Genomic DNA, 66,509 nt, shown 5'->3' with positions numbered 1-66,509 from the left:
CCACCGTCCTACAACAGCGCAAGGCGTACATCAACATTAAAAAGGCCCTCAAAGATAAAGGCATCCGCTTCCAGACGCCCTTTAATAAGATGCGTGTCCACTGGGACAGCGGTGTGCAGGTTTATGGCAGTGCGTGGGAAGCGGCGCAGGAGCTCCGACTGCGGGGGTTCAACGTGGACATGCCGGAAAAACCGCACAGCAGGAGACATCTACATCTCCAGCGAACCGGACCGCGGCAGCGAGCGAGGCCACACACAGGTTTGGATACGGCCAGACGCGCTAAAGAACGCCTGCGGGATAAACAAGACTGATTAAGAGCAAACGGTAAATATCCCGTCCTCTATATACTGTAAATTGTATTCATACGCTGACTGGTGGGGGTAATGGGAGTTCAGTGCTGCAAATTTGTACTCAAATAAGTGAAGATCAGCCTGTAGTGGACTGACTGGCAGGGGGCCCTATCCTTGCGAGAGGCATCTCCCCCTCACCTCATCTGAAGACTGTTCTTCAGACTTTGGAAGTTTTCTTTTTCTTTGGTTCAAATGCTTGTTCTAAGCAGTTCTAAGCTGTTCGTTGTGTTATATTTTCAGTTATTTCTTCTCAAGAGTTTTAACATTAGCTTGTGGGAACATAACAGTACAGGATGTTTTCAGTTTGATTATGATGCAACCTGAGCAGATAAAGCTAATGTCCTTAAATGTAAACGGGCTGGGAAATCCAATTAAAAGATCCAAAGTAATGGCCAAACTGAAACGTATCATTTAAGAAACTCATCTTGCTCAACAAGAGCATGAAAAATTAAAACGATTTGGTTTTAAAAATATTTACTACAATTCATATATACAAAGTCACAGAAGAGGGGTTGCAATTCTGATAGCAAATAATGTTATGTTTGAATCCTATAAAGGAATAAAAGATAAAGAGGGCAGATATCTTATTGTAAAGGGGAAGATTGGAAAAAATACTGTAACCTTAATAAATGTGTATGCACCCCCTGATAGCAGCAAACATTTCTTTAAATCACTGTTTGATACAATCGCATTGGAAACTGAGGGTGTTTGTATATGTGGTGGAGATTTCAATGTAGTATTAAATCAGCATCTGGATACAACTAATCCAAAGAGAATTAAAAACAAGTTAACAAAATTCATCAATATAGGACTTGAAGATATTGTTTTTTTGATGTTTGGAGATCTGCTCAGCCTCTTGACAGGAACTACACTCATTATTCGGCTCCTCACTTAACTTATTCCAGGTTAGATTATTTTTTTATGCCAAAAAGTGACTGTTATAGGGTGAAGGAATGTCGAATCGGGGTAACCGATGTCTCTGACCATAGTGCACTGCATTTGTCAGTTCAATTAGATGGAAGGAAGAGGAATACGGTGTGGAGGTTGAACGTGGGTATGTTAAATGACAAGGTAATTGTAGAACAGATTAAATTGGAAATTAAAGAATATTTGGAACTTAATAATAATGGAGAGGTAGACCCATCTATACTGTGGGACTCATTGAAAGCAGTGATACGTGCTAAATTAATTGCTTTATCATCAATGAAGAAAAAGAAGAGGACTGCAGAATATAATAAGCTTATATTGGCTCGATCAAATGCAGAGCAACAACATAAAAACAAAAGAGATTAGAGCATATACAGCAACTGAGGAAACAGACTAGTGATCAATTAGAACAAGAAGTGGAGAAAAAGACGCGATTTTGTAAACAGGCGCACTACGAATTAGGTCCAAAAGCAGCCAAACTACTTGCACGACGATTGAGGAAACAAGTTGACAGTACCATCTATAAAATACAGGACCCAAAAACAAATCAATTAAAACATCATCCTGAAGAAATAGAAGCCATTTTCTTAAATTACTATAAACAACTATACACAGAAACTTCTAATACTAAAGAGGAAGCAATGAAAGATTTTCTTAGTAAATTAGACTTACCTTCTATTGGCAAAAGACAGAATGATATCATTACAGCAGAAATTACATTAGAAGAAATTCATGATACAATCTCCAACTCCAAATCAAGTAAAACTCCAGGTAGTGACGGTTTCCCAGCGGAGTGGTACAGAACTTTTAAAGAAGAATTATCTCCACTCCTGCTGAAAACTTTTAATTGGATTAAAGAAGAAAATAAGCGTCCACCTTCATGGAAAGAAGCAATTATTACAGTTATACCTAAAGAGGGAAAAGATAGTGAATATAGTAGTAATTATAGGCCGATCTCCATTCTCAACGTAGATTACAAAATGTATACATCGATTATTGCCAAAAGAATTGAGAATCTACTCCCAGAGTTAATTGATGAAGACCAAACAGGATTTGTTAAAAATCGACAGACACGTGATAATATTAGAAGGACGCTCCATCTGATAGACAGAATACAAAAGGAGAATAAAGTTGCTGTATTACTAAGCCTTGACGCCGAAAAGGCTTTTCATATGGTCAACTGGAATTTTCTTTATCAAACTTTAAATAGATTTGGCTTTAATGAGCAATCGGTTAAGTACATTAGGACACTTTATCAACAACCAACAGCCAGAATAAAAATTAATGGGTCATTATCTTCATTCACGTTAGAAAGCGGAACTAGGCAAGGTTGCTGTCTTAGTCCCACATTATTTGCTTTTTATATTGAACCCCTGGCTCAAGCAACCCGCCAACATGAAAAAATACAAGGCATTAAAATTGGGCATAAAGATCATTTAATTCGTTTATTTGCGGATGATATCTTGGTCCATTTAGCAGACCCCGAGGCCTCGCTTCCCATACTGATGGGAATCCTAGAAGATTTTAATCATTTCGCTGGTTACAAACTTAACATTGTAAAGACACAACTTCTATCATTTAATTATATACCCACAGAGGAAATCAAAAGTAAATATGACTTAAAATGGGACATGGAATCAATAAGATATTTAGGGGTGATTGTTGTTAAAAATCTGAACAAACTGTATGAGGTGAATTACAACCCACTAATTCAAAATATTAAAAAAGATATTGAGAGTTGGTCTACCTACCCATTGGATTTTGGTAATAAGATTAATGCGATTAAGATGAATATTTTACCAAGAATGTTATATCTGTTCCAAGCTTTGCCAGTAGAGGTCCCTCAACAACAGTTTTCATCCTGGGACAAACTTATTTCTAGGTTTATCTGGGGTGGGAAAAAACCTAGAGTCAGATACACAACGCTTCAGTTAGCTAAGTATAAGGGAGGAATGGCACTCCCAAATTTTAAGGACTATTTTAATGCAGCTCAATTTCGACCCCTCTTTCTTTGGTGTAATGACAATTATTTTGCTAGATGGAAAGAAATTGAGACATATGTAGAAGGTTTTCAGATGCAATCTGTTTTGGGTGAAAAAGAAACTCCACTGGTTGTCAAAAATAAGATCCTCTGGTGTGTTAGAGTTTTGGTTTAACTTTGTTAAACAATTCAAATTAAGGAAAGAACAGAAAGTTCTTAGATGGATATCCTACGACACTGAGTTTAAACCAGGAGAAAATGATGTTTTATTCGAGCAGTGGTCAAAGAAGGGCATTAAGGCTGTATGTACAGTCATGGAGAACAAGGAATTGCTAAGTTTTCAGACATTAAAAGGAAGATTTTCTCTTCAAAATCGGGATTTATTTAGGTATATACAGTTTAGAGATTATTATAATAAGGAAATAAAGACAGAAAGATCACATAAAATAAATCCAGTTGTAAAAATTCTAATGGATGCATATGGACCAAATAATAATTGTATCAAAATAATTTCCAGATTTAAGGCAATTCAACATTGTACGTGAAATCAAAATGGGAAAGTGAATTAAATATGGAAATTTCTTCCGAAGAATGGTATGGCATGTGTGAGACCCAGCAAACCTCCACAAGCTCACATCAGTGGAGGGTGTTTAACTGGAAAAACTTGGTGCGTTTTTTTATAACACCTAAAATCCAGAGTAGAACATCCTCAGCACACCAGGCTTGTTGGAGACAACGTGGTTGCTTGGACTCACACCACACACACATTTTTAGGAGTTGTAAAAAACTGAAAAAGTTTTGGGAGTGTGTTCATTCAGTCCTGATTAATGTGCTTGGATATAAGATTCCGTTGTCATGCACTGTCTTGTACTTGGGCCACATTACACCTGTAATACTTAAGAGGGATCAATACTTAGCTAAGATACTTCTTACAGCAGCTAAGAAAGCCATAACGAGAAGCTGGTATAAATCTGAGCCACCTACACGAAGCCAGTGGTTTGATGTCATACAGGAATTATGGACAATGGAAAGACTGACTCATGTTTTACGTTTGAAGGAAGATCTGTTCACGAAGAGATGGCACAATTGGACACTTTACCTGGAGAAAATATAAGGACATTGGCTCACATTTTGTGTCGACGTTTTTAATGTAATTCATCTACTGGAAATGCACTCCCTTCTACAACCATCAGGACCTCCCACAAGTTTTTGCTGTATTGTCTCCTTTTCCTTTTTTTTTCTTTTCAATTTTGTTTTGTAGCATTTGTATTCTGATTTGTGACTGTACATTTGCTATTTTCTGAAAATCCAATAAATATTAAAGTTAAAAAAAAAAAAAAAAAGTCCTTTTCCGGCCTCTCGCCTTGTTTTTAGAAGGAGAAGAAGAAGAACGTACTTTTATTGACCACAGCATCACATGTACATGCACCACACATTACATGCACACGCCACGCTCTTTGTGAAATGACAGCGGCGCCCGGGGACCCAGTTCCCATTGGTCACCACTGGTCAGGTGGTGATCTTCCTGCTTGTTTTTAGTGGGGGGGGGTTATGGAGGATACCCCAGGTGAGCACAGGGAGAACATGCAAACTCCACACAGAAAGGCCTTTTTCCTCGAGCAGCAGGCACTGAAGACATGTGGAGGACACACCACCAGCGCCCACAGCGGGATTCGAACCGGGACCTTCTAGCTGTGAGGCGACAGTGTTACCACTTGTTCCATCGTGCCACCCAAGATTTTGGCTTGAATGGCCAAATTTTGGTTGATTTGCTGGTTTTGGAGCCGCAGTCACATGTTGGCGGTGTGTATGTTGTGATGCCTCTGCAGGACTCCATCACTCTGAAAGCCTGGTGTCCACACTAACAGCTCACACGGTGCAGAAACGAAGCCACATGTCGATCACCTGCTTCGCCTGCACAACAACAGACGAGTTGAGAACTCTGCATTCAGCTCTAAGAAGCGCTTCTTAAGTTTGCGCTTACAGAGCAGAAGAAGTGTGAAAAACAGGTTTGAAAGCTGATGAAGAACATCAAGTGCAAATGAAAGACGGTGCCGCGTTCAGACCACCGACGAAGCGGCCGGATGCCGCGTGAGACGAAGGACGCGGCGCCTCTTTGAGTCTGCGTCCAGACCTTCGCCCTGAAGGCAGACGTGCACGTTCAGCCCACGGAGGCTGCCGAGGATCAGCCGTGATCTTTGTGAGCTACGTTCAGGGTCTGTCACCGACGCCGCTCATTGGTTCTCCTGTTCTCTTGCCACCCAGGTCGGCAGCCCGACAGACAATGTTCCCCCTCAACTCTGAGTCCAAAGCGGAGTCAGGGTCTTGTAGAACAGGGTCCGTGTGTTTCCTGACGACGAGTGGAGCCTTTGTGAACTTGGTGTGGTCGTTCCGTATCGGTTTGCCATCAGTGCTTGTGCTCCAGCACACTTTCAATGGTTACTCTTTGTGCACAAAGTTAACATTTTGTCCTGGAGGTGGCGCTAAAGGACAGCTCACAAATGAAAAGGTTTCATCCTCTGGGGAGCGTGAACATGTGCTGCACACTGGTCGTTCAAGGTTGGACCTGATGGCTGAATCAGAGGAAAGGTCAAAGCGTAACTGCAGACGTCATTTAACGTCAGCGTGGACATCAGCTGTCGTCCTCTGCATGGACCCATGGACCAGCGTGTCTGCTGCGAGGACTCGGCCCAAACGAAGCAGACGCCGGTTCTTCCTCTTTACTTTTTTTTTAAAGAGCAGCTTCTTCTCCTCCACTGAACACAGCACATCATTCACACACCGCCTGTCTTCAAACTCATCCAGGTTTTGTGTCAGACTGTAGAAATTAAAATCCGTCCTCAGTCGGGTTTTCAACATCCGACAGAAGATCAGCCTGAGTCCACAGAACTCTCCGCTCTGCTCCTCCTGCTGATGTAAATGGCCATCTTGGCCTGACCTATCAGGAAGTTTAACAGCTGACCTTTGGGTTTGTTCTTCTTGTTGTACCTGTGACACAGAATGAATGTTTGGTGTGAGAAGACTTCATGAAACATGGTAAAACACACGCTCAGCAGGTGGAACAGAGCAGAGAGACGAACACACTCTAAAAAACAGTGAAAAACAGTCTCTCTCTGAGCACAGAAAGGACGGTCAGGCCCAACATCTGGATTGATGACTGACATGAAGGCGTTCACAGGAAGCACAGTGTGCAGAAGCCTCCACTGTCGATCTCCCACCTTCCCGGTTAAAGGAGCTTTATACAGTTCTCTCCACTCAGGCCTCTGAGCCTGCGTGAGGGCCAGCCAAGCTCTCCATGGAGTGTCCACTCGACCCGCCAGTTTACGCTGGTTCAGCGCTTTAACCAGTAAACAGTACATACTTTTACCTGCTGTGGTCCTCAGTGTGTACTCACTGTTTACCTTCAACATGAAATCATCATCAGATTAAAGCTCACGTCAGCCGTCCTTTACTTGGAGGCTTTGGCTCGTTACTTTCTCAGCATCAGTTCTTCGTGTCTGAGTGACGGCGTGTTCGTCTCCAACGGCCCTCCCTCGCTTTTTTCAGACAACTCAGGTCAAAGAGTCAGCACCACTTCACAGTAAGCAAATGATCTTCATCTGTCGTGGAATGTGAAGGCCAAATGCACAAACCACAGTCAGGCCCAAACCCTCAACGTCAGCTGTCCAGTTGTTTCAGAGAAATCTTCTTAGAAAGTTAAAAAGTAAAGACCTGCAGGAGTCAGAAGTACTTTACTGTGAGCAACAAAGGGGAAATGCACAGCAGGCAATCCTGGTGAACGCTGACTTACAGTGGTCAGTGCTGTCTTTTCCACACTTCAGCTTGGTGTTTACCACGCCCCGGGGCATCTTCTCTGGGCCATCTTTCCAGGTTTGTACTGTGACATCAAAGGTGCATTCTAAGGATGCTGTCAGGCTGCACTCGTTCCTTGTGTTTTCCCTGCGTTTCCTCGCCCTCTTGTGTCTTGTCTGTCTCCCTTTGTTTGTCCAGGTCCGCACTGTGGACTACACCTGCCACTCAGCTCCTCCAGCCCCGCCCCTCTCACACCTGCAAACCATCACCTCATTTACAGACAATCAGCAGTTGTATTTAAACCCGGCTCAGTCCGATCGTCTGCTTTCCATAGTGGTACTCCGTCCGCTCCTCTGCCAGAATCGGTCTTCTTGCCTCGCTTTACCTACCACTTACCTGAACGTTGTTTCCTTTTTTCCAGGAGTCTTACCTGCCTGTGAGCCCTCAGCCCAGCCCAGCCTGCCTTGAGAGGAGTTGGAGCTCATCCTGTTCAGAGTGTTTTCTACTCTCGCCTTTAGTTGATTCCCGTTTTGGAGGACACCTTTTGTTATTAAACCTTTTTGTGTTTTCACACCAGCCTGCTCTCCTGTTATCTGTCTGTCACTCTGAGTTCCTCCTTCTGGTCTAGTGTGCTCGTACACACAACAGATGCATCCTTTTATTTTCTCTCTCTTCTTTCCAAATGACACCATTATCTTTTAGGCTTTTTCATACTAAATTAAAAAAACAAACAAACAGATTCACAACTTTTATTACAGGCACAGAATGCATAACATGAAGCATGAAGGCATTTTGAACAATACTGTTGTCATGAAATGCACTTTTAGGATTATATAGAATCATAATGAGAGTGTGTATCAGATCGCAGTGTGATTGTAAGATCGTTCAGTCTATCAATAATGTTGAAACTACTGTTGAATCATGAAGTGATTATTAGAACTTTCAATCCATCAGTGATTATAGCAAACACACACTTCTAAGAGAACACACACTCTAAGGTTACTTTAGGACAGCGAGGTTATGTTAGGTCACACGGAGCAGCAGAGGTTATGTTAGGTCACACGGAGCAGCAGAGGTTATGTTAGGTCACACGAAGCCACAGAGGTTATGTTAGGTCACACGGAGCAGCAGAGGTTATGTTAGGTCACACGGAGCAGCAGAGGTTATGTTAGGTCACACGGAGCAGCAGAGGTTATGTTAGGTCACACGGAGCAGCAGAGGTTATGTTAGGTCACACGGAGCAGCAGAGGTTATGTTAGGTCACACAGAGCAGCAGAGGTTATGTTAGGTCACACAGAGCAGCAGCTGCCAAACCATGATCACTCCACCTCCGTCACAAATCCATGATCGCTCCACCTCCGTCACAGATTCACGATCACTCCACCTCCGTCACAGATTCACGACCGATCCACCTCCGTCACAGATCCATCATCGCTCCACCTCTGTCACAGATTCACGATCGCTCCACCTCCGTCACAGATCCATGATCGCTCCGTCACAGATCCATGGTCACTCTACCTCCGTCACAGATTCATGATCACTCCACCTCCGTCACAGATCCACAATTGCTCCACCTCCGTCACAGATCCATGGTCACCCCACCTCCGTCACAGATCCATGGTCGCTCCACCTCCGTCACAGATCCATGATCGCTCCGTCACAGATCCATGGTCACTCCACCTCCATCACAGATCCATGATCGCTCCACCTCCGTCACAGATCCATGGTCCCTCCACCTCCGTCACAGATTCACGGTCACTCCAGTTCTGTTACAGATTCATGGTCACTCCACCTCCGTCACAGATCCATGATCGCTCCGTCACAGATCCATGATCGCTCCACCTCCGTCACAGATTCACGATCACTCCACCTCCGTCACAGATCCACAATTGCTCCACCTCCGTCACAGATCCACGGTCGCTCCACCTCCGTCACAGATTCATGATTGCTCCACCTCCGTCACAGCATCAGCTGTTGGCAGGTGTCATTCTGAGCAGTGCAGTGTCATCACAGTATCACATCAGAGCTGCTATAGTATCAGCTTTTTGGAGAAAGCAAGAAGTTCATCAGCAGGCTGACAGTCAAGAGAGGCTGCAGAAGTCCTCTCCACCGTCAGTATCTTCACTTCTTCAGGGTCGAGTGGCCTCTCCGCTCTGGCCTGTGTTTCCCCCAACAGCAAACATGGACGACTGGTCGTTTACCACTTAGCGCTGATCTTTGCTCCTCTGTTGTGTAACCATGTGCACTGTTGGCTGTTTCTCGTGACAAAAAAGCACTTTTTCAAACACACTATCAAGAATTGTGTGTGAACAAAGCCTCATGGAGCTACACTTAAAATGAACTCTTCAGAGCCTGAGACCAAACTGAGGCTGACTGAGGACGCATCCTCCTGTCCAGTCCTGTCCAGGGAGACATCAGTGCAGCAGTTTCAGCGCTGCTTCAGTTTTCCTTTAACAACCGCCCGAGCTGCCGCACGCTTGGCCTGCCGGTACCCATCAGCTGCCTCAGGAGTCCTATGAGCCAACCAGGCCCGACAGGATTCCTTCTTCAGCTTGACGGCATCCCTTACTTCCGGTGTCCACCACCGGGTTCGGGGGTTGCCGCCACGACAGGCACCGCCGACTTTACGGCCACAGCTACGGACGGCTGCATCAACAATGGAAGTGGAGAACATGGTCCATTCAGACTCAATGTCTCCAACCTCCCTCAGGATCTGGTTGAAGCTCTCCCGGAGGTGGGAGTTGAAAACTTCCCTGACAGCGGGTTCCGCCAGACGTTCCCAACAGACCCTCACGGTACGTTTGGGTCTGCCAAGTCTGTCCCGCTTCTTCCCCTGCCTGCCTTGCCACCAGGTGGTGATCAGTTGACAGCTCAGCCCCTCTCTTACCCGAGTGTCCAAGACATACCGCCGAAGGTCGGTAGTCGATACGACTACAAAGTCGATCATTGACCTCCGGCCTAGGGTGTCCCGGTGCCACGTGCATTGATGGACACCCTTATGCTTGAACATGGTGTTCATTATGGACAAACTGTGACTAGCACAGAAATCCAATAACAGAACACCACTCGGGTTCAGATCGGGGAGGCCGTTCCTCCCAATCACACCCCTCCAGGTGTCACTGTCACTGCCCACGTGAGCATTGAAGTCCCCCAGCAGAACAATGGAGTCCCCGGTTGGAGCACTTTCCAGTACCCCTCCCAGGGACTCCAAGAAGGCCGGGTACTCTACGCTAATGTTCGGCCCGTAGGCTGAAACAAGAGTGAGAGACCTATCCCCAACCCGAAGGCGCAGGGAAGCGACCCTCTCGCTGTAATCGCTGTAAAATTATGGTTTCAAAGTCAATAGTCTTTTTTTTAATTTATTTTAGGAGAGTGAATCTGGGCCATGTCTTAATGAAGACTGTTCAGTCATTGAGCAGCCAGTCCCATGTACCACAGGCATAGACGAATCTTTGGAGGTAATAGATGTTATTTACTATTGCTGTTTCCTTTTATTTGCATTTCAGTGAGGAAGCCTTACCATTTATTCACCACGTACAGTAAGTTAGTTGATGTTTCAGAACATAATGATGTGAAGCTTGGAGGTATATAAATGGGCTTAATGCACAGCCCCACTGCCTCCTGAACTTAAACCAGCTCCTTTATTTCCTGTCTTTCATTATTGGACACACTGATTAATCCAGGTGTGTCTGCTACTTCTTGTTATGATTACTGTGGTCAGGCACACCTTGATTAATCGGTGTGTCCAGTAATGAAAGACAAGAAATAAAGGAGCTGGTTTAACCTCAGGAAGTAGTGGAGCTGTGCATAAACTGCATTGGTGGGGCCATAACATATAGAACATTTCCTGTAGCTAATGAATATCACAGCTCTGAAAGAGGTGTATGAAACATGACACTTTTCTTACAATAATTTGACCTGTTTGAAAAGAACTGATATTTTGTTTACAGGTTTGCCCAATCTGTCTTGCATCATACCCAGCTTATGTCCTCCCATCTCATGCGAGCACATGTTGTTTCAGATAAAAGATTGAAGGTAATAACATGTCCGGGTGAGATGAAGAACTTGTGTAAAGAGCATCATGTTTAATTTTAGTATCACCGTAAGCTTTTAATGTGCTTCTCTCTTTACTGTGTTTTTTGGGTTCAGAGTTTACATCAGGGCTTCTTGACCTTTTGTAACTTAATGCCCACCTCTTATTGCTAAGAAAAGTCAGAGGAACACTTCTCCTCATAAATAAGAAAAAAAACAACAAACAATATGACACGTGCTTAAGTTTATTTGAAATCTCTGGTTTTAGTGGCTCATTTCTAATTTCTTTGAGCTTAGCATCACCACCTGCTGTCTGTGTTTCCACATTTAATGTATTCAGGCCATATTTCCTCACAACATTCTTTGGAGCTTTCATTGGTGCAGAGTTGTCTCCCACACCACTTTTGCATTTCAAAACTGGATCCTTTTTGTGTCACTGTGTCTGAGGGAACATTAGCCAGCTGACAGAGACAAAACACGTCTCTTACCTGATGACGTGTGTTGATATGGAAATATAATTGGTCATTGAAATTATGCACTTAATCTGACATCCATATTATTTCTTAAGCACATTTAGATATAACAGTAACAAGGTATTTCTCTAATTTTAATCTAAATATTTGACACCATTGCCTCTAGCCCACAAGGCACACTGCAAAACAAAAAATCACCACTCATGATTTGAGTTTCCCATTCTTGCAAGTCACATGTTTTTGTTTTTTTGTGTATTTTTTTTGTGTGTTTTCTTTTGTTTTGTTTTTTTTGTTCCAAGAATGGACAGCGCTCAACCTAGCGTAGCAGCCAGTCTACCAAGGGGAGAGGAATTACCAGGACCCTCAGTTCCACACTTGGCTGCAGGTAATTGCCCCACAACAATTACAAATATGGTGTTTATATTGTTACAAAACGATGTTGTTAAAAGAACTTTGATCCAGCATATTCAAAAATGAATATTGATTTCAAACACCTACCCATTAATCTGCAGAGCAATTTGAAAGGCCCTTTGCATCAGTCACTTTTTTCTTTTTTCTTTTCATAAATTACAGTTTCAGCCTGGGAGAATGAAGCTGACCCCCAGAAGGCTTGCAAGAACTACTGGACCGTTGCTCTGAATGTCCACGCCTCTCTCTGTCACTTAACATGTTTGACACAGAAGAAGAACAGGACAGTGCATTCATTTCGTTTTACAAGCAGACTAATGTTAACTGGGCAGCTCCATTCAAGTGCAGGCTGAGAGGTATTACTGAACGGTGTATCTGTATATAAGCAGTTATCTGAATTGAATTTTGCCTGTAGTTGAGTGCATGTTCCGGTAGAGTCACCATTTTATTTGAAGTGTTGTTTTTTTTCTCTCTCTTTTTTTCTTTAAGGAGAAGCAGCAGTTGGTGAAGGTGTCACCTGCCATGTTTTGTCCATGGCCATGCAAAAATTGAAGACAGGCTTCAGACTAAATTTAGGTTTGTATATGCATGAGAGAGAGAGTGGACGGGTATCATCTATCATCTTTTCATGTTAAAACAATTAATTATAGCCTGTTCCTTGGACACTGAGGTGAAATGAGGGATTGGCATTGACATGTAAACACTGTTTTGAAATAAACCACATGTTCCAGCTTAAAGGGAAGGTTTGGGGGTTGTATGAGATATTTATCACTACTAGTCAGTGTGTTACCTGCCATAGTTCGTAATGAGCTCACCCTATGGGAAAGCAGCATGATGCACCCTTTTAAAGACCTGTTGCTTGTGGTCTTGTTTATAGCAGCACAATGCTCCCCTTTATTTCATCTAAAGAAGCCCCACCTGAAATATGTGTCCCTTCGCATGTTTGCCACGTTTTTAAAATAGCTGCCACAATATATTTCTGTCACACAGACATTTCCTTTTAAAACTAACTTCCCTCAGCCACAAAACGTTCATAGGAATAAAGACATTGTCCGGTCACAGAGGGGTAGCTTACTACTGTTTATGGTAAGTTACATAATGACTAGTGATAAGTAACTCGTACAACCCCACATCAAAAGACCCAAACTTTCACTTTAATCTGAATGAATTGAGATTGATTTAGGTTTAACTGTGATCATGCATGTTTTATAACTGATTGTTCAGTGTTTCTTGACCTACGTTTTTATTTATTTAGGCTCTGCTGCTCCCACAGTCCTTTTTGACGGGGAAAAAGAACATGACATTCCCTCTGCCGCTGCTGTGCTGAGGGAAAGCAACCTATTTGAGATGGCAGGCCGAATGATTGGTCATTCTTTTCTACATGGCGGTTTTGGCTTCTCGGGATTGAGTTTGCCTGTGGTGACTCTGTTGACTGGTGGGAGCACTGACACTGCAGCATCAGCTCTGACCCTGGAGGACTGTCCTGATATTGACTGTTGTGAAACTATTAGTTTGGTGAGTAACGTAGTTAAGTTTGCATATTGTATACCAGTGCACCATATGCTACATATTTGCTACACATTTGTTATATTGTTACTAGGGCTGTCAGTTTAACGCGTTAATCAGATTAATTAATTACGCTGCAAATTAACGCGCTATAAAAATTAACGCAGTTAATCATGAGTGGCAAGTCAATGCGCAAGCATTTTAAATTTGGCCCTTTGAGTGACCCGTAGGCTGCATCCTACCTGCACTACTAGTCAAAAGCAGGGTGACAACAGACGTGGATGCGACACTGGAGAGCGAGGCAAGTCTACTTGGACCTTTGAACGGCAAGTTTATTTATTAAAAGAACAAAGACGGGACTATTAACAAGGACGCAGTGATTTGTACCTTGTGTAAAAAAGAATTTTCCTATCACCGTAGCAGCTCCAGCCTGAATTATCATTTAAACGCTAAACATGTAGTTGCTGATAGTGCCGCTAGTGCTACCGTGAGCTCACTCCGCCAACCCACACTTGCTGAGTTAGGGGCCTTCACATGATAAGAAATTTCCTCTTCGCTCACCGCCAGGTGGGGCGCGGAGGCGGCGGAGCTCAGGTAAACGTCATCAACAAGTGCGAGCGATTCACCGTTGCTAGGCAACGCAAGTACTTCCTTTCACTCTGGAAAGCTAATCGTTGTTTGTAAATTATTACACACAATGTATCTGAGTTTGTCGCAAAATAAGGCCCTTGCAGTAGCGTAGTATTAGTAGTAGTAGTCGCTATTCGAATAGCGAACGTACACAAACAGCTAAGCTAACGTTAGCATTGTATTTAGCTTAACGGTAGTTCGTAAACGCTGCCTGGAGCTGTTATCTTATTGGTTGCACTTTGAAAGGTCATTTGAAGAGATTTGAACTCTGAGCGCAGCGGTAAGCGGCAGATCCGAGCGGTGCGCCACGCCGAGGGTAGCGGTGCCGCTTAGTCGGGCGCCAGCGCTCTCTCCATAGGAAAACAATGGGACAGCCGGCGCAAAGCGTTTTGATCATGTGTAGGGACCAAGGAAAACGAATGAGCAAAGCCACGACAGAAAAACTGACAAACTCAATGGCAAAGTGGGTTGCTGCTGATTGCTCCTCTGATTATGAAGCACACTTCACCAATAAAAATGTGGATATCAGATCTTCTCTTCTTGGCGTATTCAATTGATTAGTCATGCACTACAATTTTGTAATGTCCTAGAATTCAAATTCTTTATTTGGGGACCTTTAGCAGATATGAGATTAAAATGCGATTAATTAGATTAATTAATTACAAATCCTGTAATTAATTAGATTAATTTTTTTAATCGCCTGACAGCACTAATTGTTACGTGTCATCAAAATTCAATTCCTGTGTCTGTGAGACATCAGGTACATCATTTGCATGCATTTAATAACAGAACCTGTCTCAGCTAAAGAATGACGAACTTAATGCAGAGGAAACCACCAGAGTGACTGATCTTTGCCTGTCCTGGGATCTTCCATTTCCAACCTCCACCAATCGCATCTGGCTGTTCCAAGAACTACTTTCACATGCAGTAATCATTTTAGAAATTACCTTGTTGAAACATTATAATGATAACGTGGCAGTCTAAGCAATTAGCTAGCATGGAGATTGTCTGTGTAACTCATGTTACATCAGGACCTGTGGTTTCTTTGCTTCAGTGTAAATATTGCCCTTTGTTCTGTCAGTTGTGTTTGCAGGTACTTCACCTTGTTAAGCAGCCACTGAAACAGATCCGGAAAGGCCTTAAAGAAACAGGAATCTGGCCACTTCTTGCAGATAGACCAGATGTCCACCCCATAATTTTCCTGAGAGAGTCAAATGAGGAGCTGAACTCACAGGTAAGCTGTGTTGTCTTTGTATTTATGTTGTAGCTGGGAGCTTTTTTGCAAAGATTTTAAATTTTGCTCCTTTGGTCTGTCACAGGTGTGTATAGAGCTAAAATAAAAAGGTTTATTTTGATCATACACTTAAGTTCTATTCATTATTACATGTGACAGAAATAAACTTACTTTACACTGCTGACCCTGAACCATGTTTATTTGATCCACTGTAGACTGTGATCCAGAGCATTACCTGGCCGCACCCCAACTCTGACAGCGACGATGACGACACTGTTCCATTGGAGAAAGTCAGTCTCATCACTGGCTTTTTGAGGAAATTCACAGAGGAAGGTAATCCTCCTTTAATGCATTTACCATCTGAATTTGCACCTTATTGTTAGGGTGCTAGGACAGCTACAAGTTGAGACTGCATGAATGATTTACCAAAAAAGAATAAAAATTAATTAAAATAAAAATGGTTAATCATGATCTTAGTTCTTATAATGCATTTGTTTCATTTAATCTCAGTCTGAGCGGTGTTACTGTTTTCCTGTAATTCAATCACATTTCTCTTCCTCCTTTCTCTCCTGTGTGCTTCACTAATGCACACAGACACTGTGCAGTGTGGAGAAGAGAGAGAAGTGTTTTCAGTGATATATCTTATGTTTATGCCATCTGTTTGACAGTCTTGTCTGAGCAGCAAGTGTCTCATATGTGTTTTCTTTACCTGAGCGTCTAGAAATGCAAAAAATGTTTTTTGTTGCAAAAACAAGAATTGTATGAGAGAATTGTTTTAATTCTTGTGGAGAAAAAATGTTTAATTTTAGCATGAATCGGCAGCCCTACTAAGAATATGCAAAAGTTTTGATGGTAGACAAATCTGCACATTTTTTTGTAAAGACATAAATCTATGCATGCAGATTTACATCTGTACGTACGTATGTATGAGATATATTTGGAAGATATGCTCCGAAGTTTAGATGAAATGCATATGAGGACTCGTGTTCGATTTTCTCTTCCATAGCATCGCCAAAGGTGCTGCGTGACCTCATGAAGTTTTGGGTTGGGTGGGAACTGCCAACAGGAAACCTCAGTGTTGAGGTTGTAACCTCAACTCATCCAGTGGCTCTCACCTGCTTCCTCCAATTGAAGCTCCCCAGCCACTAGCACACCTACCAGATGTTCCACCAAGACTTGATGATGGCCCTTGGTTCCATCAATTCAGGGTTTGGGCTTGTGTAGATGCAAGTTTCAAGTTTTTGCAGTTTTGCTATTTTGGTCGTTCTAGTGGTCTGTTCTGAGTATATCAGCAATGGCAATCTGGTACACCTTATTCTTGTTTGATTTTAAAAAAGAAAAGTTTTTGGTAAAAGCCCATTTTGTCTCATCACTGTCACCCTTTTACAGGGATCTGCTCAAAATATGACAACTGTATAGCTAAATTTCTTGAATAAAGAAGTTTTGGAAAAAAAGTCTGCTTGTCTGACATTGTTAGAGCTTGTAGCACCCGATAATGTCATAATCTCCTGAAAGTGTAGTAAAATTTGAACTTAACTCGATTGGAAATGTAATAAAACCCAATAATGTAATAACTTCACCAGTGTAATAAAATAATCTGACATTGTTATAACACTTTTACTGATAATGTAATACCTTATTACATTATTGGGAATTTATTACATTTTCAGGTAATTTTTTTTTCCTCAAAACTGCTAATATTATACTTGACAGGTAATGTAATATATATGTCCATTTTCAGGCCAGAGTTCTACATTTTGTGTTTAAGAATCTAAGAATGTTATACACACTGTATTTGAAACAACAGAATGACTGCGGGGTTAAATTGCAGACCTTGAGCACCTCTTCACTTCAGATTTTGGTACGTTTAGGGAAGAGTTACCTGGGGTCTCCAGTGCTGCTCAGAAGCTTCTGAGCTGGAGTTCTGGTCTCCCAAGGAGGTAAGCCCATCACCCACTCAGTAAGACCAGGGTGTTCCGAGTATTTGCACATGTACACATGGCTGTATGGTACTCAAGGTCTGTAATTTAACCCCATAGTCATTCTGCTCTTTCAAATCTAGTGTATATAACATTCTTAGATTCTTGAAACACAAAATGTAGAACTCTGACCTGAAATGAACATATACATTATCCTGAAAATGTAATAAATTCCCTATAATGTAATAAGGTATAACTATCAGTAAAAATGTTATTACAATCAGTCAGATTATTTTAGATTATTCAGGAAATTATTACATTATAGGGTGCTACAGACCTTTACAATGATTGGTCCCCTAAACAGTAGTAAAGCAACATATGGTTATTTTGTAAAAGAGTTTTTATTTTACACAAATTTCATGCATGAGAAGCACAAACATTTTCTTGTTAAAAGACCCCCCCCCATACAAAAACACATTTGAAAAACACTTCATCAGTCTCCTTCCAGAATTCATGATCTGTTTACTAAATATAATCCACAGACATAGTTGTGAGCAGTTTTAACTGGGAACTATTTTCCATCAAACTACATGCTCTGAGTCTTCTCCTTCAAAATAAAAGCCCATCATCACTAACTGTATCTCAACATGGAACTCAGATTACTCTTCAAAAGTGAAATACCTTGACAAAGGTAGTATCAATCTCTTCACATTCAATGTGTTTTGTTGGGACAATGTTATAGGGATCCTGTGAGCCAAGCATTAGGCTCGCTTCAAGTGCTTTCCATTAACTTTTTAGTCAAAGACACAGGGAGCCACTAGACAGAGGCAAGAAAGCTGTATGATCTCTTATCCTGCCTCAAGTAAGTTCTCAATGTATTGGACGGTGCTGAGATATATGTCCAGTCCGAAACAGTCGGACTGCTGCAATGGATTGATGTTGTCTTTCAGGATCAGAGAGAGGACTGTCCAGTGCAGGGACACTGACACCCTGATGAGGCTCAGTTGCATATCCAATCTCCTCCCATTGAATCTCTGGGATGATGATACCCTGACAAAGAAATTTGTATGTATGAACATTACTCACATTAAATGCACTGTACCCACTGGCTTTTATATCGATTCAGGATCAGGAGAAGATTTTGACATGACACTTTAACAAATGCAAGACTTACCACAGGATCAGGATCTGCAACGGGGTTGAGGGCCTGGCCCACCTGCCACAACTGGATGTCAATGAAGACATCCAGGCTGGCCTGAATGCGTGGCAGGAAAACATAGTGGCAGCAGAATATGTGCTGATGTCGAGCAGGTGTTCGTCCTCAAGAGAGTGCAGGATGTTGTAGTATACACCAGTAACACTCATGAACAAATCACGCCACAGACGCTCGATTCTGTATTTGGAAAAAAATAAGGAAAGAAGACTTTTTCAATATGTGTGTATCTTAAAAACCTTAAAATAATTGTTCACTTTGCTGCAGTCATTAAATTAATAGCAATGTTTCTAACTGATTAGTGTATACATTTTTAAAAGAATCAACTGATTGACGGGAGTGAGTACGATATATTATAAATAGAATTTTAAGTTAATTTGTCTTTTAAAAACTTTGTGATCATGGCCAGTAGATTTTTTGGTGAAGAAATTCTCTAATCTTACAGTAGCTTATGGAGGGAATCTTAAGAATACATAATACCTTAAAACTTCCAAAATAAAGTTGAACTCACCGCTGATTGTGTACACTTTTCCCTGCAATGAAGCTGTTGATGTCAGTTCCACGAACTGTGAACATTAATTCTGCTATTCCCACATTTTCTCCTCCGTGATCTCCTCTCACTCTGAAAATAAAACATGAATCATATATCTCAAGGATATAATTATGCAGCATTAAAAAACTATCAAGTTCAAATGTCACAAACACATTTAAGGTTCCATTTAAAAAAAAAAAACACACATTATTAACGACTTAATCGTATTTTTCCAGCAGTGGAGAGAGAGAGAGAGCCTTTCTCTCAGCAGTACTGAGAGAAAGGCGTACCGCCTTCAATAACACGAAACGCAAAATGAAAGCGCCAGTAAACATTCCTAATTAAGAACATTTGATTTAACTTACAGATTATGCCTTGACAAGCGCAAAAATCAAGGAAGTAGACAGACTCGGCCCAGGAGCGACATGTTTTTGTACTCTGCTGCACTTTTATCTCTCGCTTAACGCACTTCCTGCTTCCAACATACGCCACCAGAAGGCAGTGCAAGGTTAAAAACAAACACAAAATCGCTAGAGTCTCTTAAAGGCGTCAGGTAACGTCGTGTTGTGTAAACGAACAGCTGTCACATTCATCTTCATATATTTTGATGTAGATATCGCGCCACAGGTAAGCTAACGATAAGCTGAGCAAACGTTAGCTAACGGTAACATTGGCGCTAGCTAACGTTAGCTAGCTAGCGCATAGCTAACTAGAAAACGTTAGCTAGGTAGCTAACAGGCGCCAATTAGTGTGAGGTGTCAACGTGACTTCAGTCCGACGTTAAATGACTATTTAGCTGTCAGTCGTTACTTGGATTCGACATTACAGTAAAATGGAAGCCTTCCTGTTGTATTTTGCTGCAGTGTCTCTGTTTGTTTGTGTTTGGTTTGGACGGACGAAGCCACAAACATGCTGACAGTTTCACTGTTGAAGGTAAGTGAACGTTTCAGTCAGCTAAACGCTAACGTTAGCAGCCGATGCGTTAATTGTGTGTGAGCGTAAAAGCTGCTGGTCAGCATGAAGATAAACCTTCGACGGTTTTAGTGAGTAACGGTGGACGAACTGTTTGGTCATTGAACTGTACTGTGTTTGGTCATTTTAAAACTTGTATTAACTGTTAGCTTGTGTGACGTTAATTTACGTGCTTCAAATATAAAGTTCAGCTAGCAACACTGTGACAAGACAATGCAGCTAAAGAGAAGAGGACAGAAATCTCCAGAAGTTCGTAGTAAATGTGTCCTGTAAACCCCATCAAATCTATCAGATGTGTGTTATGTGACTAGTGTATATTAATAATGAGTAATTCATCATTCACCATCAGTGTCCTGAAATCTGGACAGTATTGGACCAGAAATGCAGTTTGTGAATTGAAATAAAATGAATGTGCACTTCCTGTCAGTGGCTCCTGAACGTTTAATCTCTGTTGATTCTCCACATGTTGTGTTAGTGGCTACGTTTACATGGACACTAATAATGCTATTGTAATACCATCACGGCCTTAATGCGAGTATGGTGGAGCCCATGTGAACACCACACTTGATTATGAGGACTATAGGACTGGAATTATTGTGAATGTGTGAATCTGCTAAATTGGGCCCAGTTTCTTCTGGCCTCTGCAGGTTGAGAACCCATCCTCCCTCTGGGGTCGGGTTGTTCGGGGTCCCGGCGATGATGCAGAGACCACACAGCAGTATGATAATCTGCTGACTCAGATGAACCTCTTCTACCATGACGTCACTCATGACCTGCACAAGCTGAAGCCCACGTCATTAGAGGAGGGACAGGTAATGCAACACTTGATATTGGCCCCTGTTTTTGCACACCTGATCCAGCTCGGGGACACATTCTTGTGGCATCCTCATTGGATTGGAGGTGGACTGGGTGTGTGTGTTCCTGTATTTCCCCTCAGGTGTGTGTGGTGTACTGGTCAGTGATGAAGTCATGGTGTCGGGCTGTGGTGGAGTCCATCATTATGGACTCTGTGTCCTGTCGGGCTTGCTGCCTCCTGGTCGACCACGGAGAACAGCTCGTCGTATCGTCGGACCAGTAAGACCAGAACAGTCCTGGCCTTCCTCGACACCAGACCACTACCATTTTACTGTATTAGTCCAAATACACTTTCCAGTACTACTTTCACGGCTGTACGTTAACTTTCTTTGCATGTAGCTCTGGTGCTGCAGAGGTCTGAAGTTTTGCATTATAGGCCACACAATTGTAGTAGGGGTATAAAACCTCCGTCACCGCCCCTAAAAACCCCCACGTGGAGCAGTGCTCATGCCTGAAACAGTCATGTGACTGGAGAAGGACATTAATGTTTCATACAGGTCACCATCCAACCCCAAAAAGTGCTTGACACAGCATCAGAGTGCAGCGACAGAAAGAAAACATCCACAGATCACACTTCAAACGAGCAGGACGAGTCTCAGTTTTTTTTTCCTGTATCAGTAAGATGCTGAAAACCATCATGTCTTCTTAAACATCTCTATGAGATCAGAGCTAAATTTGTGTTGATCAACTATCTTGTATAAACATGCAGCTCCCAGTCATTCATTTTCATTTTGATAATTGACACTTGCACAAAACTGTCAGGTTTACAGTGTCTAACGGCTGCTCTGCAACGCTGTATTTTGGTACGTGATGTGTGGATTAAAATATACACGAGCCAAATGTGAATATTTCACCATAAATGGAATTCAAAGCAGAATTATGAAGCCTGCCAGAAATGTATGTTTAACTTTAGCTTTCAATTTAACTCTATCACAGCAGCCAGTTGACATGAATGCTCTGACTACAAACATCCAGACGAGTGATTCACCACCATCTATCTAACACACACACACACACACACACACACACACACACACACACACACACACACACACACACACAGAAACAGTGTGTGATCGAGCATCTGTGCTGTTCTCTTGTGTTTTCTGGAGGATCCGAGTTGCTCTGCTGAACTTCCTCCAGCTGCCTTTCTGGGTGAGGAGGTTCCACTTGGCGGGAATCAAACCCACAACCCTGCGCGTGTCTGTGCGCGAGGAGAAGGCGGCGCTCGTGTAAGACGTCTCGCTGCTCACCTCAGAGCTGTTGGTGGATTTGTGGTCCGTGATAAACACTTACTGGGTTTCCGGTCTGTGAAGACGAGTCGCTCTGAAGCGCACTCACCTGTCCCTGCTTTGTCTGTGTGCTGTGACGTGGACACATGCAGTATTCGTACTGTGATGTTTTTTCTTCTCCTCTGCAGTCCGTCCACTCGGTGGGACAGCTCTGCTACACTCTACCTGCACAACCTGCTGAAAGGTGACAACAGCAGATGAACAACAGCTGCAGGGTTTTTATTGTCTGTACATTTTACAGCGTCTTGTGCCTTGCAGTGCCTTGTGTTTGGACTGATGTTTCCACGTCTTTTGAGGCTTCACCATGAAAGTTTGCTTCCCTCCATCAGCATCGACTTGGGCGGAGGCCGTGTTGCTTGAGTCAGAGTCAGACTCCACGTCCATTGAGCTCTACCTGACTGTAGAGAACATCAAGGTGAGCTTTGGCTCCTCAGTGCAGGATTTAGTCACATAATTCAGAAAAGGAGCTTCAGACAGTTTGAACTCAGAGCTCCATACAGACATAATAATAATAGATAAATAATAAAGGTATATCTTATCTTAAATACGGAAAAGATCATACTTAAGATCTCACCTCTGAAGTTTCCTCTTAAGACAAATGAGCATTTTCCTCTTAATACTGAGGACAGCGTCCAGTTTTCATCGGCCTGTCTCGCCTTTCTTGCACGTGTTTGATAGTTATTGTGTGTTATTTTTCACTTACATTTCATTTTGCTGATTGTTCAGATCTGTGTGAATGACGATCTGGTGGCCAAGAAGTTTGCGCTTTACATCAGAGAGTCAGCTGGCGGCGGTGGCCTGGATGAGGTGGACCAGTTTCCTGTCATGTTCTACTCCGGCATCTTAAGCCAGACTGTCTGCACGAGCTCAAACAAGCCAACAGCACAAAGCCGACCACCTCCAGGTAAACACATATATCCATACATACGTCTGTCAGGATGAACGTGGACGTCACGGTGGCCTGAACTAGTTGACACCACGCCACGTTTTTAAAAAGTTTTAAAGTTGATTCTTGGCCTTAGAAACAGCAGTTGACCAAAAAAAGGGTTTCTGGAGCTTTGCTTTGCTCATATCACATCATCACTAGCGGGGTGGAGTTTTCCACAGCTGTCATGTGATTGCACATGTTCAAATTTCCATTTTATGGTAATTTTAGGAACTTTCAGGCCGACGTGGACAAAAACTTGTTCCGGTTTTGGTCTTTGTGTATTGAACGCTGGATTTGTGTTTCATGTGCTTTTACAAACCACCCTCTCATTTGTGCACGGATAGTGAGCTCACATATTTTCTCACATATTACTGTAAATCTCAAAGGTACATTTTTCACAGTTACTGTGAAAATTTCAGATTTTGTCGTTCACGCAGCAGCTTCGACAGCCTCCCCAAACGCTATAGTCCAGCTGATTAGAAATACGATTGGAGGACTGTGAGGAAGCTGCTAATCGCTGTTATGTTATTTCCTGCTACAAGGTCTTTCTATGTTCCATTATGTCAGTTTTTGCACATCACCGAGGACCTCTCCTGGACAGAGAACAACACTGCATCACTGACTGAGAAAGCCCAGCAGAGCCTCTGTCCGTTCTTCGTCTGTGATGAAGTTGATGCTTGCTTTCAGCACTCTTTTCATGTGGCTAAGCTTTAATCCCAGGATGACGTGAACTAGTGTTGTGAATCTGTTTTTACATTCACCCTGACTCTAATCTGTTGAACCCTCAGTGATGTCACACAGTTTGGCAGCAGGTGATTGGCTGATGGCTCCCTCTACACTTCAGGTCAGCAGCTCTGCTCACTGTGTTTCTGTCAGTTCTGCAGTAAACATCCACACACCCTGACCTCTGACCTGTCTGCTGCTTTAGAGCCAACAACACCAGCCGAAGACTTATGAGGAAAGCAGCAGGTCAAAGCTGACAGAAGAGCAGCTGTGTCCAGGCAGCCAATCAAAGACTGACTCAGATACAGTGGCAGCGGAGGGGTGAGCTCACATTTGATTCAGGTCTGCGGTTTCCTGTTGAACAGAATAACGAGTAGGGACGAGTTGGGTCGTAGCGAGTGTAGTTGACTGACCTGTTTTCATATGAAGTGACTCCTCAGAGGACACAGACTCGTCTCTGGCTGCAGCTCTGACCAAACACCTCCACCTGTTCAGATGAGCGTGTGAGCATCCGAGCAGCAGCTGAGTGTGTTTGTGTATGAATGGGTGAACGAAAGGCCACTGTTTAAAGCCACTTTCCTGATGTGAAGGTCGTCACGGGACTGAATGCAGTCCTGCAGGCGACCAGAAGTCCGAGCGTTGATTCATTCAGGTCATCCCATTGAACGATGAGTCTCCATCAGCATGTATTTTACAATGAGGTTTCACAGACTCTGCTCCTCAAGACCAGTAGCAGTCTTTTGTTGTCAGTGTTTGTTTGTTTGTTTGCCTTGACGGTAACTTTGCTCTCTGAGGTCGTCACCTGGAGTGATTCTCAGGTAACAGGTGTGACTCGTCAAAAGTTAATTAGAGGAATTTCTTTTCTCCTTAATGAGTTTGAGACCAACAGTTGTGCAGAGGTAGTGTTGGTATAAAGTACACAAGCTGATTCAACTACAGTAGGAATCCATATTACGGTAGAACCACTCGACTGAGGAAGAGACGACGTCCATCGTTACTTTAAGACCTGAAGGTCAGTCAGTCCAGCAAGTTTCCACAACTTAAATGTAGAAAAGCATGAACGACCACAGAGAGTAAAGATGCATCAGATCTAAAGGAGGCTAACTGAAGAATTCAATTCAATATTCCTTTATTCGTCCCTCGAGGGGAAATTCCGAATTTCACAGCAGCATCAATAACAGAATAGAATATTAAAAGACAAAGTGCGTGCAACCAGTCAGATCAACAAAGCCTTCACTGCTGCTATTTGCTCTTCTTTCACTGAAGAAATGCTCTCCAGCTCTCGTAGAACTGATGCTACAGCAGCATCTATGCTAACCTCTCACACACCGACACCGTGGCAGTAGCTGCCAGTAGCTCCTCCCAGGACACATTGGTCCGGATGGATGTGTGACTTGAAGCTTGGCAAGATGGATTCTTGTCCTGCCTGATCTCGTGTAATCTTGTGATCTTGCACATTCGCCTTGCGTGTGTGTGACCCATTCTGCTTGTTGTTAGATGTGATTAAAAGAATCAAAATGCATTAAAATTAGGGATGTCCCGATCACGTTTTTTTTGCCCCGAGTCCGAGTCATTTGATTTTGAGTATCTGCCGATACCGAGTCCCGATCCAATACTTCTATAAAACATTATGAAACGAACTAAGAGCAGAGAATAAGATCCAGGATGTCCCTTATTTTTTTGTGTGTTATGTGTGTCCTTTACTGTCTTGCCGTTGTGATAAACTGAAACAACGTATGTTCTGAGTTTCTGTTGCCACGGTTACCAACTAGTGTTTGAACCAGCACGATTGTTCTCGTCGTTCACTGTGAAATATTTCCACACAGCAGACATGAACGCAGCAGCAGATCACGCGCCTCAGCTTCAAAACAAACGGCTGCGTGCTGCCGTGTTCTGCATGCGCTGTTCAGTGGCGTCTGTCACAGACACAGACCGGCCTGTAAACGTTGGTAGTTAATAAATACTATTTTATTCACATTTATTTTTAATCACTAGCCCATATATTGTAAATGTGATTAAATATAACAATAAATATACATATATGTATATATATTATTTATCCGATCGGATCGGGATGTAACGTCCGATCCGATCAAGTCTGCAGTCACGCGATCGGCCCCGATTTGCAATCACTTGATCGGATCGGGACAACTCTAATTAAAATGTATGTATTCATGAAAATGAAGTTCTAATCTCTAAACACTCGATTTTGCCTCATTTCTGTATTAAACGCAGTAAAATGTTCCGACCTGTTTTTATATTGGGATCCTGTCACCTTCATCATTACTGTAGAATGTGCAGGTGTGCTCTTTGATTGGCTGATCGTGACCTCTGATGGCCCACAGGTTGCTGACGTCTGTGAATGGTGGCAGCAGCTGTCAGCAGGCGCCTCTCAGTGTGAGTACATGTCCAAAGTGTTTCAGCCTTCATGCAGAGCTTCAAAGAGCTGAAGCTCCAGTTCAGTTTTCAGTACGTTTGCACACTCAGGTACAAATCTCTAAACTCCAGGTGGTCTAATATTTTCCTGAGCAATAAATTTAAGACCTCACCCCCTCAGGTCAGGGAGCATGAAGAGCTCAAAGCCCGGCACCATGAAGAGAGGACTGCAGCCTCCAGCACCTGCTCAGGACAAGAAGTGTATGCTGCCAGCACACTTTCAACAATCAATCCAGTTAATTGACCGAAGCCCCGCTGGGACGGGATTAAGATTACAGGGGAAATTACAGAAGAATGAAATGACCACGCTGCTCCTCTGTCATTTGAGTCAGCACTCTGTACAGCACTTTAAGCATGGCGATAAGACGGATAGAGGGAGTCCAAAATCCTGCTTCTCAGAGTCATAACTAATGAAACACGTTGATGTCGTTCAGTGTGACTTCCTCTTTCAGAAAACATCATCAGTCTGACGTTAAACGTCCAGAAAGCCACTTAGAAATCCTAGAAGACGATGCAGTACTTTAAGTTTTCTTCAGTATTGCATAGATACACAACCTTTTTCACTTTTCAGTGAAACGTTCTGCACTCGTTGAACTCTTTCCTCACATGAAACGTCATCAGTCACAGCAGCACTTCGTTGCAGTGGGAAGGTGAGCAGTAAAGATGCTGCTCTCTTTATATTGCAGCACTGTGAACAGATCAGTGGAGTCGGGACCAGCAGAGACATGTCGGAGTGAAGAGGACTCTGTCTGTTCACGGTGAGCTGCAGCTCGGACGGGAAACAGGCCGATCGTTTCGCTGAGTGACGCGTCAGCAAAGATAAACAGGACAGTGTTTGATAATGGCCATGAACATCTGGTGACTTCTTGGGTTTCTACAAAGTCTCAAAGTTTGAGGAAAGCACAAATAAGATCCCAACTTAAAAAATAAAAAAAAAGTATGAGTGCATCTAAGTGTAGAAAACTGTTGAATAGATTGCAAGACAATTAAATGTGTTTTCTTGTAAAATAGTATCTTAACGGGTAAAAACACATGATTTTTTTGTCATTAGTAGATATCTGAGACGTATGAATTCTGTCTGTTGTGTCTCGTGTAGCCTTTTGGAATGGTTGAACCCTGAGCCTTTGAACCACGATCCAGATGCTGCAGACGACATGGTATGTCCTCTCACTTCATTTCACACTTTACAGTCAACATGTTGTGGAGTTGTGGTCTGAAGGTTGTTCAGCCCGACAACCCAAAGCTGTTGGACTTCATTCATCAAGCTGCCTGTAATGTTTCTGTCCTCACTTGTTGCTCCAGTAGACGGACAGAATGTGTATCTTTTGGGATGGTGAGATGCGACCTAAAATAATATTCAGTAGATAGTGTGCGAAGCGCCACCTCAGCTTTTTCCACAGAAGTGCTCGAATGCTTATGTTTGTGGAGGTGATGTTTATTTCATCTCAGGTGCCTCTTTTCCACTGTAAAACTCTGCTGGAAAGCCCAAAATGCAGCTGCTCACAGCTTAGTTTAGTTGACATGTTGCGTCCACTGTGCTGCTGATAATCAGCTGTCTCAGCATCACGTGATGCCAGAAAGCACCATGCAGGTTAACGTCTTTATCACGTTGACACCATAGTTACTGTCTGCTTTGTCTTTGTTTCTCCTGCCTCCTGACTGTCCTCAGCTCCTTCCCAGTGAGCCCAGGAGGAGTGACATTCTGGTGCACTCTGCTCTCCCAGTCGAGCCCTGCAGCAGTCTGGACGATGCCCCCATCACAGATGGTCTCTGCCTGGTAAACAAGTTTTGTTTGAGGCTAGACCTGAAAATGAGACAAATCTAAAATAAAAAAAGAGAAACTGATTGCATGAGACATAAAAAGAAAAGCCAAGGTCTGGAAAATAATGAAAAAATACAAAGGATAGAAAACTTCTGGAAAACACTGCAGATTGTTAGGAGCGAAGGACAGGTTCAAAACGCAGATGGACAGGTTTGATACAGTGGGGGAAATAAGTATTTGACCCCTTGCTGATTTTGCAGGTTCGCTCACTTACAAAGAGTGCAACGGTCTATAATTTTAACGATAGGTTCATTTTAACAGTGAGAGGTAGAATATCACCAAAAAAGTGGAATACAACATTGTATGCATTTTAGGAATTTATTTGCATATTTTTGGTCAAGAATAAGTATTTGACCCCCTGGACAAACAGCATGTTAGTATTTTGTAGAAAAGCCAGTATTGGCCAGCACAGATGTCAAACGGTTTCTACAGTTGGTGACAAGGTTTGTGCACATTTCGGCAGGGATGTTGGCCCACTCCTCCCTGCTGACAGCCTCCAAATCATTCAGGTTCCGAGGCTGTCGCCTGGCAGCCCAAATTTTAAGCCCTCTCCAAAGATTTTCTATTGGATTCAGGTCTGGAGACTGGCTAGGCCACTCCAGAACCTTGATGTGCTTCTTCCTCAGCCACTCTTTTGTTGCTTTGGCAGTGAGCTTAGGGTCGGTCTTGTGCTCAAACACCCATCCTCGACCCATCTTCAGCTCTCTCACTGAGGGAAGGAGGTGTTGGTCCAGAATTCCACGGTACATGGCCCCGTCCATCCTCCCCTCAATGTGATGGAGTTGTTGTTGATTGTTGATTCCTCACCATTCGGATGATCAGGGACACCCCACGAGGCGAGATCTTGTGTGGAGGCCTAGACCGAGGGAGGTTGGCAGTGGTGTGGTGCTTCTTCCATTTCCTGATAATTGCACCGACAGTTGATCTTTTCTCTCCAAGTTGCTTTTGTAGTGTAAATTTTTCTAACAGATATGTGATGATGATATGTATCCACTGAAGAAATAGAACATAGTGTTATAATCAATGGTAGCAAATGACTGAAGAAGACTGATTTGTTGAGCCTGATATTATAGTAGCTCTGATGAAGTGTAATACTGTGATGCACTGCCCTCAGAATGACACCTGGCCACAGGTGATATACTGAGCGTGAATCTGTGATACACTGTGACAGACGGCGCAGTGATCATGGATATGACAGGAGAGTGCTCGTAGTCTGAGATTTTGAGATCCACCTCGTGGCCTTGCAGGTGTTCTGGCAGCTGCTTCTCTGTGACCTAACATAACCTCGCTGTCCTAAAGTAACCTTAAAGCATGTATTCTTTATAATTGTGTGTTTTACTGTAACTACCAATGAACTGGTTATTCTTATAATCTCATTATGGCTTTGATATAATCCTACAGAGCACTTAATGACAATACTACTCTATATTCTGTTCTTATTACTTTTTATTATTCCCTTTTAAACTAACTAACTGTCTAGAGTTGCTAAAAGTTTTTTTTTTAGAGATCAGATAACCCGAAGCAGAAACATAACATTGAAACCTGAAAAGAAAAAGGCATGTCCTGACATGCCCTGTGGCTGGCCTTTTGCTGAGTCGGCATTAAGATAAGGAAGAAAAAAGGAAAACTAAGGCAGATCAGATTACCTAATGGTGTGTCAAACATAACTATTGGACAGTACTTAAGAAGATGCCCCCAGGGGCGTGGTAAGCCCTGAGCTGAAGTGTATAAAAGACAGGGCACTGACCATTGTAAGTCAGAGTTTGTCATAATTGCACTCTGTGCGTTTCTGAGCGTGTTCCCCTTTATTGTCGACAATAAAGTATTTTTCTCCTCGGACTTCTGACTCCTGCAGATCTTTATTGGACACCTTTTTTTAAAGAAGATTTTTCTGAAACAATTGGACGGCTGTTTTTGAGTGATTTGGCCTGATTGTGGTTTGTGCATTTGGCCTTCGCAAATTGGAAAGTGTCGCATTCCACGACACTTTCCAATTCTCTTGTAGCCCGTCCCAGCCTTGTGCAGGTCAACAATCTTGTCCCTGATGTCCTTAGACAGTTCTTTGGTCTTGCCCATGGTGGAGATGTCGGAATCTGGTTGTTTGGGTGTGGACAGGTGTCTTTTATACAGGTAATGAGGTGAGGCAGGTGTATTTGATGTAAATAATTAGTTGGGTTGGGATTGGGGTTGTGTCTTAAAGAAAGACTAACTGGCTTGTGGGAGCCAGAATATTTGCTGTTTGGCAGGGGGTCAAATACTTATTTTTCCTCATCAGATGGTGATCAATTATTATAAATTCATATGATGTTATTTTCTTGAATTTTCTTTGGCATTCTGTCTCTCACTGTTAGTGTACATATGATTAAAATTATAGACTGTTGAATTCTTTGTAAGTGGGCAAACCTGCAAAAACAGCAAGGGGTCAAATACTTATTTCCCCCACTGTAACCAACACTGAACCCAGACAATCAAAACAGGAGACGGGAACAAAATCCCCCAAAATGAAGAAGAAATGCTCATTTTCAAGCGCGTAACAAACCAACAGGTCAAGAGGATACAAGCAAATAATTCAACGACATGGTTTGCAAGAATAGGCTTTCAAATGGTTTGAGTATTGAAAAGTCGTTTTTGGCCAGTTGTGACAGCCTCTCCAGGTGTCAGAGTTCGCTGTGGATGTGCTGGATGGCTTTAAGGAGTGCTGGAGTAATGGTCGCAATAGAGACTAAAGAAGGGACATCTTGAGTGGACTGCAGATCCATCAGTTACCTTCCCCCGATCAGCAACGACCGACACAAAAGCTGGTGATGAAGTGGGACTCGTGCAAAGAAGGCGAAATAGGCTGGGCTCTGACAGTTTGTGTCAGGGAAGTTGTTGATTCACACTGAATCGTAGCTGCCTGTTCAAACTCCACCTGAGTTTCACACAGCAACCGCTCTGTCTCCAGGTGTTGCAGAGAAAACAGTACATCACTCTGTCTCCAGCTGACCGTTACAGCTGGCCAGCCGTGGCTCGAGGATGCAACACCGTCATCATCTCCCAAAATGCTGACCAGCCACTCAGCTACCTCGCCCCACTCCTCACCCACATCCTGCTCAACTCCATCTTCACCCCCATCACCTCGAGCACAGGGGTGAGTACATCAACACCAGGCAGGAGACCGTTTATCCTCTTCCTCATCAGATTTTTATATTAAAGATTATTACATTCACATTCTAAAACACCCTGTTCATCTTTCGTGAAAACAGTACCTGACTGCCTTCATGCAGAATCTTCATTCCATTGACTGGACTGTCAGTCGTTTACTTATTTTTCTTCTTTTAGTTGTTGTTTCAAACAAACATCAAAGGCACAAAGTTTGACGTCAGTCTTGGAAATCATGTGTCTGAGAAACATGATGTCTGTTTTAGGGTTGCAGGGAGCTGATTGGTCCATTACTGTTGTCACTTTACATGCTGCCACAGGGTGGCGTCATTACAGAGCACAAAGTATGTTTCTATGCAAATGACACACCACTGAACATGATGCAGATGATGCTGCAGCTACAGACTTCATCACTGACCATCTGTTCATCAATAAATCAATGGATGAGCAATAATTTCTTCAAGTTAAATGAAGCCAAACTGCAATCCTTCTAGTCTGCCCTGAAACAAAGAGAGAAATGCTGTTTGATAATCTGTGAAATGAACTCTGCATTAAACTGAGGTTTCAGTCTTGGAGTTTTTCTAGATTCAGATCTGAACTTCAAGTCCCACATCGTCATCAATAAGGTGACCAAATCTAAAGCTAAAGAACGACCTTTTAGAAACAAGTAGATGCTGAAACTGATTCATGCCTTCATTTCAAGCTGACTCTTGACTGTGACGACCTATTTACTGACCTCCAGAAGAAAACCACTGATAGACTTCAGCTCATTCAAAACTCTGCAGCTCGACTATGAACCAGAACCAAGGGCAGAGACCACATTAATCCAGAACACCATTTAGAAGGTGGGAGATGTTTTGACTACATCCTCCTTTCTGCAACTACATGCAGAGAGTCCAGAGCCTCCTATGGCCCTCTTGGTAGAGAGCTGCAGAGTTTCTGTTCCAGTTATCTGTACTCCTGCACAATCTCCACCATCTCACCTCTGATGGAAATTGGAGTAGTAGGAGTCCTGGACCTCCTGAGGTCTACCACCTGCTGCTTTGTTTTGTTGGTGTTGAGCTGCAGATAGTTCAGCTCACTGCCACATTGCTTATAAAATGTTGTATTTAAATTTTTTTCTGCTCTATTTTTATCCTCATTTTGATCTTGTTTTTACTACAAGTGTCAGGTGGCTTTTATTCTCCATCTTAATTTGCATTAATTGTGCATTCTAGCAGAGTTTTGATCACCTTTATCTTATTTTTTACTGTTGTCTAGAGGTTTTTTCATACTTACCTTGGTGCATGTAATATCTTTGTTGTGAAGCAATTTGAGCTTCACTTCTTGTATGGTGCTATACAAATGAAGATTATTATTATATTCTTAATGATCATTTGTGGATGTTTTTGCTGTCTGTGTTGATGTGTTTGTGTCCAGCCCATCGCAGTGCTGCTGTGTCCAGGCAGAGAGAAGGTCCAGGCAGTGTATGACCTGCTGGAGGAGTTGAAGGTCAACCCAGTCCTACACCCTGCCATCGTGCTGCTGGGCATCGGCAAAGACGAGGCCAAAGCTGTCAGGATCCCTAAAAACTGTGAGTGAAGCACAATCTGTTATGTCAGTCCGCTAGTCATCATCTAAAGACCACATTTAGGAAGCTATTATAGAAGATCTCCAAATACATTTATTTGGTAAAAAATTTGATCATCCCAAACCAAGGTAGTCAAAAACCATAATATCCTACATGTGCTGTTTTTATTGTTTACCAGGCCTGTTGTAAGTGTCGACTCCCTTCGTATTGGCCCGTCTGCTGTCCTGCCGCTGCTTCCTGTTCCTTCGTCTCTACCACCTGGTGTTGGTCGAGGCCGACCGACTCTTTACTCTGGCTCCAGACCAGGTGACGATCTGCTCTTACTCACGTTGAACAGCTGCCTGGAAATCGTGTGATCTGGTCAGCAAGATGCTTTAAATAGCCAAGAACAGAACGGCAAAAAAACCCCAAACTGTCCGTTTGTTGTGGAAAACCGGCTTTGGACATCAGTAAATAAAGCACCCAGAGGTTAACGGAGGAGATTCAACCGTAGAGATGCCATGATTGATTGATTAGTTGTCAACTATTGAATTGATCGACAAGTATTTTGATAATTGATTCATCGATTTGAGTAATTTTTTAAGAGGAAAAAGTCCTTTCCAGCCTCTTAAATGTGAATATTTTCCTGTTTCTTCACTCCTCTATGACAGGAAGCTGATTACTGTGACCACCACCTAGTCGATTAATTGAGAGAGTAATCAACAATGAAAATAATTACTAGTTGCACCCCAATTCACCCGAGAAAATTTTTTGTTTTTTTAATTTGGCCCTCTTTCTGGATGCAAATAATGTTTACTGGCTACAGCTGACCGTGTCACCGCCGACAGTTTCATTTGAATACAATGCCTGCTTGATAATAAGTGTCTTTCTTCAAACAGGACAACTGTCAGCACCTGACAGATTTGTTAGTTATTCCATAAATATGTTATTCTTTTATTCCCAAGCTTCAACTTTTCTATGCATGTCATTGAACATGAACGTTTTCCTGTCAGATGGCGACCATCTTGCAGCATTTCCAAAAGGTGACCTCCAGAGAGGAGAATGCTTCCTGTCCTCAGCAGCTCATCGCTGTGGCAAAAAGATGGACCAGTCACATACAGGGTTTGTTAGCCAAGCACATGCCAAACCCCTGCATTGTAGTGACTGTTCCTGAGGAAGTTGTGCTCTACGCTAATGTTCAGCAGGTCGGTCTAAAGAATCATCCATCTTTTTAGTCAACAAAATTTAAGATTTGATATGCAAAAAGTGCATAGATAACCTCACATTTTATAATAAAATAATCCAGATTAGCATTTATATGGAAGCCTTGAAAGTCATTTCTTCTCACGTCACGAGTTCTTGCTCAGTTATACGTCTGATGAGATCTTCAATTTAAGGAAATGTTTGTCCTCGCTCAGATCATCCTCACAACCCTCGAGAACAGTAAGATCTCAGCGCTGTTGGGTGCATTGGATTTCAACCCTGATGTCTACAAGAAGACTCTGATTGTGTCCAACTCTGCTCAAGAGGTGGATGATGTGTTCAAGGTGAAAGGACAGTTTCACTTATAGTGTACATCAGGGGTCCTCCAACTCATTACTCAAAGGTCCTCAGCTGATTTTAGTTAGTTAGCGAATGAAAATTAAGCCCAGTGGCACCTCCTGCGCCTAATAGACAAGCTTTGTGATTCTCAGTGACTATCTGTGGAGCAGATGACCAATGAAATACACACTCTTTGATTTGTTGACAGAGGTTGACAAGCTGATCAGAACGGACATGCATTTTCTGAGTTCATGAATATTCTCTGGGTTGGATGGGAATGTGGTGGGCTTGGCTTGACATACAGCTGGGTCCTGATTTGACTTGGTAGGGTAGCCATTTGGTCCAGATGTGGACCGAGGTCCGGACTTTGAAAAGGCATGTTGTACACAGTACTGTACATTACAGTGCTTTAATTCTGGAATTAATTTCAATATCAGAGTATTAGAAACGTAAAGCTGTGGACACACAGGTGGTAGAAGTGCTGCAAAGCGTCACTGTAGGTCAGTTCTTGTGCAAGCGGTAGCCACGTTGTGCGCACCTGAATCACACGTAGAGCTGATTTTTATATTAACCTCATGAAGTTAGAAAACAATTTTTCTTATATTTCCTTGAATAAGCAGCCTTGAATAAGCAGAGCGGTGCTTTTTCTGCAGTGATGAAGTTAAAACGACCTTTGCCTTGTGTGACCATCTGTTGTCAGGGGATTATCTCCTGCTGGTGTGTGTCTGCTGGCTCTCTGTTTACACACACCTGACAAATATGTGGAATAAGTAGGTACTTAAAAACACAATCACAAATGGCAGTGATACGATTTCTAGTTCAATCAGGAGAGGCAAGTGAATGAAGTAAAGTTAATTTTTCAATATGACAGGTAGGGATGCACCAATCCGATACTGGTATCGGTAACAGTCCCGATATTGAAGAAAATCCTAGATCGGGTATCGTGACATCGGTGACGATGGACCCGATACATAGGGGCCGATCTGTTCAGTCTAATGCTATGCTGTAGGCACTGTGAGTGGCGTCATGCACACAGTGCTGAAGCACACATAACGTGGACCGCATTGTTTTCAGAATAGAGTGGGCGAAAGGATTGGCTATCTGGAACTTTTTCAAACTGTCTCAGCCTACAAACTCGAAGGCTACTGTCAGTACCTGCACAGTAAATGTTCCGAGGGGCGGTGGCAGAACGTCGTTATAACACGACCAACTTAATCAAGCACCTGCAGAGATTTCACACCAGGGAGCACGCTGACTTCATTCAACTGAATAAACAAAAAGGAGGCGGTATGACGCAGCTAACTTTGAAGGAGATGAAGGAGAGAGGTGAAAAATTAAAACCTAATAGTGTGCATGCAACAAAAATCACGGAGAGGATGTCTTGTGCCACTTTTAAGATAAGATAAGATATACCTTTATTAGTCCCACAGTGGGGAAATTTCAGGTATTACAGCAGCAAAAGTGGATAGCAAACATAGAGGGCATCAGTAAAGGGAGATTAAATATTAAATATCAACCAAACAATATAAACAATTTAAAGTTTAACTACACACTGCCTGAAGCTGGCTGTCAACGAGGGACTTCTATCACAGTGCTGAGTGATGCCGTTGCAAGTGGGAGAGAGACTGTTGCACACTTTATATTCCTTTTATATTCCTAATTTCACTAACTGAACCAGTTACACTTTTTTTACATGTTGTTTGGCCAAGCTAGAGAAGCTATTGCTTTAAGGTCACTTTCACACCAGAGCGGTTTGGTCCACTTTAAACGGACCGGAGTTAGTTTCTTCGGATAGTCCGCTTCGTTTGGGCAGGTGTGAACGCTCATCCGAACTCTGGTCCGCCTGAAAACGTGGGTCTCGTATCATGTATTCTGTGCTAAAATACAACATATCTCATCTGTATTTATAATATAGCTTGATTCTCTATTTACAGCTCATTAGTCCTTACGTGAATGTTTACTGTTGCTATGGCAACAAGTGACCGCTGACATTAGCAGTTGCTAGCTAGCTTAGCTCAATTGTCTGAACAACAATAACCCATAAATTCACAATTTGGCATATTTAAACAAAATCAAATCACAGCTACCAACAGTCACAGTCCTCCAACTCTGAGCTCGTATGTTGTCACGTCAGATTGTCAAAGTTAGAAAAATAACAGAATCGATCCCTGACAAGCTACAATAGCATTATAGGAAAGTTGCGTTCACTGTCGTTTTTTCGAGCCGGGAGGGGGAGATTTCCCCTCCTACTTTGTCCAACCGACGAGCGCCCCTTCCATCCATGTGATGCTGCTCAGAAAGTTCGGTGCGCTTTAGAAATCACAGCGTGCAAGCAGAACCGAAACTAGTGATAAATGCAACAATGTTGCAACTTTCAGCTCCCCAATCGAACCGAGTCCGCTTGGTCAGGTGTGAAAACGACCTAAGATTGTTGTGCTGGTGCATAGTTATTAAATAAATAACTCAGTACATTTATATCTGTTTGTTTTTAAAAAAAAAAAAAAAAAAAAAAAAAGCAGAAAAGAAATGCTTAAGTCAAGTCTGATGCATAAATGAATGACAATGAACATACCATTTGTTAGGTAATTCAGCGCTGGTTTTCTGGATAGTATTGGTATGGGCTGATTGCTAAACCTTAGATATCGGTATCGGAGGTGAAACCTCATCAGAGAGGTTTTGGTGCTAAGGGAGATGTTGGTAATCAAGGGGGATTTATCGATCCTAATTCTAACCCTAAGGGGTCCAATGCCCCTCAAGCCACAGCCTGATAATTAGAATTTTTAGAAGAATGCTTACTTAACAAGCAGGAATGAACTCCTTCATCCTTTGGGTTGAGGTAAGAAAGCTGGGCAGCTATGACACAGTTAATGGTTACAGTTCCTCCACTGATGTGCAGCGGCTGTGGCTCAGGAGGTAGAGCTGTCGTCCACCAATCAGGAGGTCGGTGGTTTGACCCCTGGCCTTGGCAGTCCACATGCTGAATTATCCTTGAGCAAGATAGTGAACCCCAAAACTGCACCATTGGTGTGTGAATTCATATTGGGTGGGTCTCCGTTAGCAGCAGAGCCAACCGAAGTCAACGTAAAGAGCGCAACAATGCCCCTATTTTCTTTTATTTATTTTATTTTATTTAGCTTCCCAGCCCCAGTTACAAGCTTAACAGGGTAGTGTAAGACGCTGGAATGACCTGGACTTTTAAAGCTAACTTTTCCAGGCCTTAAAAAAAAAAAAAAGAAAGAAGGAAAAACTGTACTGAGCAGGAATATATGGGAGCTTTGTATGTATGTATGTATGTGTTAAAATCAGTGTATATCACAAACATCAGCAGTTTCAGTCCAGGCTATTATGGAATCTTTGTCATCCTAAAGCTGTGAACAGTTGTTTAAATTTAGACACGTCAGGCCAGACTGTGTGTGTGTGTGTGTGTGTGTGTGTGTGTGTGTGTGTGTGTGTGTGTGTGTGTGTTTGTGTGTTTGAAGGCAGCAGTGGACTGTGGGCCGACACACATGATGATCCTCGTTTCGACAGTTTGCTTTGGTGAAGTTTTATTCCGACACAAATTAGTATAAAAACTTACTCAAAGTTTAATGCGCATGTCAACAGGTTATGCCAGATGTCTGGTTTTTGTGCGTGTGTTGTGTGCGCGCGCATGCGTGCATGTGCCTGTGCTTAACTTTACATTAAATAAACTCAGCGCACAAAAACAAAAATGAAGAAATTCTTGTGTTATTGGTGTGTACAGAAGGGCCATGATTGTGTGTGTGTGTGTGTGTGTGTGTGTGTGTGAGAGAGAGAGAGAAAAATCAAATGAACAATCAGACTGTTTCTTTATTAAAATCTAAAATTAATTCATTCATACATTTATTAATATGCCATACCATATGTCTGTATTATGCTCTTCAACAAAGTATTTCAGCATGAAAGCACGTGTTTTTAATGTATGACAGCGTCCTGTATCATAACTAGATCTCTGCCGTTTGGAACAAACCAAACCGTGTGAAACTCGGGTAAAAATTAGAGGAGTTGATGATTACAGTAGCTGGACATACACCTTCCTCCACAGAAATAAATGCACTGGGGACGCATGGGAGACCCATCCAAGATGGCGGCCGCGCTGAACGTCAGCTCCAATAGGAAGCGTCAGTCAATGAGGCGTCTACGTATATTATGTCTGTGATTAAATCTTGCAAACTAACGTTTAAAGGGTCTTATATTGACTGAAACTTCAGGAAAGGAACCGTTTTTTGGCGCCTTTCAGAAATGAAAATAAGGGACGACCAGGCCCGACTCCCGTGGGGTGGGGCGCCCGCAGCAGTGGTATGTTTTATTTTGTGCCACTGTTATTAGTAAAGGGGTGATCAAGAAAGCAATTAGTCATACTTAAAGCTTGAAATGCTTTATTACCAGTGAACACATTCTTTATTGTGCGACATTGTTGCATATAAAGTGCTGTTAATTAGGCCACATAAAGCCGTAATTACATGCATCCATTTAACATACAATGAGGAAAATATATAACAAAGTGCCATATGCACACAACTTAGTTATTGCACACCAATTAACCGAGTTAATGAGATAGGTCAGATGAGGTCATGCAAACAGTTAAACCACACTAATAAAAGAATTTATGTAATGATCTCTGAACACTGTATTCCTCAGAAATATAAACATTTTGACATAGATTACACAGAAAGCTCTACAAACATTTTTAATCTAGGAAATGTATATATATTTAAAAAATAAACGTTTTCTCTTAACAATATTTATTCATTAACTGTTAATCCAGTAGTATGATTTGTTCTTTAAATGGCCAGTTATATTGGCTAATACTACTGTATATTAAATAAATGATCATTCATTCGACTTTTAAAAACTCAACATCCTAAACAATCAATCAAACCACAATAGTCTAATAGGCTTCAGTGTCGATTGGCTGTCACTGACTCACTTGTAGTTTTGCTTTTGTCAATGAAAATTATGACTAAATATCGTCGTCAACGAACCTTCATCACGTGACGAAAATGAGACGAGACGTAACGTAAATGCTGGTCATGTGACGATAACTATAATTAAATATATAATGCAATATTGTTGAGGAACAAAAGCGAGTCTAAATTTGGTGTACAAAATAAAAACTCTGCTAAAATGTCTCTTCATTTTTGTTGACTAAAACGAGACCAGACGAAATGTTCAAATGTTATTTCGTCTCATTTAGTCGTGTTGTTTTTATTATTTTGCAGTATTTCTGTTTCCTGTGTCTCACTTCAGGGGCTGCATCAGGTTGCACTGCGCAGTCGCAGCGACGTCACGGCATTAGTTCTCGCTCTCGCAGCATTACTGAGAAGATGCAGCTGCGGTAGGCTAGCGTTAACGACAGACAGCTGACAGAGAACGGGACCAATGGCCTGCCAGCTGGCTTTGGTTGGTAAAAAAAAAAAATGTTGTAAATTCAAATCAGAGAGTCTTCGTGAGTCTATAAGGTAACAATAAAATAATAATAAGACCACCTTCGTTGAATTGTGAAGTGGGTTTGACTAAAAGAGAATTTTGCTTTCGTCTGTACTACTAGGTACTTAAACTATGTTGACTGGGTTAAATAGAATTGCATTACTAAAAAGAGACTAAAATACAGTTTTCATTGACTAAAGTGTCATCAGTTTTTGTCGACTAAAACTAGACGAAAACAGTCAGGGATAATTCTGACTAAAGTGAGACTAAAATGCTCAGACTTTTTGTTGACTGAAACTTAACTCGACTAAAAGGAGTATGAACGTGACTAAAACTAATAAAAACTAAAATGACAGCTTGACACAAAGACTAGACTAAGACTAAAATTAAAACAGGCCGCCAAAAACAACACTACTCACACACTACTCACTACACACTGCCATGTAGTCAATCAGTGAAGACTGTGGGCGGGACATTGTTACACAGCCAAGAGTGGTGACTTCAGGTGGAGAGACGGCTGCATCAGAGCCAAAGGAGCGCATTTTAAAATACATTAATTAATTTTATCGGTTATCAGTGGAAAAAACGGCCGATGCGGATTATTGAAAAAATGCTGAATATCGGCCGTTATTATCAGCCAGGCCGATAATTGGTCGATCCCTAGTGCATATCGAGTGAATGCAAAGAGCCAGTTTTTTGAAAGGCGAGGTGTACTGTTCAGTTACTGTTCACAGAAAGCTAAAACTCCTTGTAACCTCTTTTGTCCTTATTTGCTGCAGAATGATGGAATCAAGCCTGAGCGACAAGGCTGACAAACGGGAACAGATAGACCTCGATGATGTGATGAGAGATCTCGTAGAGTTCATCACCTTACTGGACTCACAGGTAAACCTGGTAATGACAGGGTGTTTCATAATGACTCTATCAGTACTTTTGCCCAGAATAGTGGTAATGGTGTCAACATACAGGTGAATATGTGGAGAACATATCTATATTAACAACATTGTAAAGTGTTCACAAGTTTTTGAGCAACTGCTGCACATGCATGCAGCGATGAATGGGCAGAAACTGACTCCTCAGTTCATATGATGAAAGAAAGAAAGCTCCTCTGCTCCAGTATTGGGAGAGGTTATCGACTGCTTCCAGGTTGATCTGTAGTTGAAAAGACAACGGATAGCTAAAATCCAGAGTCCATCAGTGATATTTTCTACTGCTTTCTAGTTAAAGGACTGATGTACTTTTTAGTCAACTAAGTTATGTCCCAGAGGACTCTTCCGTTATACTGTGGTGAAGTATGCCAGTTAGCTTGAAAGCCAACAGTCACAATCTTTAACATGGTTCTTGGATGCCATACATTTTCTGGAAAAAGGCGAGGTAGCGAGGAAGACTGTGCAGATGACGATGAATATTAGGTTTGGCTCCTGATCAAAAATGTATCTGCAGCAGTTCCAGCCCAGTGTCACGCTACGTTGAAGCTCATATTTGGATTAGATCGATACGAAATTATCTGTATTTCTATATAACAGCATGACAAGCAGACATTACTTCAAATCTCAAAGACAGGCTCTGAATAACTGGATACACATACATAATGAAAAGCATGCATTTTGTTCTGACAGGTTAAGAAATTCAGTAGGAATTCGACTGTAATGCCAAAAACATCATCTTTCGCTTTCCTCTTGCTGTTTTTGATGAAACCCTCATGTGCTGTGCAGCAGTCCGGGATTGAGGAGAAGGGACGCCTTCAGGTCTACCTCCGTATCCGACCCTTCACCTCAGCAGAGAGCAGTAATGGAGAGTCGCAGGTAAAAAGAAAGAGACATAAAGTGCTTCATTTGCAGGCACTCAGTCACAAAGTAATACTGGTGTGCTTCGTAACTGCTTGGTTTTGTGGTTTAGAGATCTCTTTATGATATTAATTCAAAGTCCAGATTTTCAGGTGTAAAGAGTCAGACACGACTGATTTCCCGTGATAGTTTTGTTGATGCTGCTGCGGTGATTTAAACAGATGTAAACAAGAACAGAATAACTGTGAAAGACAGATCAATAATGTCGTCTTTCATATACAGGGGTGTGTTACTATCGAGCCCCCTGACACAGTTGTGCTGAAGCCTCCCAGTTTGTCCCTCTGCGCGAGGCTTCGCGCTGAGGCATCCCTTCCGCAGACTGGACAGCGCTTCCAGTTCTCTCAGGTTGGTGTTTCCCGGCTGATACCCTAACCCTTTCTCTTCTCTTCTAAGACCGGATATTTGCTCGTTGCATTTTAATAAGGGAATGCTTTTGAATCTGTTGTCCCTTTTATATGATCCATTTGTGTTTCCCTCCTTTAAAGGTATAATGTGTAAGAATTGGTGAATTGTCAAAGGTCACTCCAAAGAAATACAGGGCAGCATGTCACCAGGGTCGCCTGGGAAGGCCAGTTTGACGCCTCATTTAGCCACTGGCCGTATTGCTTCTGCACTGTTTGTTTGTCCTGTGTGGTCCTGTGGTGTCTTTCTGTCTGGTCCAGGTGTCATTATCCCATTGGTCCCTGCTGCCGCATCCAGCCTCTTTTAAGTGTGGCTTGTGTGGTTTCTGGCGTTTTGACTTGAGAACTTTGTCCCCAGATCTCTCAGTTTGGTAGTGTGGTAGTTGGTGGTGGGTTTTTGATATTCTCCAGGGTGGTAGTTTGTAACACTCTATATATTTAGCACTGTTTTGTTTTGTTTTGTCTGTGACCCTTTTTGCCTGTACATCAGATCTCTTTTTGTTAATAACAATACATTTGTGGTTTATTATTGTATCCGGTTGTGGCTTAGAGCATTTGTTGTTGATTTGGAGACAAAGTTTGCTTTTCCACTCTTTTATGTTGCATCCCTGCTCCCCTGGACTGGGGCGTAACAGCCACAATATTTTCACATCTAACATAAAGCTTTACTTCACCCAAACCAGAGTCTGTGATTGTTCTAAGTATTGATTGAAAATAGGTTTAAAAACGTTTCCTTTCTTGACATTTTCTGAATGAATTTTTTGTTTTTTTTAAGAGAATAAAAAATCATAAAGGGGCTCGTTACTTGCATTTGTCTCCCAGCTGAAACTACATGGGGCGATGCTGTCGCCTCATGAGGTACAAAGCAGCATTACAGACAGACAGGACGGATCAGACGGGCGTGCTGGTTAGCGTGCTAGCTTTGGTAGATATCTCTGCAGCACAATACCTCGATGCTTTTGACATAGCGTCGTAAGTGTTACTTCATCCAGTTGATGATTTTAATTTTTGAACCTTTTAAATTCTGTCCATGTCTTACGCATTGTTCCTTTAAAGTTTGGACCGGTTGACAGATCCCGATCTAGAAGATGGAGTGTTTCCGTTATTTTTTTAATAATATGTTTCTGCTTATTAGGTATATGGTCCTGAGACAAACCAGAGAGAGCACTTTGAAGGCACATCGAAGGAGCTGGTGAAAGACGTTTTAGAAGGAAGGAACTCTCTGATTTTCACTTACGGAGTCACCAACGCTGGGAAGACCTTCACATTCTTGGGTCTGTTGCATTCTCACACATTGAAATGTTTCTGCCGGTTAAACAAAATTGAAAACGACTTCTTGATTAAATCGCTTCAGAAATGGCACGCTGCAGTCTGCAATGTTTTTCTCAGGAGGAAGTGCATTTCAGAGGCAGGAAAGCTCCTTCTCTCCACCACCACTCAGCACCACAGATACAGATACTCATAATGTGTCCAATCAGTGCCACGTGGAGTTACATGATTTTGAGTTTCAATGCTCACATCTCAAATTATTGGTGTGTCGACTTTAGGGCTGCAACGATTAGTCGACGTTGTCGACAAAAATCGATAATAGAAATAGTCGACAATGAATTCCATTGTCGACTATTGTTGGCAGATGCGTTTTTCCAACAGAGTGAGGCATCTCACTTGATTTTAATCTCTGCCGAGAGTCGCTCATGCGTAATAGCGTCTCTGTCTCTGAGCGGTAACATACGGAAATGGCGGTGTCAACAGGTACGCGTACCAAAACTTCTAAAGTTTGGGATCATTTTAGCCTGGATACGGCGAATAAAAAGACTACTTGCAAGGTTTGCAAAGCAGATCTTGCGTATCATGGCAGTACCTCGGTGATGCAGGAACATTTAAAGAGAAAGCACGTCGGGCAGTTGAACAAAACGGAGTCTGACTCGCCTCGGTAAGATTCAAGTAACATTCAAGCCAATACGGTTTCTATCCGCTCCCAGAAGAGAGCAAGTCTCACACGAGACCATGTTGATATGCTGACTTTTCTTAGTATGAATAAACTGAACGACATAGCCTGAGCCTCATGTTGATTTTAAACCTGGTCTGTCCACCATGACAGGTTTGTGTCCAGGTTATATCACACAGTCCATGTTTACCACTTGAATATGGACAACTCTGGATGCTTATTTTCAGCCGTGTATCTACAAACGTCAGTTGTTAAAACCGTTAGATTTCAGACTGTTGAGAAAGAATTGTAAAGTTCTTTTGCAACAGACTGTGCAGTTGACCACTGAATGTACTTCACAAAATGCACATAATATTTGTTTTATTTACTGTTCTACTGCTGCTAATGAGCCTGTTCTTGGTTTACAGGGAAAAAAAAGTTTACTTGATTTTAATTTATTATTTATTATTTATTTGCCTGTCCCTAAAAACAGACAAAAAAAGACAGAGGTTTATTTATTTATGGATTTATGTCTCTACTGACTGAGCACTGTGCCTAATTGGTTTTAGACAGGACATTTTTATTTAATTTTTGTACGAATCCGCAGTATGTTCAATAAAAGATGTATTTTTCATTGTACCCATCTTTCTTGTGTTTATTATCATTTGCCACATATTTAAATCAACTTCATGCTAAATTTAAGAAAAAATTAATAATTATCCGATTAGTCGACTAATCGTTTCAATAGTCAGTGACTAGTCGACTATTAAAATAGTCGTTAGTTGCAGCCCTAGTTGACTTATTAGTGTGTCATTTGCCTTCGATAGGTGTCGTAACTGTCCTTCTGCTTTGTTGGGCCTGTTTGTACCGCACAGTGAGCTTGTGTAGCTACCTGGTTAGCCGTCAGCAGACGTCAGTGTGATGTCCGTCCTGCCTGTGCTCAGTCTTATTGTTAAAACTGATGTGTGGGCTCTTTTTAGTCGAAGCATCTGGTAGGGATGGTCCATAGCTTTTACAGAAGAAACTGAGCACAGGTTTACAAGTGGTGATTTTTCAGGCTGTGCTGAAGAGGAAGAAGCTTCATTCACAGCTTTTACATTTGAATTTTATGTAAAGCAACGTTCGATGATCATCACCATACCTGCTGCATGATCTTGGAAGCACAGGAGCAGCTGAAAACCTCTGTAGAAGCACTGAATGCAAAAAGATGCCTTTGGTACAGACCTAGTTATTTTCCATCTAACAGCGATTACTAAAATATGACGTTTTGCTTCGGAAGGCAGTTGGACTCGTTTGTGGTTCTAGACGATGTTTCGCCTCTCATCCAAAAGGCTTCTTCAGTTCTAACTGACTGGTGGGGAGTCTCAGGCATTTGTCCTCTTGCAGGTTCATCAGGATCATGCGAGTCACCGGGTCATGCTCGTCAAGGTGTTGATGGGTGAGAATGGCTGGGTCGTTGACCCGCCCGCCCATCGTGTGGCTCAGTAGGGTCGTGGTGTGAATGGCTGCCTGCCTTCGGAGGGATCTCGGGACTGCCTTGTCGGTGGCTGATAAGTGGTGTCTTAGAGTGCCTCCTCTGATCAGTGATGGTGTTTCCAGTTTGACATGGATGGCTTCTTTCACTCCTCTTTCAAACCGTCTGTCTTCCCTGGCCAAATATGTACATTATTGTCTTCAAAGGACAAAGTCCCTTGTCCTCGAGGTGCCGGTGGACAGCTGAGCATTGGCCTGAGGTGTGTTGTGCCAAGTGCTGCTGAAGCGGTGGCTTTGTTTCCCCAGTGTACAAGTCTGTGCATTCCTGGCTGCATTGCACCGCATACACTAGACTGTTCTGCCTGTGTCTCTGTGTTTTGTCCTCGAGGTGGACAGGCTTCTGCCTGAAGGTGTTACTGGACTTGACGTGAGCAGGGATTTGGCGTTTGTTGAGTTTTTCAGATACTCCTGCGTTGTAGGGATGACAGTGTTGTTCTGTTTCTGGTCCTTTCCTTCTCTTTCTGTTCTGTGTCTTTTTTTGATGAAGGTCCAGCTTGGGTAGCCACTCCAGACTATCTCTAATGGATGAAATAGTCTAAGTCCAGTTCCTCCCAGTTCCAAACTCATTAGCATTAGGTTATACTCTAGTGTCTTTCTGATCTGATTTCAGCTGATCAGTGTTATCTAAATCTTCCATCTCTGTCAGATTTGTGTCCATGTGTCTATTTTTTAATTGATTTTAATGGATTAGTTGTTCCAAGCCTAATGCTCTTTTCATTTCAGGTCCAGATGCTGATGCTGGCATCCTGCCCAGGTCTCTCCATATCATTTTCAACAGCATTGATGAAAAGGTTTTCACTGGAATGAGCATCAAACCTGACTGCTGCCGAGAGTTCACACTGCTGACCAGGGAGCAGCAGGCAAAGGAAGCATTGTTCAAGAGAAACCTCCTCAGTCAACTTAAAGAGGTGACCCGTCTGCTCAAGGCTGCCGCAGTGCTTCAGACAAGCAGGGCAGCATTTAGAGTGACAGCTGCGGTCCAGCATCAGTGGCTACACATGATTTGTTCAGGCATTACTGCAGCTTCAAGCCAAGCTGCATTCCCATAGCTTAGCTGTAGCTCATTGATTGTGATCATCTTACGAGGGTTCAGTTTGCTTTTGGAGCTCCGAACGGTCAGAAAGCTGCATACGCTCAGATGTTCTTACATTGTATGTACCTCATGCCTCTCGTAGGCCTGGAAGTTTTTCATTATCCTTCTTAAGGCCAGTGTGGTAAGAGAGGACCCTCCACCCCCCTGCCCACCTGCTGAGCCTGTTTCCACTTGCCAGTTGTTCGATCGGTTCAGACGTGTTTGGTTTCCACTCTTGTGAAGCACTTCGTGACATTGCTCCAAAACATAAATACGCTTGTGTATAATTAACCTTAAAGAATTTAAGTAAGTGTCTTTGCCTTTTTAACACCTTTCTTCTTCTCCTGGTAGAGTGAAACGAGCAACGCCAGCCTGTTGAACTTGACCAATAAGACTCTCCTCGAAGGCAAGATTTGCTCTTTTAATCTCTTTTCTCCTAATTAGTCATCGGTTGTTTTTCTGCTGTTTTTTTTTGCACTGCAGCTGCAAATCTGACACAGAAAGCATCTGTGCACTGTGATAATGTTGTAATAATAACTCTGATGGACAGCACTGCCTGGGTTTTTAAACTTTAATGCCGAGCCCCGGGGCAGGAGTGCATTTTAGAAAGTCTCATCCTGTGTTTCAATAGTAATTCCAAACCACTGCTACTAAACTACACTTTCACTGTAACTGTGTGTGTTACCACAGAGGCTTCTCATGCTGTGTCTTATATAATGTCTCTATCACAGACTCTCCTACGCTGAGGACGACTGTCGCAGCAGAGGACAAAATCAGCCTGGAGGTGGAAACGCACACAAAATTCTCCGTTTGGGTTTCTTTCTGTGAAATCTACGATGAAGACATTCATGACCTCCTGGAGGTGGTTCCCGGCGGGGCCTTGAGGAGGGCTGCACTGTCTGTCACAGGATGTTGAGGGCAACGCCTTTGTCAAAGGTTTGAGTTCGGCCTTTCTCTGAAGTTACACTTCACAGATGTTCGTGCGTGTTTGTGTTTTGACATGGTGAAGTGCTTTGGAGTGAGAATGAGCGACAGTCCTGGTATGTTTCATGTGAATGAGCTGCACTTTCCCCGCGCTCTGTATTTATGGGTGTACTTTGCTTCCTTGTCCTCATGAACCCCGTCCATTTTCTGAGAAGACATTAGTGTGGGACATTTCCGAGGGGATGTTGATAAACGAGCAGCCACGTTGCTCAACATATTATATTTTGATATTGATATGTCAGGAGTTCTTTAACTCACTCAAGCAGTCAGTTTGTATGAATATCCTGTTTTTGTGCATTTGTGTGTAGATCTGCGTTGGGTTCAGGTAAACAGTGCAGAGGAGGCCTACATGGTGATGAAGCTGGGCAAGAAGAACCAGAGCTTCTCCTCCACCCGGCTCAACCAGCTCTCCAGCAGGAGGTGAGGACAAGAGCCAGGAGCCTTTCCATATGTTTTCATTCAGACAGCAGTTTTACACTCAGTGGAAGAGTCAAATAATCATGAACTCCTCCATCATGAACGTTTCCCAGCTTTGTTCTTTCTGCTCCGTTTGTGAGCAAGTTTCATGAACAGGGACGTCAGTAACATGTTCAAAAGGCATGTTTTCTCTCTGAATAGTGTGTTTATTCCATCTTAATACAAAGTTGCTGAATCTATCTTCAACTTTCTGTCTCTTTCTGCAGTCACAGTATTTTCTCCGTTCACATACTGAGGATCGAGGATGCTGGGAGCCCGAGGGTCCACACAGTCAGCGAGTGAGTGAAACCTGACTTTTAAACGGCATATAAGAACGTGGTTTTAGGTTGGATTGTGCAGAAGGACTGCATACACCACCCCTGGTTTTAAGTTTGTAACATTTCGTTTGTGAAACAAGGCAGCATTGACAAAGTTTGTGTCAGTGCAAAATAAAATGCTGTCAAAATGTTGTCAAGTTTGAATGTTGAGCATCTGCTTTTTGCCTGCGAGTCATCTTTATGTGGATAAACGTTGTCATCAGGTTGAGTCTGTGTGACCTGGCTGGCTCAGAGCGATGCGCCAACACCCAGAATAAAGGAGAGCGCCTGAAAGAAGCCGGAAACACGGACACATCACTGCTCATCCTGGGAAAATGCATCAGTGCACTGAGACGCACTCAGCAGACCAAGTGAGATCTTTACCTGTCCTCACTGTTTTTGGACGTCACAGGAAAGACTTTCTTTTTATCGCTCCTCTGTCTCACTGCTTTGGTCTTCAGTGTGGATGCATTATAGCTCTGCTCAGCCTCCACTGGCAGCTGAGGTGACAGATGTTTTCCTCTGGAGACCAGAACTGAAAGCAAAGTGAATGTTGGACCTATGTCCATCAAGAAGACACAAAGCCAGTAGGATGACAGTTGCTGACATGTTTGTAGAAACAACTTAATAAGCTGCTGCTACCAGTGTCTCCTGGCTTCACTGTTGTTTTTGTACCCTCTGGTGGCCAGAATGGATTACTGCAGCTTTAACTCATTCAAAGAAATTCTATCAGGTTTGCAGCACTATAAACGCAACATCAGTACTGAGCTGCTCGTTCATCTGCTTCCTCGCTCAGGCAGCTGCGGCATGTTCCCTTCAGGGAAAGCAAGCTGACCCACTGCCCGCAGGGCTTTTTCTGTGAACAAGGTAAAGCCTGCATGATCGTCAACATCAACCAGTGCGCCTCCGCGTACGACGACACTCTCAACGTCCTCAAATTCTCTGCTGTGGCGCACAAGGTGTGTACGCATTTTCACTTTCTTACTCCTTATTTCTCGCTGTGCTTTTCTCTCTGGGTTTCCATCTTCTTCCTTTCAGCTGCAGACCTTGTCACACGCACACACACACACATACATTTGGAGTTCATGAGGACACTCATTGGCAATGCATTCCCGAGCCCCAAACCTAATTCTGACTTAACCCTGAACCCTTACGCACTTTCCAGGTCAAACGTTTAACAGCAGTACAGACACCCTACATGTCATTCTTTTAGCCTGAAATTATCACCAGACAAGTCTTTACTGTGTTGTTAATAAAACCATTTGTCCAGGAGGATGAGGACGAGGAAGAAAAGACCCTGATGGAGGACATGATGTATCAGACCGACATTGAAGAAAGTCAAATTGTCATCGCCAAAGCAGCGCACCAGGTCAGTGCCTTCCTTTTTTTTCCTTTTTTTTCAAACAGTGAAAATGAGCACAAAGGGAGGTAAGAATACGTTTGGTTTCAGAGCGATTGAAACGTGGTGTCACGAAGGCTCAATGTTTCTAGAAATGAGACGCGTGCTAAAGAATCAAATGAGTCTCCGTATTAACGAACGCTTCAAAAACATTCACAAATGTGCTTCATGATTTATGTGGAAACGGCTCTCCACAAAAGTACTTCACTGTGCAAAGAAAACTTTTTGTTTTATTCCTCACCGGCCACTTTAATAGGGACAACTGCTCTACTGCTCCTTAACGCAAACATCAGATCAGCCAATCATGTGACAGCATCTGTGAACACATTGAACCTTGCAGCAGCAGAAGACCACACACGGTGCCACTTCCTGTCGGCTATGAACCGCAAACTGACATTTGCACCAAAATGACCCAAGTTTGGACAAACTAGCTTGACTTGATAAAGTTGTGATTTCTGCTGAGGCATTCAAGAGGTCGGTCAGAATTTGACATAAACAACTCAATAACATGGATCCATCCTGCCTTGTGTCTCCGGGTCAAGCTGGTCACTGTGCTCCAGAGTCACCGGGTCAATCCAGTCGAGCACCTTTGGGATCATGGATGTGTAGAAATGTGTAAATCTGCAGCAACAGCTCGCTGTCGTGTTAGTCTCTGATGTGTTGAATCCATACCATGAAGCATGAAGGCAGTTATGAGGATAAAAGGGGTTCCTAATAAAGTGGCCCACGAGTGTGTAAAACATACCTTTTTCAAACTTTCCCTTGTGTGTTCCTCAGAGGCAGCTGGAACAGCTGAAGAAGGAGCGAGCAGAGAGCCTCATGGAGGAGCGAGTCCGAGAGGAAGTCAGCAGACAGTTCTCAGTGTTGTTCTCTAGGATGCAGAATGACTTAAAGTGAGACTTTTTTGTTTGCGTGTGTTTGTATGCGTCGAGGAAAGTTTGGAGTCTGATCTTCAAGTCATACAGATGTGTGTGTGTGTTTGTGTCAGTGAACGCATCATGCGGGAGATGGAGATATTAGAGGAGCAAGCAGAAAGGAGGCTGGAGATCTTCAAGAAGCTCATTGACCTCAGGGCCGCTGCTGGACTCGGTCCAGACACACAAGCCATGGTAACACCACCTCTTTTCCTTGGATCATGAAGAAAAAGGTGTTCTGTGGACTGAATGGCTGTTTAAATGTTATGAATGCAGATTTTTGATGACCTGGAAAGGCTGATGACCTCTCACCTCTCTTTGACCTGTCTCTGACCTCTCTTTGACCTGTCTCTGACCTCTCTTTGACCTGTCTCTCACCTCTCTTTGACCTGTCTTTGACCTCTCTTTGACCTGTCTCTGACCTCTCTTTGACCTGTCTCTCACCTCTCTTTGACCTGTCTCTCACCTCTCTTTGACCTGTCTTTGACCTCTCTTTGACCTGTCTCTGACCTCTCTTTGACCTGTCTCTCACCTCTCTTTGACCTGTCTCTGACCTGTCTCTGACCTCTCTTTGACCTGTCTCTGACCTCTCTCTGACCTGTCTCTGACCTGTCTCTCACCTCTCTTTGACCTGTCTTTGACCTCTCTTTGACCTGTCTCTCACCTCTCTTTGACCTGTCTCTCACCTCTCTTTGACCTGTCTTTGACCTCTCTTTGACCTGTCTCTCGCCTCTCTTTGACCTGTCTCTGACCTGTCTCTGACCTCTCTTTGACCTGTCTCTGACCTCTCTCTGACCTGTCTCTGACCTGTCTCTCAACTCTCTTTGACCTGTCTCTGACCTCTCTCTGACCTGTCTCTGACCTCTCTTTGACCTGTCTCTGACCTCTCTCTGACCTGTCTCTGACCTCTCTTTGACCTGTCTCTGACCTCTCTCTGACCTGTCTCTGACCTGTCTCTCACCTCTCTTTGACCTGTCTCTGACCTCTCTCTGACCTGTCTCTCACCTCTCTTTGACCTGTCTCTGACCTCTCTCTGACCTGTCTCTCACCTCTCTTTGACCTGTCTCTGACCTCTCTCTGACCTGTCTCTGACCTGTCTCTCACCTCTCTTTGATCTGTCTCTGACCTCTCTCTGACCTGTCGCTGACCTCTCTCTGACCTGCTTCTGCTGCAGCCTGCTGTTGAAATAATAATGATTCCTGCTGGAGCCACTTTATTCGCTGTGAGAGCAAAATGAATTACAAGGTTTCGACGGGCTGTTTGATCTTTTTGACGTCCTGTTGTAATTAACCGCAGGTATCGTGTTTGAGGATACTCTGACAGGTGTGGCTCAAACCTGAATGCTCTGACTGCTAATGCTTTACTGCTTTACTAATTTTTCTGATGTTTGCTTGCCGCTACAGGACCAATCTCTGGACTCCCACTCCTCTGCTTCGGCAGGCACGGGGATGGCCGCCGAGGCTGCTCATGAATGTCTATGCTCGGGCCGAGCAGGAGCTCGGGGAGACAGAGGAGACGCTGTGGAGGAGCCGGAGGGGAAGGTGCTGCTTAATGAGCCCCAGCAGAAAGTCCAGGAGCAGATGGCTCACAGACACAATGGTAAATCTGAATCCTCCATTAATGTGTCAGAAAGGCAAATGAAAGAGGAAAGTACAAACTGAGCGGCTCTGCTTTCAGTTACAGTTTGTGGATTTTAGAGGACTGATGCACATTTAGAAATACTCCCAACATCCAAAGGCAGAAGTTCAGGCCTCTGTGGTGTTTTCTGAGGCCCAGCACACACAAGCTGACATGTCCATTTTCAGTGTTTGAGAGCAACACAAATGGAATCACCACATCAGCCTCAAAGCCCTCATTGGATAAAGACAGAACTTTTTCGCATGGCTAGGTGTCAGTAATGCTGTGGTGGTGGTGGTGGTGGGGGGGGGGCAGGTTATTTTTTCATTTGGCTGATTGATTATTCACTTTCCCATGTCTTGGCCCTTTGCGGATACACTTCCCACCGTATGTGCCCAAAAGGAGAATAACGGTGCATGTGGAAACATCCCTCTGTATGGAACTGCGTTTGCGCACCATGTTCCCCTCCAGGTTCCCTAAAAATAAATCCTTCCTAGAGAGGAAACGACAGCTGTGCAGTATGAGATGGGCTTTTTCAGAGTTCATCTTTCACACATTCGGTGCAGAAAATGTCACCATGAAAGCTTTTCCTCAGCCCCTATCAATCCAGCAGAAAGGGAGAGTCATTACTCGGGATAGAACACACCCGTTATACAGTCAATACCAAAAAACAAACAAACAAAAAAAAAAAACAGCATTACATTCGATGCACAGAACTGAGATGTGGACTGTTTATTCAGCAGACCTATACTTATAGGGACAAATGATCTTGAGGCCCTGGCCTGCAGCCTTGGTACAGTTTACCGTCGTCCTGATGGTAAAAGATGGAGCTGTGACTGGCATAATCTTTCTGGGTCTTATATGTATTGTGTATACTGTCCTGTTATATGTAGTGTGTATATGTGTTGTGTTTTTCTGTATCCTGATGGCTGCATTGCACAAAATGAATTTCCGTAAGGACAAATAAACCATCTACCATCCATGCACCAAGTGCTTCATCAAAAATGTATGTGAAATGAGATGGAGAATAAAACCTATTTGATAATAATAATAATAAAAATAAGATAGAAAATTAGGATGGAATAAGAACCGTCAAACTGTTTTCGTCTTCAGTAATTTGAGACGTGCAGGCGAGAACTCGTGTTCGCACTCTGGCTATCAGCACCTCTGAAGCAAACGAGCAAAACAGTCCCCCAGTTTCCCGACAGACACAGATTCACTCCTGGTCTTGATTAGGTGAAATAAGCCAGTTTTAGCCTCCCCCAGATTATTTTGCCATGGGTTTAACCTCACTGTGGGCATCATCTGTGTCAGGCGCAGCCTTCACAGCCTTAAAGGAAGCACAGCAGTGCAGAAGAACAAGGCAAAGCACAAAAGTTTCAGGCCTGCGACTGAAAGGCTCAATTAAAGACATAAGTTTTATTCAGCAAGCTGCTTCCCTGCTGTCTATCAGTACTTTGCTCCAAAGCTTTGGCACATAATTGACAAAGGCTGCATCCCTAATTTTCTTTCAGCTGTTGCTGGAAACCGTCAGTATACCACCGGCGCTGATCCTAAAGGCATATCGTGAACAAGGGATTTAGCAATGTAGCTTGTTCCTAGCCCATTCAGGGTTTTGTGTACAAGGAGCAGGACCTTAAAATCAGTTCTAAATGTTACAGGAAGCCACTGCAGAGCACCTACAACTGGACTAATGTGCTCACTTTAGAATGAGCTGAAGTCTTGGGAGTCTATAGCTGCAGCAGCATTTGACTCCGCACACATGTACAGTTGTGTGTCATCTGCATAACGAGGATGTATGTTCGAACCAGTTCAAGACACATTCAGACAGATCAACCAACTGTTCAAGGCAATTGATCAAGACGGCCTGGTCAGTTGTGTCAAATGCTGTAATGTGGTTACATCTCATTCACAGAAAGCAGCCTTTATGTTTACAACAAGATTATTAAATCATCATCGATAGAAAAGAAATGTGACCAAATCATGCAGCTGCACTAACGTCCTGAACATAGTTCAGTGTGCTAACATCAGTCAGTGGAGCGACTGTGCAACTTAAGCTCTTTGGCCTTTAAATAAACAAGATGTAAAGCATATTTTCAAACTATTACTGTTCCAAATTGTGTAAAAGATTGCCTTTAATGTCCCTCTCTGGACAATGCTGCAGGTCTGGCCTCCTGTATTGGGGTCAGGTCTGCCAGGGTCATCGGCCACCTGCTAGAAGTCTGGAAACATCAGCTGACGGACTCTGAGTGGTTTTTAGCTGCTGCACATGGGGCAGGGCTGAAAGCAGCTGATGACTCTGATCCCTTCCCCCATGTAAAAATGACTCCTGATGATGATTTCATGTTGAAGGTAAACAGTGAGTACACACTGAGGACCACAGCAGGTAAAAGTATGTACTGTTTACTGGTTAAAGCGCTGAACCAGCGTAAACTGGCGGGTCGAGTGGACACTCCATGGAGAGCTCGGCTGGCCCTCACGCAGGCTCAGAGGCCTGAGTGGAGAGAACTGTATAAAGCTCCTTTAACCGGGAGGGTGGGAGATCGACAGTGGAGGCTTCTGCACGCTGTGCTTCCTGTGAACGCCTTCATGTCAGTCATCAATCCAGATGTTGGGCCTGACCGTCCTTTCTGTGCTCAGAGAGAGACTGTTTTTCACTGTTTTTTAGAGTGTGCTCGTCTCTCTGCTCTGTTCCACCTGCTGAGCGTGTGTTTTACCATGTTTCATGAAGTTTTCTCAAACCAAACATTCATTCTGTGTCACAGGTACAACAAGAAGAACAAACCCAAAGGTCAGCTGTTAAACTTCCTGATAGGTCAGGCCAAGATGGCCATTTACATCAGCAGGAGGAGCAGAGCGGAGAGTTCTGTGGACTCAGGCTGATCTTCTGTCGGATGTTGAAAACCCGACTGAGGACGGATTTTAATTTCTACAGTCTGACACAAAACCTGGATGAGTTTGAAGACAGGTGGTGTGTGAATGATGTGCTGTGTTCAGTGGAGGAGAAGAAGCTGCTCTTTAAAAAAAAAGTAAAGAGGAAGAACCGGCGTCTGCTTCGTTTGGGCCGAGTCCTCGCAGCAGACACGCTGGTCCATGGGTCCATGCAGAGGACGACAGCTGATGTCCACGCTGACGTTAAATGACGTCTGCAGTTACGCTTTGACCTTTCCTCTGATTCAGCCATCAGGTCCAACCTTGAACGACCAGTGTGCAGCACATGTTCACGCTCCCCAGAGGATGAAACCTTTTCATTTGTGAGCTGTCCTTTAGCGCCACCTCCAGGACAAAATGTTAACTTTGTGCACAAAGAGTAACCATTGAAAGTGTGCTGGAGCACAAGCACTGATGGCAAAGCGATACGGAACGACCACACCAAGTTCACAAAGGCTCCACTCGTCGTCAGGAAACACACGGACCCTGTTCTACAAGACCCTGACTCCGCTTTGGACTCAGAGTTGAGGGGGAACATTGTCTGTCGGGCTGCCGACCTGGGTGGCAAGAGAACAGGAGAACCAATGAGCGGCGTCGGTGACAGACCCTGAACGTAGCTCACAAAGATCACGGCTGATCCTCGGCAGCCTCCGTGGGCTGAACGTGCACGTCTGCCTTCAGGGCGAAGGTCTGGACGCAGACTCAAAGAGGCGCCGCGTCCTTCGTCTCACGCGGCATCCGGCCGCTTCGTCGGTGGTCTGAACGCGGCACCGTCTTTCATTTGCACTTGATGTTCTTCATCAGCTTTCAAACCTGTTTTTCACACTTCTTCTGCTCTGTAAGCGCAAACTTAAGAAGCGCTTCTTAGAGCTGAATGCAGAGTTCTCAACTCGTCTGTTGTTGTGCAGGCGAAGCAGGTGATCGACATGTGGCTTCGTTTCTGCACCGTGTGAGCCGTTAGTGTGGACACCAGGCTTTCAGAGTGATGGAGTCCTGCAGAGGCATCACAACATACACACCGCCAACATGTGACTGCGGCTCCAAAACCAGCAAATCAACCAAAATTTGGCCATTCAAGCCAAAATCTTGGGTGGCACGATGGAACAAGTGGTAACACTGTCGCCTCACAGCTAGAAGGTCCCGGTTCGAAGCCCGCTGTGGGCGCTGGTGGTGTGTCCTCCACATGTCTTCAGTGCCTGCTGCTCGAGGAAAAAGGCCTTTCTGTGTGGAGTTTGCATGTTCTCCCTGTGCTCACCTGGGGTATCCTCCATAACCCCCCCCCACTAAAAACAAGCAGGAAGATCACCACCTGACCAGTGGTGACCAATGGGAACTGGGTCCCCGGGCGCCGCTGTCATTTCACAAAGAGCGTGGCGTGTGCATGTAATGTGTGGTGCATGTACATGTGATGCTGTGGTCAATAAAAGCACCTTCTTCTTCTTCTCCTTCTAAAAACAAGGCGAGAGGCCGGAAAAGGACTTTTTTTTTTTTTTTTTTACTTTAATTTTCAGAAAATAGCAAATGTACAGTCACAAATCAGAATACAAATGCTACAAAACAAAATTGAAAAGAAAAAAAAAGGAAAAGGAGACAATACAGCAAAAACTTGTGGGAGGTCCTGATGGTTGTAGAAGGGAGTGCATTTCCAGTAGATGAATTACATTAAAAACGTCGACACAAAATGTGAGCCAATGTCCTTATATTTTCTCCAGGTAAAGTGTCCAATTGTGCCATCTCTTCGTGAACAGATCTTCCTTCAAACGTAAAACATGAGTCAGTCTTTCCATTGTCCATAATTCCTGTATGACATCAAACCACTGGCTTCGTGTAGGTGGCTCAGATTTATACCAGCTTCTCGTTATGGCTTTCTTAGCTGCTGTAAGAAGTATCTTAGCTAAGTATTGATCCCTCTTAAGTATTACAGGTGTAATGTGGCCCAAGTACAAGACAGTGCATGACAACGGAATCTTATATCCAAGCACATTAATCAGGACTGAATGAACACACTCCCAAAACTTTTTCAGTTTTTTACAACCCCAAAAAATGTGTGTGTGGTGTGAGTCCAAGCAACCACGTTGTCTCCAACAAGCCTGGTGTGCTGAGGATGTTCTACTCTGGATTTTAGGTGTTATAAAAAAACGCACCAAGTTTTTCCAGTTAAACACCCTCCACTGATGTGAGCTTGTGGAGGTTTGCTGGGTCTCACACATGCCATACCATTCTTCGGAAGAAATTTCCATATTTAATTCACTTTCCCATTTTGATTTCACGTACAATGTTGAATTGCCTTAAATCTGGAAATTATTTTGATACAATTATTATTTGGTCCATATGCATCCATTAGAATTTTTACAACTGGATTTATTTTATGTGATCTTTCTGTCTTTATTTCCTTATTATAATAATCTCTAAACTGTATATACCTAAATAAATTAAATAATAATAAATCTAATAAATTTAAACTCAGTGTCGTAGGATATCCATCTAAGAACTTTCTGTTCTTTCCTTAATTTGAATTGTTTAACAAAGTTAAACCAAAACTCTAACACACCAGAGGATCTTATTTTTGACAACCAGTGGAGTTTCTTTTTCACCCAAAACAGATTGCATCTGAAAACCTTCTACATATGTCTCAATTTCTTTCCATCTAGCAAAATAATTGTCATTACACCAAAGAAAGAGGGGTCGAAATTGAGCTGCATTAAAATAGTCCTTAAAATTTGGGAGTGCCATTCCTCCCTTATACTTAGCTAACTGAAGCGTTGTGTATCTGACTCTAGGTTGTTTCCCACCCCAGATAAACCTAGAAATAAGTTTGTCCCAGGATGAAAACTGTTGTTGAGGGACCTCTACTGGCAAAGCTTGGAACAGATATAACATTCTTGGTAAAATATTCATCTTAATCGCATTAATCTTATTACCAAAATCCAATGGGTAGGTAGACCAACTCTCAATATCTTTTTTAATATTTTGAATTAGTGGGTTGTAATTCACCTCATACAGTTTGTTCAGATTTTTAACAACAATCACCCCTAAATATCTTATTGATTCCATGTCCCATTTTAAGTCATATTTACTTTTGATTTCCTCTGTGGGTATATAATTAAATGATAGAAGTTGTGTCTTTACAATGTTAAGTTTGTAACCAGCGAAATGATTAAAATCTTCTAGGATTCCCATCAGTATGGGAAGCGAGGCCTCGGGGTCTGCTAAATGGACCAAGATATCATCCGCAAATAAACGAATTAAATGATCTTTATGCCCAATTTTAATGCCTTGTATTTTTTCATGTTGGCGGGTTGCTTGAGCCAGGGGTTCAATATAAAAAGCAAATAATGTGGGACTAAGACAGCAACCTTGCCTAGTTCCGCTTTCTAACGTGAATGAAGATAATGACCCATTAATTTTTATTCTGGCTGTTGGTTGTTGATAAAGTGTCCTAATGTACTTAACCGATTGCTCATTAAAGCCAAATCTATTTAAAGTTTGATAAAGAAAATTCCAGTTGACCATATGAAAAGCCTTTTCGGCGTCAAGGCTTAGTAATACAGCAACTTTATTCTCCTTTTGTATTCTGTCTATCAGATGGAGCGTCCTTCTAATATTATCACGTGTCTGTCGATTTTTAACAAATCCTGTTTGGTCTTCATCAATTAACTCTGGGAGTAGATTCTCAATTCTTTTGGCAATAATCGATGTATACATTTTGTAATCTACGTTGAGAATGGAGATCGGCCTATAATTACTACTATATTCACTATCTTTTCCCTCTTTAGGTATAACTGTAATAATTGCTTCTTTCCATGAAGGTGGACGCTTATTTTCTTCTTTAATCCAATTAAAAGTTTTCAGCAGGAGTGGAGATAATTCTTCTTTAAAAGTTCTGTACCACTCCGCTGGGAAACCGTCACTACCTGGAGTTTTACTTGATTTGGAGTTGGAGATTGTATCATGAATTTCTTCTAATGTAATTTCTGCTGTAATGATATCATTCTGTCTTTTGCCAATAGAAGGTAAGTCTAATTTACTAAGAAAATCTTTCATTGCTTCCTCTTTAGTATTAGAAGTTTCTGTGTATAGTTGTTTATAGTAATTTAAGAAAATGGCTTCTATTTCTTCAGGATGATGTTTTAATTGATTTGTTTTTGGGTCCTGTATTTTATAGATGGTACTGTCAACTTGTTTCCTCAATCGTCGTGCAAGTAGTTTGGCTGCTTTTGGACCTAATTCGTAGTGCGCCTGTTTACAAAATCGCGTCTTTTTCTCCACTTCTTGTTCTAATTGATCACTAGTCTGTTTCCTCAGTTGCTGTATATGCTCTAATCTCTTTTGTTTTTATGTTGTTGCTCTGCATTTGATCGAGCCAATATAAGCTTATTATATTCTGCAGTCCTCTTCTTTTTCTTCATTGATGATAAAGCAATTAATTTAGCACGTATCACTGCTTTCAATGAGTCCCACAGTATAGATGGGTCTACCTCTCCATTATTATTAAGTTCCAAATATTCTTTAATTTCCAATTTAATCTGTTCTACAATTACCTTGTCATTTAACATACCCACGTTCAACCTCCACACCGTATTCCTCTTCCTTCCATCTAATTGAACTGACAAATGCAGTGCACTATGGTCAGAGACATCGGTTACCCCGATTCGACATTCCTTCACCCTATAACAGTCACTTTTTGGCATAAAAAAATAATCTAACCTGGAATAAGTTAAGTGAGGAGCCGAATAATGAGTGTAGTTCCTGTCAAGAGGCTGAGCAGATCTCCAAACATCAAAAAAACAATATCTTCAAGTCCTATATTGATGAATTTTGTTAACTTGTTTTTAATTCTCTTTGGATTAGTTGTATCCAGATGCTGATTTAATACTACATTGAAATCTCCACCACATATACAAACACCCTCAGTTTCCAATGCGATTGTATCAAACAGTGATTTAAAGAAATGTTTGCTGCTATCAGGGGGTGCATACACATTTATTAAGGTTACAGTATTTTTTCCAATCTTCCCCTTTACAATAAGATATCTGCCCTCTTTATCTTTTATTCCTTTATAGGATTCAAACATAACATTATTTGCTATCAGAATTGCAACCCCTCTTCTGTGACTTTGTATATATGAATTGTAGTAAATATTTTTAAAACCAAATCGTTTTAATTTTTCATGCTCTTGTTGAGCAAGATGAGTTTCTTAAATGATACGTTTCAGTTTGGCCATTACTTTGGATCTTTTAATTGGATTTCCCAGCCCGTTTACATTTAAGGACATTAGCTTTATCTGCTCAGGTTGCATCATAATCAAACTGAAAACATCCTGTACTGTTATGTTCCCACAAGCTAATGTTAAAACTCTTGAGAAGAAATAACTGAAAATATAACACAACGAACAGCTTAGAACTGCTTAGAACAAGCATTTGAACCAAAGAAAAAGAAAACTTCCAAAGTCTGAAGAACAGTCTTCAGATGAGGTGAGGGGGAGATGCCTCTCGCAAGGATAGGGCCCCCTGCCAGTCAGTCCACTACAGGCTGATCTTCACTTATTTGAGTACAAATTTGCAGCACTGAACTCCCATTACCCCCACCAGTCAGCGTATGAATACAATTTACAGTATATAGAGGACGGGATATTTACCGTTTGCTCTTAATCAGTCTTGTTTATCCCGCAGGCGTTCTTTAGCGCGTCTGGCCGTATCCAAACCTGTGTGTGGCCTCGCTCGCTGCCGCGGTCCGGTTCGCTGGAGATGTAGATGTCTCCTGCTGTGCGGTTTTTCCGGCATGTCCACGTTGAACCCCCGCAGTCGGAGCTCCTGCGCCGCTTCCCACGCACTGCCATAAACCTGCACACCGCTGTCCCAGTGGACACGCATCTTATTAAAGGGCGTCTGGAAGCGGATGCCTTTATCTTTGAGGGCCTTTTTAATGTTGATGTACGCCTTGCGCTGTTGTAGGACGGTGGCTGTGTAGTCATGATCAAAATACAGTCGCTTCTCTCCAACTGTAATTTTCTGTCGCCGTGCTTTTTGAATAATCATTTCTTTCATGCTGTACTGCTGGAAATTCACAACGACAGACCTCGGGGGCAGATTGGGGCTCGGTTTCGGTGCCAGAGCCCTGTGGGCGCGTTGTATTTGTAGGTCATCATCATCCTTCAGTTTGAGTTCGGTTCGGAGCAACTTGTCAACAAACTCCGTCACCGACCCCCCCTCCGCACCCTCTGGTACGCCATGGATCCGCAGATTATTTCGTCTAGCTCTTGACTCTAAATCATTTAACTTATCCTGGAGTTTCTGTTGATCCTGTAGCATGTGTTTAAGCGCAGCATCAGCCTCTGCACTCCACGTTTCCATGTCATCCACCCGGGCTGCCATCTCGTTTATTTTCTCACTCTGCTCCTGCATACTGTAGCTTGGGTGTTGGTGGCTAACTGCTGATTGACATCTTGCTTGAACTCGAGAAACTCTTCTCTCATGTCATGCTTGATTTCTTCCTTAAGCATTTTAAGGTCTTGTTTCAGTTCTGATTTGAGTTCGCTGATCTGCTTACTTATGGCTTCAAAGCCCGTGCGTACCATATCGGGTCGTCGCCATATTGGCCTTCTTCTCCTCGTGCGTCGTCCTCGGATTGTTCTGCGCGATGTAAGTCTTTTCCCGGTTTATCCTGCGTCCCCTTTCCCTTTCCTTTGTTTGCCCCCTTCATATTTGTCTCACAATCAACATCGTTTTCAGTGACTTAGGTTTTAGAGGGTCTTAAATACGCCAACTCACGGGAGCCAGGTGCTCAGCCTGCCGTCTCCATCTGAAGCCAACCCGGAAGCCCCTGGAGAAGCACATTTAAAGGCAAATGATGATGGCAATACGTAATTATGTAAGATTTTAGACATGAAAAGGCTGCGATAGCTCTAAATTTCAACAATATTCTCAGAGATTTAAAAGAAAAACAGCAGATCTGCAGATGACAACAAATGTTTTATTTTTAACTGTAACGGTGACAAATTCCAGCTGACTGACTCAGGTGTGAAAGAGGCCAACAAACACGATGCTGTGACAGAAGAAACCATCAGGAACTGAACAAAAAATGTCACTCAGGCAGCTTTAACAAAAATTTCCTGCACGGAGGAAACACTTCATTTGATCCGAACACTGAACTGAAGAGCTCGACGTCCTCCATGGCGCCGTCAGACCGGCCTCTGAGCAACACGCCGTCATGCGATCAGGCGGCGTCGACGCTTAGTGAACAAAAAACGTGATCGCTGCTCCATTTGAGAGCGAAGGCGCCTCTTCATCACCTGATGCTCGCTCTCTTCCTCCTCAGGCTCTCTGCTGATGATCTGAAACAGAACAGAGACGACAAACTGTTGATGACGACGCTCACCTCCGCTCTCCATTCACCGGTCTTTCTGTCGTACTGGAGCAGAGTGTGCCGCCATCTTTGTTTTTGCAGGGCTCATGTTTCTAGAGTCATATTTGCAGGACTGTGGAGGACACTGTCCTTCACAGCCGCTCTGATGAGACACAAAGAAGCAGAGTCAAAAACCCCGAGCAAAAACAGAGACGAGACGCGTTCCCGTCGAGTCGTCGACACCGGCCGAAGCGAAAGGAAGCCTCGTCCCGATTGGCCGAGTGCAAACCGCGTGAAAGGAAGCGCGCCGAGGTTCTTCACGAGGTCATAAAGGCCGAGTGTGTGTGAGAGAGAGTGTGAGAGAGAGAGAGAGAGAGAGAGAGTGTGTGTGTGTGTGTGTGAGAGAGAGAGAGAGAGAGAGAGTGTGTGTGTGTGTGTGTGTGTGTGTGTGTGTGTGTGTTTGAGTGATTATATGTCTGTGTGACTGAGTTTAGGTGTGTGAAGTGTGTGTGAGGGAGTGAGAAAGAGAGAGGCAGATGATCTGTGTCAGTGGCCATTTGCTCACGACTGGCGCCACATTGGAGAGAGCCAGAGGCAGAGAGCATCATGGGTAAATGAGCACACACTGCCGGCCGAGAGAGAGAGAGAGAGAGAGAGAGAGAGAGAGAGAGAGAGAGAGAGAGAGAGAGAGAGAGACTGCATGCCAGATGACCTCTCGTCCAGTGTATGATAGTGTTTCACTTGTTCGCTACACACACACACACACACACACACACACACACACACACACACACACACACACACACACACACACACTGCGGTGTACCTGTTAGCCTTCATAGCCATCATATGGTTTTATCCTCATCATACGGTTTTATCCTCATCATACGGTTTTATCCTCATCATATGGATTTATCCTCATCATACGGTTTTATCCTCATCATATGGATTTATCCTCATCATACGGTTTTATCCTCATCATACGGTTTTATCCTCATCATACGGTTTTATCCTCATCATATGGATGTGTCGTGATGATCAGCAGCAGAAGCAGTGGTGGAGCAGAGACGACAGGAAATGAGCTGCAGCACGAGGCGCAGACACTAAAAGACGTGCTAGCAGTCGTAGAGATACAGCTGGAAGCTCTCACCTGACCGTTCGATGCTGATCATCAGTTTCATATTCATATTGAGATGAGAAGACTGATAGCACTCTGTTATCTGTGTGCTAAGTACGAGCCAGCCAGCGGGCAGCCAGCTGATCTTAAACAGCTGGCCTGCAGCTCAGCTGAGAGCCTGAGAGGTGCTGCTGGAAGGCTGAACATGAGAGTGGCGTCAGTCCTCTCAACTGTCTCGCCACAAGAACATGAACGAGTGCACGTTTCAAAATGTCAGACGGTAGATTTTGTCAGCATTTCTGGAGCATTTTTAAGGTTTTCTCACACAATAGAGAGACATGAAATGTGGGAGAGAGAGATGCAACAAGTGTGCCCGGCCAGACTGGAAGCACAGACACTGCAAAACAGCCGAGTTTGGACTGACGGCCGGATAGATCTACGTCATAAAAATGGATAACGCTGCGATGAAGAGCGGCCGTTTCTCTGCTGCTCTACGAGCTGTAACACACGCCTCATAAGCTGCTTCAATCCAGCTTGGCAGCTGCACTGTTGAATGTCATCTCCACATTCCCTTTCAGCTCTCTGCTGTCATATTACAGCCAAAAATGTGTTAAAAACACAAAACCACGTGTTGCTCTCCAGCTCGTAGAACTTAGGCAGACTGGAAAGTTTGTATTAGCTGTATTAGAGATGGACTGATCGATCTGAAAATATGCGATTGCATCTATCTCTGCAGCACACACATGTAATGTTTAGTCACACTATGTCAGCAACACGTCAGGACATCCTCAGTGTGTTAGTTACAGCAGGGATAGTACCAGCAGGGGAGCAGTGATGGCATTAATAGCAATAATGCTAATATTAATGGTGGCCGTTATGGTCGTTACCTGAGAAGAACGACTTCCACTCGGCCACGATCCTGCATTCGTCCTCTCCTCCATATCTGTATGAGAAGAGAGAGATGGCAGGACATAAAACACAACCCAGCAGTACAGTTTGGAAAAATAAACGAGCCAGAAAACCAAAGTTACAACCGACAGCAAAACATTGTTATCAAGTCATCATCACGACTAAAATGAAACCAACAAGCAGAAACATGATGAGCAAAAAGGAAAGCAAAGAAACAGAAATGAAATAAAATGAGACATTAGAAAAATCCAAGCTAGGTTGTCACACATCCTCATAGCAATGACTCCCAAAACAACACACATCACTGCTGGAGAGTACCAGCAGCAGGACCTCCATCCTCACACAGGTAACGCTGAGAGACGGTCACAGTTTGCTTAAGTTTAGTCAAAGATCGGACAGGTACAGCAGTCTCATCAGTGAAATATCCATTTTATTGATGTTTGAAAGCACTGTTTTTATTTATCAGCTAACATTTGGTGCTGTGCTGAGCATCTGTAGGCCTCAGATCAACATTGGAATCACTCATAAAACCATGGGAGTTGTACTGTAACTATACTTTGTTTTATTTAAATAGCCTGATTTCATTTCGTTTTACCTTTATCTGATGAGTATCTGTATGCAGACGTTACATTGTCCTTTGGTGCCACCTTGTGGTTTTTTCCGTTATATGTCTGTGGGGCGCTGCATCAGATAGATTGCTTCAGTCGGGAGATCGCTAGCGCAGTTCAACTCCTCGTTCATGGCGATGCTGGGACACTATATGTCTGTGAGTACATTCCGACATGCTTGCGTGATGTTTAAGAGTAGCAGAATGAAATGTATACGTTCATGTTTTTTAGGGATTCGGTTCCTTTACACAGTTATCACAGTTGCTAAGGAGTTAGCTTGTTAAGCAGTATGTGTATGTGGAGTGTGTACGCCGCTAACTACTGTTTTCTGTTTATGTTGTGTACATTATGTTTAATTAATATGTGAATCATATGTGAATACTTTAAAGAGCTGAACAGTGATCAGATTTTATTTTGTATGTTTATTGCAGTTTTACAAAGAATGTTGAGAGTCTGTCCTCCATAACAGACAATGACTCCCACCCCCTCCAACACACACTCACTGCACTGAGGAGCTCCATCAGTGACAGGATGCTGCATCCAAAGTGTGTGAAGGAGCGTCGCAGGTCATTCCTTCCTGCAGCCGTCAGACTGCAAATCAAATCAAACTTTATTTATATAGCACTTTTCATACATAATAAAATGTAACACAAAGTGCTTCACAGGATTTAAAAACAATAGAAATCAAAATAAAGCAACAATAAAAACCCATCCCTCCCACCCTCCGTATGTACAAGCACCCACCCTCAACTACATGCATACACACACGCGCACATACATACACACACACACACACACACACACACACTCTTACTGCAGACGATGGCAGGGGTAACGAGACATGGCACGGCACTAATGACTGAGGAAAAGGCCACCTTTCGGGTCGTCCACACCGAGGGACATCAGGGACTGTGAGCACAGGGGGCACCCGCACCCGGGCCCACCCGAGCCCGACAGACCGGTGGGCCCCACACCAAGGTAGGGAGTCCCCCAACCAGCCGGGCCAAGAGGGCCCGAGGACAGCCCCCCCTGCAACAGATCAGACACATCTCTCAGTGTGGAGGACCCGCCGAGGAAACACTGGAATTAAAAAATAAACAAATAAATAAATAAGTTGAAAAAATAAATAAATAAATAAACATTTAAAAGAAGAAAAGTTCATAAGACAATAAGTAGAGTAGATAAGATAGAGTAAAATAATACAATGTATAAAACATGAACATTGAGTGAAATGAGATGAGTAAAGGAATAAAAGGAATAAATAGTAAATAAACTATAAATGAAAGCTATAGATAAACTAGTAATAAACTGAGTAAATGAAATAAATAGTAAATAGTCATGTCTTAAGAACATACAACTAAAATATGATAAGATAAGAAGCCTGATTAAAGGAATGAGAAAAATCAGACATCAATTAAAAGCCTGGTT

The 66,509-nt window shown here is 43.0% G+C and overlaps 2 pseudogenes; both read left to right on the top strand.

Moving 5' to 3' along the window:
* Positions 1-19,906: 19,906 nt before the first annotated feature.
* On the top strand, positions 19,907-34,286 carry LOC139328090 (putative ATP-dependent RNA helicase TDRD12; annotated as a pseudogene).
* Positions 34,287-40,485: 6,199 nt separating this feature from the next.
* LOC139328089 (kinesin-like protein KIF20B) lies at positions 40,486-55,055 on the top strand (annotated as a pseudogene).
* The last annotated feature ends 11,454 nt before the right edge of the window (positions 55,056-66,509 follow it).

This window comes from Chaetodon trifascialis, assembly GCF_039877785.1.
Source record: "Chaetodon trifascialis isolate fChaTrf1 chromosome 24 unlocalized genomic scaffold, fChaTrf1.hap1 SUPER_24_unloc_1, whole genome shotgun sequence".
Lineage (NCBI taxonomy): Eukaryota > Metazoa > Chordata > Actinopteri > Chaetodontiformes > Chaetodontidae > Chaetodon > Chaetodon trifascialis.
The sequence above is the reverse complement of the archived record's forward strand: the minus strand, read 5'-3'. Positions and strand labels throughout refer to the sequence as shown.